The sequence below is a fragment of the Capsicum annuum genome, chromosome 6 (genome assembly GCF_002878395.1).
Source record: "Capsicum annuum cultivar UCD-10X-F1 chromosome 6, UCD10Xv1.1, whole genome shotgun sequence".
Taxonomy (NCBI): Eukaryota; Viridiplantae; Streptophyta; class Magnoliopsida; order Solanales; family Solanaceae; genus Capsicum; species Capsicum annuum.
In genome coordinates, this window is record NC_061116.1 from 200,363,489 (window position 1) to 200,426,873 (window position 63,385).

The 63,385-nt window shown below is 30.9% G+C and overlaps 5 protein-coding genes across 7 annotated transcripts; 2 read left to right on the forward strand and 3 right to left on the reverse strand.

Moving 5' to 3' along the window:
* The first annotated feature begins 6,137 nt into the window (after nt 1–6,137).
* Nucleotides 6,138–10,394, forward strand: LOC107876105 (profilin-2). Its single transcript, XM_016723106.2, has 3 exons — nt 6,138–6,400; nt 8,224–8,361; nt 10,008–10,394. Exons 1-3 carry the CDS (start codon nt 6,278–6,280, stop codon nt 10,140–10,142), a joined length of 396 nt encoding a protein of 131 aa, XP_016578592.1. The 5' UTR covers nt 6,138–6,277; the 3' UTR covers nt 10,143–10,394.
* An 8,104-nt stretch (nt 10,395–18,498) lies between these two features.
* On the forward strand, nt 18,499–19,881 carry LOC107874799 (putative protein TPRXL). Its single transcript, XM_016721535.2, has 2 exons — nt 18,499–19,007; nt 19,403–19,881. Exons 1-2 carry the CDS (start codon nt 18,610–18,612, stop codon nt 19,671–19,673), a joined length of 669 nt encoding a protein of 222 aa, XP_016577021.2. The 5' UTR covers nt 18,499–18,609; the 3' UTR covers nt 19,674–19,881.
* An 8,223-nt stretch (nt 19,882–28,104) lies between these two features.
* Nucleotides 28,105–31,813, reverse strand: LOC107876106 (protein IQ-domain 26). Of its 2 annotated transcripts, none has more exons than XM_047413754.1 (4): nt 31,319–31,813; nt 29,684–30,098; nt 29,023–29,229; nt 28,105–28,919 (listed from the first exon to the last, which is right to left on the reverse strand). In XM_047413754.1, exons 2-4 carry the CDS (start codon nt 30,086–30,088, stop codon nt 28,320–28,322), a joined length of 1,212 nt encoding a protein of 403 aa, XP_047269710.1. In that variant the 5' UTR covers nt 30,089–30,098; nt 31,319–31,813; the 3' UTR covers nt 28,105–28,319. The 2 variants fall into 2 exon arrangements, with proteins under 2 accessions (XP_047269710.1, XP_047269711.1); XM_047413755.1 differs by lacking the exon at nt 31,319–31,813 and adding an exon at nt 30,740–30,980.
* A 10,378-nt stretch (nt 31,814–42,191) lies between these two features.
* On the reverse strand, nt 42,192–47,355 carry LOC107876107 (hexokinase-2). Its single transcript, XM_016723108.2, has 9 exons — nt 46,863–47,355; nt 45,698–45,848; nt 45,426–45,608; nt 44,721–44,795; nt 44,442–44,597; nt 44,240–44,338; nt 44,008–44,138; nt 43,172–43,253; nt 42,192–42,764 (listed from the first exon to the last, which is right to left on the reverse strand). Exons 1-9 carry the CDS (start codon nt 47,132–47,134, stop codon nt 42,414–42,416), a joined length of 1,500 nt encoding a protein of 499 aa, XP_016578594.1. The 5' UTR covers nt 47,135–47,355; the 3' UTR covers nt 42,192–42,413.
* Nucleotides 47,356–48,616: 1,261 nt separating this feature from the next.
* On the reverse strand, nt 48,617–54,844 carry LOC107876108 (nuclear poly(A) polymerase 4). Of its 2 annotated transcripts, none has more exons than XM_016723109.2 (12): nt 54,350–54,844; nt 54,170–54,247; nt 52,660–52,767; nt 52,113–52,175; nt 51,879–52,040; nt 51,320–51,433; nt 51,157–51,219; nt 50,722–51,051; nt 50,478–50,642; nt 49,448–50,338; nt 49,213–49,286; nt 48,617–49,104 (listed from the first exon to the last, which is right to left on the reverse strand). In XM_016723109.2, the coding sequence occupies exons 1-12, from the start codon at nt 54,455–54,457 to the stop codon at nt 49,080–49,082; spliced, it is 2,181 nt and encodes a 726-aa protein (XP_016578595.1). In that variant the 5' UTR covers nt 54,458–54,844; the 3' UTR covers nt 48,617–49,079. The 2 variants fall into 2 exon arrangements, with proteins under 2 accessions (XP_016578595.1, XP_016578596.1); XM_016723110.2 differs by having other exon boundaries at nt 49,499–50,338; nt 54,350–54,813.
* Nucleotides 54,845–63,385: the final 8,541 nt, after the last annotated feature.

Here is a 63,385-nt window from a genome sequence, read left to right on the forward strand (position 1 = left end):
CTACTTCAGAAGTAGATTTCAAAATTATTCAACCTCTTTCGGAGGTTGAATAATTTTGAAATCTACTTCTGAAGTAGTAAATCTGAAATTTATTCATGTAATAGTAAATCTGAAATTTACTAAAGAAAAAGTACATGTCATGGTAAACTTGGAGTTTACTAGAATAAAAGTTCATAAATTGATATGAACGATTGTGACATCTCGAAGATGTGCAGGAATTGAAGAACTAGAAGATTCTTCAAGAATTGTTTCTGTCGTTTGTTCTTATGATAAGTTGGTTGGACCAACTAATATTGGGATTGGATCCCTTCAAATTTGAAAATTATAAAAGGTGAATAAGGGCCCGTTTATCTATCATGTGATATGAGTTAAGAACATAATTTTCAGATTATGCAATCAAGAAAGTTATCTTGATGATGATGGTTTGGCATTGAATACCTTCGATAAATAGCTAAACCATTATTAATGAGAACAAAACTTCATGTATTGGTCTAAAATATGATATATTGCAATAGCATTTGTATACATTAGACCAATAAATTATGATTATTTCTTCCCTCTCAATCGATTCAAGGTCGGAAACCAATTATTCCATCTAATAATTTTGATGTGTGGTATACGATTAATGAATATACCATAATGCACAAAGATGGATTCCTCAAATAAGTAGAGGATGTATGTTAGTTTTCCTAACATAAGGGGGAGATTATAAGCGCTATGAAATATGTTAGGAATTATCACCATGTCCTCATCCAAAAAATAATTCAAGTCAAATGCTAAAAGCATCTCATATTAAGCGCAAGTGCTCTTATTTTGTGTTCCTAAAGGACAAAGTCTATGCATGTGTGAAGCGTGGTAGACTGATCGGTTCCAAATGATATAGTACTTGAAAAATAAGGAGCAAATAATCATAATAAGAAGGCAATGAGCTCTTGAAGAGCCTACGACATACCACTTCATGAAACCTTATGAGAGGTTCATGTACCTGAAAATAATGAAGTGATGAGATCTCAAAATGTTATGTCGCATTATGAACCGATATAAAATGATATATCATCATTATCTTGACATAATATTGGTGCAATATTGTGAAAGATTACGAGGATCTGAATTCTACATTTCTTTAAGCATGCTGGAGTAGAAACATTTATCAAGTGACATGAAAGGATGCATTTTGGTAAGCGTAAAACTTATTTGATTTGCAGTCCAGGCACTTAAAGATGTCACTCATGAAATGTTGAATATTGTCACTTAACAAAACTTATGTGAAAACTTTTAAGGATTCAAATTGCTTGAAGCATATAAAATTTTCTGAAAAACTTATTTATAATCCTTATATTGTATAAGCTTATTGCTTGAACATCATTGGAACTCTTGGAGAATTTTCAAAGCAATAGATTATTTGTTGAAATTCGAAATATATCGAATTGGATTTGTTATGAATTACCATATCTTAGTGCAATTGATGCACTCATGTACCTTGCAAATACTACAAGGCCTATAGCCTTTTCAGTCAATTTGTTAACAAGGTATATTTCTGCTCCTACTATGAGACATCGAAATGGGATAAAACACATGAGCTTGTTTTATTCTAAAGATTCCAGTCCCGATCTTATTGGTCATGCTGATGATGGGTACTTATCTGACCCGCATAAAGCTCAGTCTCAAATGGGCTATGTGTTCATATGTGGTGGTACTGCCATATGTTAGAGATATACAAAACAGTCTATCGTAGCCACTTCATCGAATCATGCTGAGATAATAGCTATTCATGAAGCAAGCCGAGAATGCGTATGGTTGAGGTACATGATACATCTCATTCGAGAAAAATGTGGTGTGAAATATGACAATCTACCCATACTTTTATACAGAGATAATTCAGCATACATAGCACATCTTAAGAGAGGATTCATAAATGGAGATAGAACGAAGCACATTTTGCCAAAGTTTTTCTACATACATGAGCTATAAAAGAATGATGATATTAATGTGCAACAGATTCGTTCAACTGACAATGTGACTGATTTATTCACCAAATCTTCTCTAATTGCAACTTTCAAGAAAATGTTGCACAAGATCGAGATTCAAAGGTCAAGAATGTTCTCATTAGGGTGAGTTAATACGCGTTGTACTCTTTTTCTCTTCCGAGATTTTGTCCCACTGGGTTTCCCTTGTAAAGGTTTTAATGAGGCAGCCGAAATGCATATTATTAGAGATGTGTTCTTTTTCCTTCACTAGATTTTTTTTCCTAGTGGGTTTTTTCTAGTAAGGTTTTAACGAGGCACATTATCTACCAATTAGACATTCAAGGGGGAGTGTTATAAATGTATTTACATTATAGTGAATGTCTATCAAGATCTATCAAGATCTACTTTGATATCTATTAGGATTTGAAGCATCCGTCTTTTAATCAGACTAGGAGTAAATTTCCCCTATAAATAGAGGGGTTTTGTTCATTGTATTGACAATCTGATGATCTCTCATCCCTCAAGAGAAGAAATAAGAACCACTCTCTCTATTTTCTCTACTCTTCTTCTTTATTCTTATTGTTTTATAACACTGTTTTATTTATTGTCTTTTATTTTTTCTTTTGCCTTATTTGGTAGATTTTGTTATATTTCTATTGTTATATTTTGTAAAATAGAAACTATGTGTAATTTTTGTAATATTGACTCTTAAAGTGTATATTATGTGATTTGCCCCATAACATAAATACCAACCCTTTTGAAAGTAATTACACTCTCTTTCACATTTTTAGTTACTTTACTCTCTCTCCCTATTAATATACATAACATAGCTGACATATATATAGCATTCTGTGTATATATTGGGATTTTTGTAATATGTTTAGGGAGTTGGAATTTTTGGTAATATTGAAAACTGTGTATTTGTGTAATTTTTAGAATTCACAAGTTACCTTTCAACAGGAACACAAATATTCCGTCAATATAAAACACATGATATGTTTTCAAGTCCACCGCAATATTGTAGATTGTTACCTTTCAATCAGAACACATATATTCAGTCAATATAAAACACATGATATATTTTCAAGTCCACCACAATTAGGGGTGGAAATGGTATGGTGCGGTGGTTGAAATTTTGGTACGATAATTTTGGTATTCGATTTTTAAAAATACTATATCATTATCATATTATAGTAATTCAGTATGATTCGGTATTTTGATGTTCGGTTTCGCTATTTTGCGGTATGATGATGGGTTGTCATAGTTTAATTTGTTCAACTTCGACAATATATATAATAGAGTATTATTACTTCGATTTTTCAAAAGCATGTCTCAATCGTATTGTAATTGCACATTACACATGTAGAAATATATATTCAAAAGGAAGTATAATTAAACAACTCCTTTTGTTAATCAGTTACACAAAAAAAATATTACAATCAAGATAGAGTAGTCAAAGTTCCTATTTATATATATATGTACACACTTCGATATGGTATTCGACATTTCAGTATATCATTTATAAATATCGATTACCATATCATATACCAAAAAAATTCAAAATGTATACCATATACCATATCAAATATCATAATACCAAAACCACGATATCAAAAATTTCGATTCAATATGGTAATTCGATATATACCATAACATGCCCACCCCTAACCACAATATTGTAGATTGTAGCACATTTACTTGGGGGAAGCACAAAATTAAAAACGAGTTGCATCCATAACTTAAAGAACAAACAAGACAGCCATAATATGAACGCCATTAGGTTAACATTGCAGACTTTACAAAGTCCATGGCACTAGATCCAGTATTTTTCATCATGGCCTGCCCACCAAGGAGTGAAAAATAAGGAACATCAACGAAAAAAAAAGGCTGACAATACTCCACAGACACATACAAGGAGAAGGCAGGCCATTGTTAGATTTTGAACGTCTTCCTGGACAATCACCAATAGCTTCCCATTTGACAGGGCAAGCAAACAAGGGGGAACAACAAATCTATCCCCCGAAGCATCAATGGGTTTAAGTGATTGCAATTTGTCTGCAAGGCTTGGTGACAGTAACCATTTTCTAACATTAACATCATATGCACACAAGCACCAGTCATAGGTGAACCAATAGAATGTGTAGTTTCTAAACACTGCATTTGTGTTTTATAGTAAGATGGTGTAGGGAAGATATGTCAGTATGCGCTTATAAATTCTCTAGGGAATATGTTACCTTATAAATAGACGGATAGAGTAGCCACTAAGAAACTTTAACAAATTGTGCTCATCTTTCAAATTCCCACAAAATTTCTGTCTCTACATATCTATATTTAATAGTTTGTCCCTAGAAATATAGCTTAGTTGCGTATAATATTTACCCTCTATATTTAACCAAAGAAAATATTTACTCTCTCTATATATATAAAAAAAAGGGAAAAATACATAAAGTAGCATACTTAAATATTAAATTACAAAAAATAACAACACTTTTATCAAATTATATTTTGTAGCATATATATTTGTATTTTTGTAACAACAATTTGCAAAAATACAAAATACATTTCGATCATAAGGACAGTAAAAATCATATGTATTTGTATTTTTGTAGCAACAGTTTGCAAAAATACAAAATACAACTTGTTATATTATGTAATTATGAAACTGTTGCTATGAAACTCATAATTAAGGGGATAAGTATGCTATTTATGAATTTTGCCCTAAAAAAAGGGGGGAAAGGACATTGGCTGACCACTTTAAAAAGAAATGACCCACAATTTGAAAATGTGGACAATTGAAGCCAGTCAACCCAATTTATTTTTCTTTTTTAGCCATTTGGCCCAATTGGACACATGCAGTCTCTATACTCAATTGATATACTTTTATACCACATTGATACACTTTTATACTACATTGATACACTTTTTTAAAAAAAAAAAGAAAGAAAACTTTATGCAAGCACATGCAGTCCCTATACCCAATTGATACCTTTTTACACCACATTGATACACTTTTATAACAAGAGGGAAGGAAAAACTATGCATGCATATGCAGTGGCCATATACCCGATTGATACTCTTTTATAGTAGATTAATACACTTTTATACCACATCGATACAGTATATATACCACATAAATACACCTTTCACAGAGGAAATCTGTGCAAGTATATACAATAATTGCAACTAAAGATTATATAGAATGTATAGAAATTATGTAATTGTCATATAGAATGGGTATATAAACTGTAAAGTTATTGTACAAAATATATTTTTTATGGTGTATACAAATTATATCATTGTTATATAAAAATATAAAAATAAAATAAATAGCATCATCAACTAGCTAGAAAAGAATAACTACAAACTTATATTTGATTGTTTAAACAATAAAGAGCAAATTTTTTATTTTTTTTGTACTAAACCAGTAGGAAAAATGAAACTAGAAAAAAAACTAAAATAAAACAAAAGAAAAGAAGTAAAATGACAACTATAAAAAACGAAAATAAAAAGAAAAAGCAGAAGAAGCTTACGAAAGTTGGTCGCTATCTGGTCAACAAATGCGGCTATAAATTGGAAATTAAACATTTGGCTATTTTTTGAGATTAGTTTCAGCCGAGTTAAGCGTGAATGGCTATTTATCGGGTTTTTAGTTTTAGGGGCTATTTTTAGGATATTATTTGGGAAAAATTCAGAAATAGCATACTTATCCCCTTAATAATGAGTTTTATAGCAACAGTTTTATAATTACATAATATAGCAAGTTGTATTTTATATTTTTGCAAACTGTTGCTACAAAAATACAAATACATATGATTTTTATTGCTCTTATGATCGATATGTATTTTGTATTTTTGCAAACCGTTGCTATAAAAATACAAATACATATGCTACAAAATGTAATTTGATAAAAGTTTTGTTATTTTTGTAATTTAATACTTAAGTATGTTACTTTATGTATTTTTTCCTTATTTTATTTTTTAATTTTAAGTGTCATTTTTATTCTTTTCCCTAAAAAAGAAAAATATTCTTACATCCATAAATAATATACGTACATATATGTTAAGAAAATATATTCATTATCTAGTAAAAAAGTTAGATCCGCGTGTGTGTGTTTGTTACACTCCGCATCATCCTCTCTTCCTCAAATTAAACCTACACCTTGGTGATTTCCCTACTTTTTCAAACCTGTCCTATTTATACTCTTCCTCTCCTTTTTGTTCCATTGATCATTGAAACAACCAAAGTCTGAATTCTAAAAAATTGTTCAAGAACAACAACAACAACAACAATAACATTGTTGAGTCGCCAAAATGTCGTGGCAAACCTATGTGGATGATCATTTGATGGTCGACCTTGAAGGCGGTCACCTCTCCGCAGCGGCTATTCTTGGCTTTGATGGTAGCGTTTGGGCTCAAAGCTCCGACTTCCCTAAGGTTATTTCTTATCTCCAAATAACAATTTTATCAAGTACCTGTTATATGGTCTTGTAATTTTTTTTTAAATAACGATAATATTTGGATCAATGCTCATGACAATTAATTATGATGAGATTTTGATCAATGTGCTCATAATAATATTATCCAGTAATTAAGTACGATCTAGTTTTGTGGATCTGTTCGTTTCACATTTCTCTTTTTTTCCTTGTACAATATAACGTTATGTTTCTCCGAAATGGATGTATCCTAATATACTTTTCGTTCATTCGTTGATATTAGATCTATCATTCACGATTATGTAGGTTAATTATGTTTTCAAAAAATGTGAGTTTCGATTTCTGATTATTTGGTAAACTATCATACATAGACAGTCTCAAAAATTAATGTATATCACAGCTAATTTCTGTGTATGTTGATATTGTCGTGTAAATATCTTCAATTGGCTATATGTAATGCTCTAGCCAATTGATTGTATATGCTTGGATCTTAATATTTTTAGCTAGGCAGCTAAAAGAAATTCATTTGCATAGCAAGGGAGCAACTATACGATCATATTCTTTTATTTAAATTGTAAAAGGGCAAGAAAATTCATTTTTCTCAAAGTGTTTAAGGATCACATTTCTCAAATTGTTTAAGGATCATTTATGGTCTTAAATGATCATTTTTCTTACCGTTCCTAGAGCTATTTCTTCGTTGTATTTAAGGAAAATATATCTTTTTTAGCTTTTCAGAATTCTTTTTAGTTTTATGTTTTTTTAATAAGAGATTCTCATGTTTACATATAAGAGATCTTAAAAGACCATTTCTTCTATTTAAATTGTTAAGATCATTTCTTCTATCTAAATTGTAATACCGTAGCGATCTCATTTCCTCTAACAATTACTATATAAGTACTCTCTATATTTAACCAAATAAGAAAAATTACTCTCTATATTAAAAGGGCGAGATCCTCATTTGATGATACTTACAAGTTACATCCATAAACAGTATAAATCGAAGAATGTCATCCAAATATGTTATATACTTCGTATCATAGATGGATCTAAAAAAAAAAAAAACATTAAACAGACAACATATGAAAATATCTAATACCTTTATTTAAATTTAATCTATATAATAAGTATATAAAATAATCAATATGTAATATTGTATACATAGGTTACGAAATATATTCATTATCTAGTAAAAAAGTTTGTTACACCCCGCATCATTCTCTCTTCCTCAAACCAACACTTTGGTTAGTTCCCAACTTTGCAAACCTGTTCTATTTATATTCTACCTCCCTCTTTTGCTCCATTGAACTTTGAAACAACCAGTAAAACAATTTTAATCGGTCAAGGTTCGAACCCGGTTGTTAATGCAGAAATGCACACTCTTGACCACTGAACTATGCTTCTCTCGCTTGTCAAGGGTGTGCAACAACATGTATATAACCATAAATATCTATATTTAATCAATATACTCGAAAAAAATTTCCGACGAAGGGTTGTGGCTCCGCCACTGCATGAACGTGTCCTATAAAAGTTAAAAGCAATATAATTGATTTAGATATCGTTTTGAGCTTATTGATTTTTTTCTCCTCGTGGAATTAAGAGAGCCATAATCTAGTGCTCATTAATCCTGCAAAATGTAAAATTTCTATGCGAAATTACTCTAAGTAGGAATGATAATATATGACTGGTTTAAATTTCATGTCATGATAAGAATCGATGACAACACTTGGGAATCTAAGGAGTGATTTCAATCATATTTAACGTTGATTTTGTCAAAATATGAAATTGTTGACGAGTTTTATGAGGTGTGTTTTTGAGTGTTTACAGTTTAAACCAGAGGAAATTACTAATATCATGAAAGATTTTGATGAACCTGGATTTCTTGCTCCCACTGGACTATTCCTTGGTGGTACAAAGTACATGGTTATCCAAGGAGAACCTGGCGCTGTCATCCGTGGCAAAAAGGTACTCTTGTTTTTTCGAGAAAATTTCAACAATGGTTATCTAGTTTTGAGTTCAATACTGACAAGTCACTACTCTTTATTTTATTTTTTTCTCCTCATCTAATAAACCTTTCGCTCTTGCAAGGGATAACTTTATCCTAGGGGTGACCGTCAGTCAAATAGCGCGACTAAAAATGGGCTGAGTTAATATTAAATCGGTGGACTATTCATCCGTGAATGGGTCCTACTTTCGTACGCCAATTTTGCCATCTCAAATCAATCCTTTCATTTCATACCACATTTAATTATTTCTTTTAGTGATCTTTCCTAGGGCTTGTAGATCCTGTTTTTGTGAAATCCATCTTACGAGTAAAGTGGAAAATACTTGAGAGCCTGTTCAGTAATATGACATTCAAAAATAAACTTAAAAGCGGCATATTGTGTTCAACTGAATTCATTACTTTCGGATATCTTGCTGTCACTCTTATGAGTAAAGTGGAAAAATACTTGAGAGCCTGTTCACTAATATGGCATCCAGAAGTAAACTTAAAAGTTCAATTGAATTCATTACTTGCAACTCAATTTAATTATACATGCACATAAAAATATTGTTCTTGTAATTTTATATATAGAGAGAGAGATTAGATTCGTTCTGAATTAATGGATTTTAAAATGGAAAAAGAACACTCTATAACACTTTTTAAAATAAATAGCCCAAGTTTGAAAATTTTTCAAAAAGTGGTTAGTTGGATATACTATTTTTGCTTTATAGCCTTTTCTAATTTGGGTCATTTTGGCCTACGTAGTCCATATACAGTCCATATATAATACTGATACAGTCTATATACAATACTGATACAATATTCAACTTGGGCAATTTGGCCTTTTTAAAAATATTTCAATATTTTTTTTGCTATAAATTTTTTAACTGATCAAATATTCTATTTTTTATTGTTTAGAAAGAATAATTAAATTAAATAAAAATGATATAATTGTTAAATAAAATATGTATCTATAGAAGATATATGTATAGAAATTGTATAGTTCTATCAAATATATATATGTATAAAATATATATATAAAATATATAAAAAGTTTATGAAAATTATATAATTGTTGTATAAAACGTGTAAAAAAAATGTACAGTCATTATATAAATTGTGTATCAAACTGTATAATTTTCGTATAGAATATTTATATGTATAATATATGTATAAAAACTGTATAGAAGGTGTGTAGAAACGCTATAGAACAAGCCAGTAAATTGAAAAGGTTAGAAAGTGGAATTTAAATTATGGTCATTTTCATGGAAATAGTTTAATTTGAAGTGCCGTTTTTGTCATTTCCCCTTTTAAAACCGAGATTCTTTCTCTAGTGGCATCTATAAGTACTACATGAAGGAACTCCCCATACGTTTTTTTGTTTTGTTTTCCACTCGATATCTACATTGGAGATCGATTAAATGCGTATCCGTGCTGGAAAATCTCACATTTGAGGGGAAAAGTGCTTCTAACAAATGGACTTCGTACTAAGGGAACTTGAACCCGAGACCCTTGATCCATATAATCTGCTTATGTTGGATCCAATTACATAATCCTTCATAACTTTACTGGGACTGTTTATGTACCTGTTTTCCTTTGGACTAAAATTGGTGTCATTTTTGTGTAGGGGTCTGGTGGAATAACCATCAGGAAAACAGGCCAAGCTTTGATTTTTGGCATCTATGAGGAACCAGTGACTCCAGGACAGTGTAACATGGTTGTTGAGAAAATTGGAGACTACCTCGCTGACCAGGGTTATTGAATTTCATTAATCCCATAATTTATCTTCCTATAATTTTTGTATTTTGGTGATTGCATCTTTATCTTATATGGCCAAATTGTCACTGGAGCTTTTTCCCAAAACGAATAAGTAGCTACTACTATTTCCTCTTTGCTATAAATTGTGTTATAAGTAGTATTTTAGTGAAAACCTGTTTGCGTATTTTTAGCCTTTTTATTTGGGACCGCATCTGTAATAAAAGAAGATGTTTAATTCGATCTTTTTGTTGAGTAATCTTCTAGTGTTTGTATATTTCATTATGTTATGAAAAGAAAGACTTTAAAAGTAAATAAATACATTAAAGAAAAGTGCATAGAGAGAGATTGGTATATTCTTCAACTTCAAACTGATATACAAATGAACTAAAAAAATTTGTTGTTTACAGAAGAATAAAAGTTGCTTATAGAAATCTACTTGCAAAGTTTTTTGTAAGTTGCTTATAGGAATCTGCTTGCGGAGAAATAAATGGACAACTACATTCATAATACATTCGGAATTCTTCAATTGTGTCGATGTGATTTTTCAGATAAATCCGATGTCAAATTCGAATTAAAATCTATGTATGGTCAATATTAAAGGATAACCTATGAAATTGAGTGAATACGACCTGCATAACGAGAAAGGATACAAAGGGACATTATGATTGATTAAAACTAATTTAAGGTTGTTATGGGAGTACTAGTTATTTCTTGTGTTCCTAAATACTTGTTCATTTGATACATATCTTAAAAAATAATAAATAGAAGATTGATTTTATTATATTATTTTTAAAATATAATAAATTTTTTTCTTTGAAAAAGGCAAATAATGTATTATATTTAATATCAAAGATAATAGATAAATTATACATTGATTTGATAAACTAAATTATATCTGACCAGATATTTATGTTTCGAATATTATAAAAAATCCCAGCTAGGGAAGCATATTACAAAAATTCCAACATATACATAGAATGTTATGTATATGTCGGTTATGCTATGTATATTAATAGGGAAAGTGAGTAAAGTAACTAAAAAAGTGGGAGAGAGTGTAATTAGTTCCAAAAGGGTTGGTATTTATGTTATTTATACATTAATAAATTGAGTCGGTATATCAGTAACCTCAATCAAACTTATTGAAACTCATTGAATGGCAATGAAAAACAGTTTTGAGATACCTAAAACATACTCAAGATTATTTTTGCATTATAACAAATATATCGCAGTAATTAAAGAATATAGGAAAAAGGTACGAATACACCCCTAAACTTTAATAAATGGTACAGATATACTCTCCGTCATACTTTAGGTATAAATATACTCTTATCATTAATGAAAGGGTACATATATACCCCTAAACTTTAAAAAATGATACAGATATACCTTCCGTCATACTTTAGGTATAAATATAGGATAAATTACTTATAACCACACCTTAAGTTTCTATTATTACTTAAAATCTCATCCAACTAAACTAATTACAAAAATCCCTTTTTACTCAAATAGTTGTCTCTTTTCTGATACATCTAAAAAAATCACCCACATCCCCTTATTGTGCTGCAAATCAAGCCCAAAAATCAAGAAATATATCTCACGATTTTCTCAACTCACCCATTTTGAATTTCACCATGTTCTCATCTTCATCTTCTACTTCAACATTCAAGTTACAACTTCCACTAACTTTCTTTTGAATTTTCACCATGTTCTCATCTATTACTCAATTAGATCTTACAACTCTATCTTTCCACCATTAACTTTGTTTTTTTAATTTCCATCATTTCATTATGATATGAACGATAATGATTTTCGTGAAAATAGATTGAAATATCAAAATGTTTTGGATAAAATGGCTATGATATTTAAGCAAAACTTTTGATTGTTTTTATTTCAATTTCTATAAATTAATTTCCATCCATCTGTTAGACTTTGTGCATCAAAAGATATTTTACTCTTCAGCAATGTATCATATAAGCTAATTGTAGTTTTATATCTTAATGTAAATTATATAATGTATCAGATATTTTTAAAAATAAGTCAAGTATAATGCAAACTTAATTACAGTGATGTATCTCAACCAAAATAATTTAATGTATCAGAAATGTAAATTAACAATACAATAGTAGATATAATATTGTTGTATTTGCATATAAAAGAATGTATTATAAGATATTTAGCTTTTAATAAAATGTATCAGATAATTTTTACACATATAAAGTATTAAGCAAAAAATATAATAATGTATTAGTAACCACAAATAAATGTAATGTGTCATGAACTGCAGTGTATCATGAACTAAATGTTATTAAATGAGATATTTATTATCATAATACAATATATCATAAGTTTTTACATAATCGGAAAAAATATGATATTTGTTATCATAAGTTATTAAATGATGTATATTGGGTAATGTAAACATCAATTTCTTTAATTAAGTGCATTAATTGCTCAACTGTAGGCTTAATTATCATTTCTTTCCGTTTTTAATCATAATTAAAGATTTATTAATGTATCATAAACTAATGTATCATGACGTTAACTAATGTATCATATCTGAAATTTTATGTAATTATTATAAAAGTAGGGAGAAAGAGTAATTAGGCAATAAAGTGTTGGGATTTATGTTGTTTACCCATAAATATACCTTTATCGTTAATTAAAAGGTACACATATATCCCTGAACTTTGATAAATGGTACAGATATACCCTCGGTCATACTTAAAGTACAAATATACTCTTGTCGTTAATGAAAAGGTACATGTTGACCTTTCTCACTAACGGCAGGACACGTATCACACTCTTGTTTATTTTCCCTTTTAAATTTAATTTATCCCCACACTACCCGAAAATAATTCTAATTTACCCACAAACCAATCCAAATAATAATCCAAACCCGACCCAATCTAATGAAACCTTCAAGACGCATCTCTATTAACTCATATTCATTCACTTTTTCTCTTTCTATTAGATCGGACTGGGTTTGGATTATTATTCGGATCCGATTATGAGTTAAATTAGAATTATTTTAGGGTGGAGTTGGGATAAATTAAATTTGAAAAGGTGAAACGAACAGGATTGTAGCACGTGTCCTGTTATTAATGAGGAGGGTATATGTGTATCTTTTCATTAACGCAAAGGTATATTTGTACCTAAAGTATGACGAAGGATATATTTGTACCATTTAACAAAGCTTAAGGGTATATATGTACTTTTTCATTAATGGCAAGAATATTTGTACCAAAATGTGATGGATAATATATTTGTACCATTTATCAAAGTTTAGAAGTATATTCATACATTTTTCGAAGAATATAATAACATAAATTAAATCACCAAATTAAATTAAAAAAAAATTAAAAATAAATATATATCCATTTTTGATGGAGGAACAGTCACTCGAAAATCATGGACATTTCAAAAAGAAAAGTGGACAAGGAGTAATAGATTGATTCTGTTAGGTGCTCTTCGGCAGTCGCACTCGCACAGCACAAAAGTAACAGTAACCAGAAATGAACGTTGAGTTTTGAAGGGTGAAAATTCAAAAGAAATTAAGAAAAAATTCCTCTCCACATCCAATATATATGTTGGGACAATGAGATATTCAATAAAGAATGAAGCTTCCCATTTAAAATCGATTTTTAGTTGGTTTTCAATTTTTCTAATTTCTACGCCAGCCAAAAAAAAAATAAACTTTGGAGATTTGATTTTTTAGGTCGACCCTTTTAAAATCGATTTTTTTGGTTGATTTCTAATTTTCACGCCAAAAAAAGACTTTGGAGATTTGATTTTTAGGACGAATCTTGTCATTTCTTCCGGTAGTGATAATAATCATAGTATATACAACTACTTAGGAGTGACGTGAGTAATGAGTCTCAAGTTTATGCGGGTGATATATATACATACATACATATCGAAGCCTATTACAGCACAGGCGCAATATATTATTTTTCGAATATTATATGTTATTTTTTTGTCTCAATTTATATGATGCTGATAAAATATTTGACAAAGTCAATCAAATTTCTTATAGATAATTTTAGATATTTTAAGTTGTTAATTATATTATGATTTATATGATTTTCAATGTAATTTTCAAGTAATATTCCTTTATCCTAATTAATATGACATCGATAACTATTGTAATCTGTAATACTTTTTCGACGTTGTAATTTACTATTTTAAGTTATTTGCTATTATAATTTATAATACTCTTCTTGTTCAAACTTTTGCGGTATTGATCGTGAATTTAGACTTTAAAAGTAATTTAATTTTTTAATTATTCTAATTTATAATATTTTTTTATTTGAATTTAACCGACACTAATATAATTTCTAGAGTAAACAAATATTACAATTAAAATAGTGAAATCGGAACGTCTTGAATGACTCATAATAACTAATTAAAAGTCATATGACAAAATTTCTATAAGAAATACCTACGGAAAAATTTAAAGTGGACCTCATATAAGATATTAAATTAATTTAAAACATCAAAATTAATTTATCATTTTATGTTCATTTCACCTTTTTAAAAATAAGTATTATTAATTTTAAAATATTTAGATGATTCATAATAATTAATTATAGGTGATATAGTAAAATTACAGTTGAAACAGCTGAAACAGTCACAATTAAAATAGTGAAATCGGAACGTCTTGAATAACTCATAATAATTAATTAAAAGTCATATGACAAAATTTCTATAAGAAATACGTGTGGAAAAATTTAAAGTGGACCTCATATAAGATATTAAATTAATTTAAAACATCAAAATTAATTTATCATTTTATGTCCATTTCACCTTTTTAAAAATAAATATTATTTATTTTAAAATATTTAGATGATTCATAATAATTAATTATAGGTGATATAATAAAATTACAGTTGAAACAGCTGAAACAGTCATGTTATAAATGTCTATTTTACTTAATAAATGTCTATTTTATTTTTATTAAATATTATTAATTTTTTAATGCTTAAATGAAATATTATAATTAATTATGGGTGATATAGTAAAATTACGGAGCAAGCAAGTAGCTAGAAGCAAGCATATCGACCACCAGTTGTCTGCTTCCATCCGCCCCACTAGCGCTTATATATAGTAGTAATACTAGATATCGAACGCCCGTGCCAGCACGGGCCCAATATATGTTATTTTTTGTCTGACATAAATAAAATTAGATAATTAATTACATTTTTAATATGTTTTTAGATTTTTTAAGCTGTTAGCTATTGTAATCTATAATATTTTCTATAAATACCCAATCTATTGGAAAAAAGAAAGAGGTTGGATCACAGAGATTTCGTATTTGTAAGAGAGTTTAGCTATCAGAAAAGATTTTAGCTCGTAATCTCGATTTGCTGCTCCATAAAAGATAAATACACCTTTTTTTTTCAATTCTTTAGTCGTTCTTCTTCTTCTTTTTGTGGTAGCAATTTTTTTTATAATCATAGTTATGGTGGAATTGTTTGCTATAGAAGCCTTAAAGTCCAGAATCAACCAAATATCTTGATTGAATTAGCGAAATCAACACGTCTTGAATGACACATAATAACTAATTAGAAGTGATATAGCAAAATTACTATAAAAAAATACTTGTGTAAAAATTTTAAGTGGATCTCATATAAGATGTCAAATTAATTTAAAGGTCAAACCCATCGGCAGCCTCCTAAACTTGACACGATCTTTCACTTTGACACCTCAAGTGGGTGGTGTTCATTTTTAGCATCTAAAGCAGTCTTCAAATGTGTCATTTTAGCACTTTTTTCATTAGCAGCAAACAAATACTACATGTGTACGCTACACGCTCTAATAACATAAAAATTGACGAATAAAACGCAGACATTTGTCATTTCTCTTAAAATTAATTTTGATTAAAGTAAAAAAATTACCAATTAAATGTTGACACTTGGCATTTTTAATCCAAATAATTATACAAAAAGTGAACTATAATTATTCCCTCCCCCCACCCCCACCCCCACACACTATATCTATCTTCTCCAACCATCCACCGGTCCCTACCCTCACCTGCTTCCAGAGGCGGACCCACGTGGTTCGGAATATACTTAATTGTGCACCCTTAATAATCAAACATGTCTGAGTGCACTGGTTCGGAATTTGAATGCTAGCATCCTTTGGCTCTCAATGTCGTGGGTTTGATTCCTAATGGATGCCATTTTTTTTTCATTTACATTTAATTGCCACCAGCCAGGCAGACATGTATTTGAATTTGAAAAATACAATACTACTCCCATGCCAAATGAGATCTTGTGGCGCAGTGGCAAAACAGAGAGCGAAAAGTCTAACTATCCTCTTGTTCGTGGGTTCGAACCCAGATGCATGTAAACATTTTTTGGGTATAGAAATTTTAATTCTACATCAGGAAAATCCCTCTTTCTTATATCTTTTTTCTAAAAGTGAATTTTATCCTATAGGAGAAAACAGAAGTTTAACAATTTAAAAAGTAAAAAGAAATTATTTGCAATATATATTTTTCTCTCCCTGCTACATGTAGATTATCAAAAAGAAGAATTATTTTTTAAAAATAAAAACATAAAATTTACCAGAAAAAGCAATATATATATATATATATATATATATATGCCAAACTAATAGCTGCGTCGAGGTAAGACTTGCAATGTTAAAATAACTTATAAAGTTATAATCATGTGATTAAGAGATCACAAATTTAAACATAAAATTATCGTCATATGATTAGAAAATCGAATTCAAACATTAAAAATAACTTCTAATAAGAATATAAAATAAGATTGTAAATAATAATTTCTGACAAAAATTTAAAATAAAACCATAATAATAGATATTTTTTTTTTATCAGGCACTTCCTTAAATTGTGTACATAATAAAAACTTAAAATCATCGAACTACTTTTTTTCTTTTTAAGTGGCTGCGTCGACCAGAGGATGATAAGTTTTGGTCCATCCTTATCCAATAAAAGTTCATGCTAACGTCGGTGATCCGTCTCAATGTTCTTTACTTTCCCCCTACCTAAATAACTCTGCACTTCAATAATATAGGAGGAAAGTGTGTTACATTACAATTTACTCATACATACTGCGATTTCAATTTCGAAAGTAACAACTAACTAAAAGATATGAAAATCATTTCTTTATGGAGATTTGGGAGGGGAGGGGATATTTTAAATTATTTATCTGATTTTAATTTGCATGAAACTTATAAATTTATAATTATAAATTAAAAATATATTAAATATATTAAAATGTTATTTAATCATATGGTCGCAGATATGTGATGAGATGAAGAGTTGTCGCAACAAAAAAGAAAAATATAAATAAATTGAAATGGTATATTTTATCATATTTTAAGTGTTTTTTATGAAAAATGGGGCAGGAAAAGGGGGATAGGAGCATACCTCTCGTGTCTCCCAAGTCAGTGCTGGTAACGCATAACATTGTTTCTGATAAGAATTTTGAGGTATTTCTCTATCTTCTATCTTCTTGGAACATATACTCCATCCGTTTTACTTTATTTTGCTTTTATATTCAAAATGGAGTAATTTATTTCTTGTTTATTCATTGATTTCCACAGATTAATAACAATACTTAACTATTTTCTTTTAATAATATTCAAGTTTAGATTTTAAGGAATAATTTAGCGAAACAAAATGTAATACTATAATTTCTCTTTTTCACAAAGAGTGTCAAATTAGCAAATGGGAAGAAACAAATGAAATCAAGTAGAAATATATATTTATATTTTTCAAATATGCGTCAGCTTAATTGAGGGCCTAACAGAGCAAGACAGACGGTGACGTGGATATGGATGATTTCCCTTTCTCTGTTCCAAACACGTATAAATGATGGATTTGTCTTGCCATATATATAAATGATTGATCAAGTTTAATTTTATTTCATTTTTTTTGGAGCCGAAATTCATATATAAATGAAATTTTATACTTGTATTAAATTATCCAAACGATGACACAGACATAGTAATTTATAACAAAATAATAATAGTTAAATTGGGAAAAATTTTGATTACCTATCCTACTAAATAAAATTACTTGATAAAAGTCAACAAAAATTATACAAGGTAAATAAAGTCGTAGTGTTTATCCTTATTTCAAGTTAGTACCACTATATTTTAGGAATTCATTTAAAGCCATCCATACAAGAAGATAATATCGAATATGAGGATAAGGCAAGCAGGCAGGCAGGACATATTCAATTCAGAATTATTATTTTTTATTTATCATCAAGTCCCACTATTTCGACTGCCGTTACTATCCTATCTATTCAACTTTTGACACGTATGCAACTTTTTTATTTTATTTTTTTTAAAATGCTAATCTTGTTATGGTATCACCAATATCTGTGTACTCCTCCTGTCAAGTATGTCCCAAAAGTGAAAGTTAACTAAATTCACACATTATCTTGTTTTCCATACCACACCTATATAAATGTTTCCTCCACATTCAGAAAAATCCCATGTTCTTTTGCATGCTAAATGCAACTAATCGACCAAAAGTTTTTGCTGACTCAAAAGGTGTTGTTTCTTTTATCCCTTTTGTCTTGTATATTTTGTTCTTCAAATTTCTTTGTAGCCCTAAAATGGGTGATGGCAACATTCGAATGTGTCAAGATCAATGGTTTCAATGTGGTAGAAAGATGGAGGATATTACAGATCATTCTCCATGGATGATCAATGAAGGAAATAATAGCTCATCATCTTCATCCATTGGAGAATCAACGATCTCGAATTTGAGTTGTTCTTCTACATTAGAAATAATGGATGATGCATCCTCCGCATCCCCCACTTCATGTACTTCATCTTCAGATGGGGCTTTGTCCGATTTATCAAGCCTTATGGCGCAATTACCCATCAAGTAAGTCACGAATTTAACTTACATACATTAATGGTATAAGTCAATTAGTTACTAGTCCACTCTTCATAGACAATCACCTCCAGAATATTGTATCTTTTTAGGTGGCCTATGTTATTATTATCAGCGTATAAATGTTATGAATTATACGATTATCGATCTTGTTTAACGTCAAATCCAGGCGAAAACATTCATAAACAATTCTATCGTAATTTTTAGTGGATAATACTTGTTCGATTTGACTCTCTCTTTCAACCTGGATACCATGAGGTTGTACCTCTTGTATTCGAGAGAATTTGAACTTGAAAATCAAAATATTTGTTATAATATTTTATTTTAGTTTTATAGTTAATATTTGAGGCTAAATGTTTATAGTTTGGATGTTTGTGTGAATGCAGGAGAGGGCTTTCAGAGTATTATGTGGGGAAATCAGAGTCATTTACATGTTTGGCAAGAGTGACAAGTGTAGAAGATCTTCCAAAGAAAAAAGAAAGTCATCAAAGTAGGAAAATGAAGAAGTCCACTTACAAGTCATGCACTCTTCCTAAGCCAAACATATTCAAGAAAGCTTCAAGGAGCTCATTTTTATCATCTTGTTATACTACTAGAAAGTCAAATTCTACCATCAGCAGGACCAGACCACCTATAATTCCTGTACAAAGAACCTAGTTTTGCTACTTGCTTAGATATATGAGCACCTTAATCAGCATGTTAACGTTAATTATTCCTTTTAATTAACTAAGAAATGGGGAGGAATAAATGGATATGATGGAGAGTTTACGATTTTTGGAGACTACTAATTTTGAATTGGTAGCGCCATTGTGGCTGCCACCCCTCTTTTTCGTGAGGCACTTATTCAATTCATAATTGTGTTTTACAATTTCGTGATTCAATTGTTTAATGTGTTAAAAGTGAGTTTAAAACATATAAATAAGACCCTAAAGCACGCTTTTTACATTTAGTTGTATACCTTTCAAATGAGTCGATCTTTAATTTTTATCTGGATTGATCCTCGACTTTTGCTCTTCAAAATCAAATTTATATCTAGCAATATATAACAATTTTAAGGGCGCATGTCTATAACTTGTGAGATATTATGACATGAAAATAATATGACGCGCTTAAAAAAAATGCACAAAATATAGGCAAAAGTGTAAATGACCCAACTCCTCATCATTTTGGGCTGCCTTTGACTCATTGAGTTTGGACTTTCTCATTGTGTGATGGAGCCCCAATGACACAGGTTGAGTTGGACAACTCATTGAATCTTTCAGCTTTAACTAGATGAGGTGAGGTCCAATACATCATACATCATTTCGGGCTTGTAGTGGACAGACTTATCCATATTTCATTTCATATTCCATTATTACATCAAATGAATTTAATGTGCATTAATTGATTATGTTATGATTTATATTAGTAATTTTATTACATCTCTAGATATGCGTCATATTTGTTAGGTTACCGAGTATAGATAAGTATTTAATCCTACACGTAGGATTTTATATACAAATTTACGATGGTCAAATAACTTAATTAATTGAATGAAAGTATGTATAATCAAATGGCGAAATTAGTTTAACATCAAATACATATTATATATGTATTGGTATAAGGTGTAACACCAAATGCAGGTAGCAACCTATTTGACCAAGCTTCTATGATCAAATGCGGCTATTTAAAATATGCTAAGCTTCTTGGAACAAAAGTGTGTCTATTTCCTTAAAAGATGTTTATTTCAGAAAATTAATATGTTTGGCTATGTTTGAGGCAAATCAAATATTTTTTAGTAGTAACAAAATTATAAATTTCAATTTTTAAAAATAATTATTTTAAAACTAATTAGTCAAATACAAACCGATAGAGCAAAATAATTTCCTCTTAGAAAACAACAAAAAGAGTAAGGTATGGTACACTTGTAGGCCACCACTCATCTTGATAAATTGATTCCTCTATTTTTAGTTAATGTAAAAAGATATTCTTGATTTACTCTTTTGTTTAAAAAGAAAATCAATTTTGTGCCCACAGATCTTTCACTAGTATCTTTTTGGGACCTCATTTTCTCCTAATTTTCTGTTTCTTTTCTTGGTTTTGATTGAATCCATCCATTCTCTTGAACATCTATCTAGGAGGGAAAATGCCATGTTCCAAGAAGGTCAAAGTGAGATTTTTGTGCTTATTAGCTTCTCTTTGAACTTCATAAGCATTTTATCGAAACTGTCTCTCAGGAAGTTAATTAATAATAATAAATGGAAAAACGGATTGTAATTTATGAACTCCATTTTACATTGCTTGCCACGTTGACTAGTTTGTATTAGAGGTGTAATTCACGAACAAATTTTATTCAATAATGTTTTGAAATTCTAAATTTAATTAGTTCTACTTTAAGTACTAAGGGTATTATAAAATGAAATAGAACTTTCTCAACTTGTTAAATTTGAAAAAAGGAATAGTTCGGTGCACTAAAATTTTCGCTATGCGTTCGGTTAGAGAGAGGATCGGATTACAAGGACCTATTGTACATAATTTTATCCTGTATTTTTGTAAAAGATTATTTCCACAGCTTGAATCGTAACCTTCTAGAATCTAATCGCATCACTCACATGTCAGCAACACTATCGATTACTATAGAGGATAAGTAAAATTAAAAGGAGGGAATATCAATATCGTTTGACTAAACAACAAATAAGCCGTTTGTTTCAAATTCTGTTCTAATTAGATCCCACATTAACACACGTACTTTTTCAAAATTCAAAGTTTGAAATGTCATTACGAGGAGGACTATAAAATAATACTCCTATTTCAAGTAAACATAGCATTTCGTGTAAGTTTATGAGTAAACAAAGCTACCATAGATCCTAAGATAAGGTATTTAATTAATTGGTAGTATATATATAGTATAGGAGGAGGACCACGTTAAGTGACGAAAGCAATGCGTTTCCCGGCAACTAATCCACATGTCCCTTGTCTTTCTCCTTGTCCATAACATGTATTCTACCACTTCTTAACGGACATGCTACTTAATTAGGGTTATTGATTCATAAATTTATTATTATTATTATTGGTATTCATGTCAAGTTGCGTACAAATCGACTATTTTCATTGAGTACTTGTTATCTTACGTCAATATATTACTATCAAATTAACTCTATTTGTAACATCCTAACCGATGATAAAAGTTTCACGTGGACAAAAAAGTACAGGAAAAATGTTGGGTTACAAGTAAGAAGTCCTTAGTTGTACCCTGATGCGTTTTAAAGCATGAATATCACTGGCCTTCTCGACAATTATAAATGCATGTCATTAGAATTACTACTGAAGCATGAGCATGACAAGCCTCAGTGTTGAATCTAGGCGAATTTCACGTAGTGAGGTAAATCTCAACAAGGACGTTAAGTCCATAAAAGAAGATGTCCGTGACATTCATTTTACATTCATAACAACACAATAAAAGTATTAAATTTATAAATAAGCAGATTTTGCACTTCTTTCACAAATTTTAAAGCCCCATGCAGGCTTCAAACGAGTGAGTAAAATTTAGACACAGATCTTCATTTCAAATTTATTTTTTCTTTAGCTAGTTGGAGGGAAAAATTAGCTATTGATGGACATAATTAACTGTTCTCTTATGCACAAAGGTAGATACGGTCAAAGACTTCATAATTACAGAAAGACCCTTGGTCACATATTCTTAAATGATGATGTCTTTTAATTTAGGCTAAATACATAATATATTATACGCTCTTTAACTATTTCGCTTCTTTTCGTATAATTACCTCAATTAAGACAGGTATCTATTAAACACTTTATTTCTTCACAAAATATGTTAATTGAGTACAATTACGAATGTGACACTAATGTGACGTGACATGTGTAATACACTCTCCATTAGGAGAGTGAGAAGCCATAATTTATTGTAATTTTCTTTTTTTTAAAATCTTTTTTTCATATCAGCAACAATATGATTTTCCATTACATTGAATGTCTTTTTTTAATTTTCATTAAAATTATATTGTAATTTTTCCATTTCAAAATTAAAAAATTTTAAAAATTATATTGAACGCCTTTTTTAATTTCCATTAAAATTACATTGTAATTTTCATTTCAGAAACAGGGGAGAGAGAGAGATCGAGAAAAGAAGAGAAAAAGAGAAGAAGTGCAACTGTTTCCGTCGGAAGTTCCTCGGATAAACACCGGAAAAATATCCGATCGTTGTTGTTATTGTTTTCTGGTGGTTTAACTCCGGGGAACGTTGTTGGTCGCCCGAATTCGTCCAAATCTGATCGTTTCTGCTCAAAATAATTAACCGCCGGAAAATCATATTGTTGCAGTGTTGGAAAAAAAATTGAAAAATAAAATTAAAAAGAGGCGTTCGATGTAATTTCAGTTTATGCTTCTCTCTCTCTCTCTCCCTACGATTCTCCCCTTTCGGCCTTTCCTCTCTTGCTTTCTCACCTTTTCTCTATCTCTGTTCACTGTGCGCGTGTGTGAATCTGGTGAGGTGAGTGTGTGTGTGTTCTCGTAAAGGTGAGAGTATCAGATGTGCTGTGTGAGTATGTCAATTTTTTGTTGTGATGTGTAGTTTATTTCAGTGAAAAATATTATACGAGCACTACAAAAATAATATAAGAAGAAGACAAAAAAATAAAATTTTCCTTTCAAAAATAAATCATTATTGTTGCTTGTTGTATATGAGTGTGTGTTGAATTGGTACTCTTTTTCTTGTTGTTGGGTGTTGTTTTGGTGGAAAAATGAAGAATTGAAAGTGTGGTTTAATGGTGGAAGAGTAGGAGGAAGAAGAAGGAGGTAAAGAAATAAACTTATTTTTTTTACGGAGAAAAAAGTATTTGAAAGGGAAGAAGAAGATACTAGTTTTTTTTTTACTTGTGTGCTCAAAAATAGAGAATCATTTTTTTTTTTAACTTGTCTGCTCAAAAATAGAGAAAATAACGTTTGGAAGGGAAGAAGAGGAGAGGGAAGGGGAGAGGGAAGATTGGGTAGGTGCAGTTGGATTGGCGGGGGAGTATTAATAATTTTTTTAAAAAATAATTAGATTTAATTGTATTAGAAAATTATTTTTAAATTTTTTGAAAGTTAAAATGTCATGTGTCGTTATTTAATTTATCACTTTGTCATATCATCAGCGTATATATTATACGCATCTTATATTTTTTGCCACATTAACAAATTAGACTCAATTAAAACTATTTATAAAGGAATAAAAAATTCAATAAATATTTGACTTAATTAAGTTATCTATAAAAAAAAAGGTAAAATAGTTCATGTGCTTTGGTCTTTAATTTAGGAAGAATTAAGAGGATGGGGGTGAAGGGGGTGAAGGGGGTGTGATGATGCAATGGGGTACAATTTTCAAGAGTAAACAGTGTAACCTTTTGCACCAAAAAGCCAAAGCTATCCATCAAATCAACAATTAATCATTGCTGATTAGAAATTCTGGATTTGATTCCCTTAGTAGTTTCCATGCTTTAATTTAGCATTTGCCTTGAGTAGTTCTTAGTGTATAAATATATTTTTTAAAGTGGGTTTCCATGCTTTAAATCTGGCATTGGCCTTGGTAATTCATATATATATATTTTAAGTAGAGTATAATTTATATTTTAGTTAGACATTTTTAATACAATATTTGAAAACAATTATGTATATTTTTATTTATATTTTAGATAATTAAGTTAATTACATAAATCATCTCTTTTAATTATATGTACAGAATAGAAAAAGTCTAGAGTTTTATATCTTATTGAAGTAATTGTATACAAAAAGAAAATGATATATTTTATGTGATCAACTTAATTACTTAATACACGAATAAGAATATGCAAAAAAAAAAAAAATGAAATTGAAATTGAAAGTATCTTAATTGAAACAGTTCATTAAGAATTGAGGTGTTTAATTGAAACACAACTTAATTTAAATATTTAAACTGATAACTTGAAGAAGCTGATTATATATTAAGCCTACAATAAATAATGAATCGGTTCAACTAATATTGTTAATAATAGATGGTAATAAAAAGAAAAGGGGAAAAGATCCAAAATACATTCAAACGTTGGCGAAAATTGTAGTAACTCGTTTGAACTTTGCGGGGGGTCTATGACCTACTCACTATTTATTAGTGTATTTTAATGATATTTTTGCACAGTTGAACCTAAACGTGAGCACTGAGCGCGTAAGTGTCAAATAAATCTCTATAAACCTATCTTGATTTGCCCCGTAACAGTGCACTTGTCCTTTATTTTGTATTTTTTATTAAATAGACCAAATATATTAAATTTCTCTCTCTAAAATTGCTCTCAACTAAGCACTCCTTGTCAAAATAGCCACAACATCGTCGGACGAGGTTATCCGGCTACCATAATACTCTTATCAGATGTGCACAAAATCCACGAAGAATCATCTTCTAATTCATCTCACAACTCAACAAAATCGCAAAAATAATCTTGCGATAACTACGATTATTTCTAAAGTAGATTGAAATAGGCACACAAAATAATTTCTCTGACAAAGGCTGATTTAATTCGAGTTGATGCAGTTAGGAAAAATGATTCTCAATCATCTAAGCTACCCACAATTGAAAAATCAAACAATTCTATCTTACCAATTAAAGATTTGAGATCGCGATTTCTCAGAAAATCTCCGGCAAATTGCCACTGATATCGTGATGCGTTCCATTTTAACCTACCTCCGGCAATATTCGAAGAAAATTAATCACTGTGTTCATTCATCTCAAAAAAAAAAAAAAATCTTTTTAATTTACAAAATGTGTAAAAGTATTTATTTAAATGACCCATGTGAAACACTTTCTTTGTATTGATTGAATTAATAGTCCAGCTAAATAAATAAATTTCACTTAATATACTACTCTAATAAATAGTCCAAGAGGTTATAAAGTCTCCACAAATTGCAAGTGTGTTGCAATAATTTTTATCAAAATTTAAATATATTTAGAACGAAATGAAAAACATGGGGCCACCTTACATATAACCTTTTTAGCAAATGAAAAAAAGTGATCTGAAGAATAACAAAAAATGTACTTTTACTCCAGGTATATAGATTACAGTTATGAAATTTTACATTGCCTATGTGAATCAATATAGTAAAAATGAATTTCAAATACGAATCCCATTAGAAAAAAACAATACTAGAACAAGATCAGCAGAGAATAAATACGTTAGAGGGGCCATTTTAATAATTTATTTTAGGAGTCAGTATATATATAACAGATGTCTATGGTACATCTCTGCAAATCTAGCAGAAATTAGGGAGAAGGGTAGGGCCAAAATATTATATTTATTCTACTAAAAACTTAAAATTGTAAGGATGGAAAACAGTGTTTAATATTTCAAAGTACTGTTGATGATGTTACAGGGGAATATTCTTGTCCTAACCCAGTGGAATAAATTTGAAATTTGAAGAAATAAATCACTATAAATATTTATTATTAATTGTTTTTTGGCAGCATAAACAAACAATGGATAATGGATCGAGAACAGTGCCTGCCTGCTTCATTTGTTAATTGCCATGGTTAGTTTGTTACTCCTTATTTCTCAAATTATATATTGTGAATTTCAAAATAAATAACTCAAATTATAAGATAAATTAATTATTTTTCCTATAATAATAATAGTTCTTAAAAATCACAAGTATCTTAATTATGACGAAATGACATGAAAATTGTAAATTTACTCTCTCCGTCTCAAATAGTTGACATGTTTGGAATAAAATTTATCTCAATATAGTTGATATATTTAAAAAATCAAGAGATAATAATTATTTTTTTCAACTCTATCTTAGTTTAAAATTAGGAGACACGTAATTAAATAGATGAAAATTAAAAAACTAACAAGAGATATATTAGTCAAATCACATTTCTGACTAATTCTTTTTAGATGTACAAAATTTATAAATGTCAACTATGTTGAGATAGAGGAAGTATATGAAAAAAAATTATATTTAAAATATACATAAAAATAAAATGGACAAAAGGCCATTCTAATAACTAATGTTTTTTCAAGAGGCATATAAAATTAAATCAAATAATTTAAAATGGAGAATATATTTATATTTCATCAGCAAGGACTCATAAGAACCTACCTGGAAGGTTAACTCTATGGGAATTAGAGAAAGTATTTTGAGAGAAGATCTTTGGGAAAACATTTCTCAAAAGTATTCACAAATTTCCATACTAGAACATGCATCTTTCTTTCCAAGACGTACCTAGATTTTATTGCTTTATGTCTTCATGCATCACACCCTACCACAAAGTTACAAACTGGTCGGAAGTTGAAAACCCACCATAGTTACTTGGGATCAATTCTCAGGTAGGGTCTTTGAGTTGAGCCTGTCACATCGGGCTTGTCTAATGCGATTAAAAACCCCTGTTACTTGCAAGCTGTGCATAGGAGGTTACAAACTCCTCATTTCGTCCAAACCTATATCTCATGATTTCTAGCCATGAAAACAAGCCACCTCTTAAGAGCGATCTTTTTTTTGGATACATTGTGAAAGTAGAATATTTTGCGCAAGAAATCACCTTATAAGTTTGATAATAAATAATTATAAATATCGGAATTTTATATTGACAAATAGTAAGGGATTTAGTCATCTTTGTGAATAGTAAACTTTAATTATCTGAAATATTGATGATTATTTATTTATAAATGTTAATTTTTTTCAATACCTTGGTAATGTACCATAAATTCAATTTGCCCTGGATTTTGATAACCTAATGGTACAGCTAGCTTCCAAGATGGAGTTATGATACCCTTGGCCATGTCAACCATAACTTTACCCTTGGCCTACTAAATGAAATTGAGTTAAAAGGATGAACTTAGACGCCCTTGTTAGCTAGGTAAGGAGTAGGGATGTACGTACGGTATTTGATCGGTATTTTTAAAGTTCGATAACAATAACCGTTAATTGAAAATAGATACTAAATATTGAACTTTAAAAAGTTTGATCCGATTCCGATCCAGCAGATCGAACCAAAGGGCCTTTTTCTGGTCCAAGATCCTCTGCAATAAACAAGTTTGGGACTCAATAATCTTAGGAAGTCGAAGATTGATAAAAATCTTTCAATGGATACAATTCAAGAAGCAAGATTCATTGATAGAACACTGTCAAAGAATTTACATAAGCACACCACTCTATCCTAGTACTAATTTGTCACCATTTCCTGTGAAGGATAAGCACTAGAGAAGTTTAACTTTTAAGATTATCTTCTCTATACAGCCATTATCTTATATCTATGATTCAATAACCCAAAGTTAAGGTAGGCCAATGCCAAACAAAAATTTATCAGAAACAGTACTCTTCTTGCACTTGAGAACAAGACTTTTGCATTCTAACACCACTAAAACTTGTTCTTGATGCCATTATTTCGTTCAGCGACAGCCTCTTCTTTGGCCCTGCCGGCTCTGGTCTTTGCTTTGGCGCGCTATGGGATCGTAGCTTATTGCGAAATGACTGTGTGTTAGACATGTAATTAGGAAAGTTGGCATAAGAACGGAAGTGGCCATCTCCACAAACGCTTTTGGCTGGTGTAGGTGGCGCATTGGACCGTCCAGAACCTGTAAAACGAGGGGTACTTTGTGCAGAGGCAAACTTGCATTGCTCGTCTGCCAGAAAGCTCCAGTTAACATCCTGAAGATGACGGCAATCTGGGATCGAAAGATGGGCTGGATGTGGACAGGGGAGTGGCGATGACATAGCTTGATAATGCTGCTCATCTCCAGATTCAGACATACAAGCATTGTTCATTCTACGCGACCTTGATTTAGTCCTGTATGTGTCAATTTCTACAATTTTCGGGCTTTCATCAAATCCATCATATGACGTCTCATTCGAAGTTGAAAGCCTCTTGCTGTGGAATTCATTTCTATACTCATCAAATCTTTCCTGTCAAAACCAAAAAACAGAACAAGTTAACAAATTAAGTACTCCTCAATTCTCGCAAAGTGTGACAAACTAGAACATAAACACAATGGGACTACTTTCTTACAATGGACCTCCTAGCTCGCATCTCGGGTTGGTGTCTAGTGTCATTAGTCATCGAACGACGAGCTCTTTGAGATCGAACAGCAGCCTGCGCTCTGATGAGCGCCTGCATGCTGTGAAGAGTTGCAGCAGCTCTTTTTCGGACAAGGAAACCCCTTACCAGAGCCTGCAATTTCACCAGTCCTTTAAGTGCTCTTAGTGCTTTTCTCGCCTGCAAAAAATAAAAGCCTAAATCAGATCTTGTTGCATATGAACCAATATCAAAAAACTTTTAGACAATGAAACAAACATAACATAAAACAAAAGCAAAGAAAAAACTATAGTACTTTTCTTGGGTAAATCAGCAGTTCAGTATAGTGAGGACCAAACTAATACTAGTTGGATTTAAAAGTGAAAAGTGCAAGGAAACTTCAACATCACTCCAAAGACCAAATTCAAATACAACTACAATTTCAAATTTCAAATTTATTGGTCAGCATTAATTAGGCAAGTATAAATGTAGTATATAGGTAAAGACAATAATTTCATAGACCAACATGAAAATCAAAGACAATAGTACTGCTCGATTAGAATGTTTGGAAGGTACTTTGCTGACATTTTAAGCAACCATCAAAATTTGAAAAAATAAAAGATTCAAATTTTCATGAATAAAATTAATGACTTACCAAATAACCTCTGAAAACACTTTGAATCTTAGCAGCAGCCCATTTCTCCCGCCCAGTAGTAAACATACTACTCCTCCCTTGACTTGTCAATCTCACCACTGCCACGGCAGCTTGCGCTGCGGCTACTGCAGCATCGGCTGCGGCCGCAGTGGCCGCAGCTACAGCAATTGCATGCTTGCTCTGCTCCTTCTCATTCTCAGACATGTAAGATCTCAGCCAATTAGCATCCACCCCAATGACACTCCCCGAAAAGTTCACCGTATTCTCACCAGTTGATTCTTTCGAAGACTTCCCAAAGCTCCATCTTTTCTTGTCTCTCTTTTCGGAGGAATCCAACATGCCTACATTTTCCTTGTCTTTGTTCATCCCAAGCAATCCCTTGAACCACCTCGTAGCTTTACCCATTTTCAACAAACTAAAACAAGAAATAGTAACAAACACAATGTCACGAATGTGATAAAAGAGAGAGATTTCAAACCAATACAGAAACTTTCAGAATCTTTACATGTTGCAAGCAACGAAGTGATGAGAACAGAACATAACAGTGTGGAGGAAAAAGTTACTTAATACTTAAAAGGTATCAAAACAGTATATAATAATAGTTGGGTTAAAGATTGGATTTTTATTTTTTTAGGGGAAAAAATTTCATACTGACACAACCTCGTGAAGAACTGTGAAACAAGACAAAAAGGTGTGGCAGCAAGAAATAAGTTATTTTAATATATACTACTACTGTAATGGGGCAAAAAGATTGAAAATTTCCCCCACCAAACAAAAAATCATTGAATAAGTTTGAGCTATAATTTTAAAATTGGCTTAAACTATTGCCTCCCCCTGCAGTTCAAATGAGGAATTATAACTTCCACCAGTAAGAAACTCAAGTAACTTACATAAAGCATAATCATTTTCCTGTTCTTCCCTACCCCTTACCCCCACCCACCCCAACAAACAACATTTTGTTGGTCAAAAACTCAAATGTAACAGACAAAATCATAAAGTTGTAATAATAATCACCAAAGTGCATGAAACACCCGTGTAGTTTTTTCAAAAACTAACCTTGTTAATTTCTCTAACCGCCCACTGAATAAAAGATTTTTAAAAAGAAACAAACTTTCTTCACTTTTTCTACCTTAATAATCTCAAAAATACTTTTACTTTCTCTCACTATTAGCAACTCTAAATACCACTCTCTCTCTCTCTCTCTAATGACTTTCTGGAGCAACGTGAACTAAAAATACTCATAAAAATGAAAAAAAAACACTTCACATCTGTGTCCCGTGGCAGAGCCAGTATTTATATTAAGAATATCAAAATATAAAAAACGTAAACATACAGAGAAAATGAATAAAGAGGGTTCGATACCTCTTATATATACATAAAAAAATAACTTTAATTATGTATAAATAATATAATTCAAATAAAATCTCTCGATTCTACGTAGCTCCGCACCTGCACCCACCCCCTGACACAACCCCCGTGAATTTGTTATGAATATAACAGATACTCATTATGATGCTTTCTTCTTCTTGACCCTTTAAAGTAAAACATCCAAAACATGATTTGCTAACAGACCCAAAAATAATTTCGTACTATGCATTTATTTTCATATTTACTAGCACCAATTAAAGCACTTACCAAAAATGTTTGCTGGAACTTTGATCACTTGTGTTATGTACTAGGCAAAAATGTTTGTTAATAGAAAAAAGATCCTTCGAATATGGCTCCCCGTATCAACAGCTGATATTTCATTGACTTTAAGCGATTTGTTCAGAAAATACTGCCATTGAATATCTTCCAATGAATCTTGAAATGGGTGGGGGGAAAGTAGATCTCTATGTTTTTTTTGGTATTTTTGGGAGGAGGAATAGGAGTGAAAATGAGTGCTAAGTGTGAAATGGTTTACATAATCACTCAAAATAATTGGAGATTGAAATGTGTTCGGATCGAGAATCTTGGATAGTGCGGGATTAAACAAAATAATCGTTTGAAGACGATAACAAAACGATAATAACGATAAATTGAGAAAATAAATGAGACACAAATTTAACGTGGTTTGGTCAACTAGACCTACGTCCACAACCAAAAGAGAACAACTTCACTAAACACCAACGGAACAAAAAAAAGTACAAGGATACAAAAGAGAAGTACAAAATTAGAGTAATCAAATACTCTAATATAATAACCCAAATACCCAAAAGAATAACCTCACAAAGATTACTCTCTTACAAATACTCTCTACAAAGAAGAAAACAAACACCTTTTTTAAGTGTTAGTGTTCTTCTCTAAATGGTATATTTCAAAAAAGGTGAAAATGTCTCTATTTATAGGCACAAAATAAATCTACGTTGATGTCACACACTACTTTGCCAATCAAATTTGACAAGAAAACAACTTGCATGCACAAGAAACAAATTGCATGCAATGTTGGACTAGCCAATTAAATTTGACAAAGCCAACAAATGATCTTACAAGTGTTTGGTAGCAACTTTGGTTGACCAAGTGTGAATCCAAGAAACAAAGAAAAGGTAATTAATTGGTTAATTGTTTTGAATTACTAGAATATAGGGAGTTTTGTTTTTATTTTTTAAATTTCCTATATATCCGGGGATTTTGAATTATGCAGCAGTCTATGGGATTAGAGTAAAATTAATTAAGCAGCAGCAGCCTATTTAGTGAGTTGTATTTAGAATAAAGTAAAAAATTTCTGAAAAAAAAATTCATGACACAATCAATTTTTTTTTGTATAATTTATATGATACAATCAAATTTTTTTGATCGTGAATTTAAATATCGGAAGTTTTAAGGTTTTTAAAATAAAATTTATATATTTAAAAATTACAATACTATAAAATACAATAATTAAGAACTAGAAATATTTAAAAGACATGTAAAACATCCAATCAAAGAAAAATATAGTTCATTTGTCAAGATTTCAACTATGTGACAAAAATCGAGACAGAGAGAATGTATAAATTATGAATAAATAAATAAAAATCGTTCAAAAATCAAATCGATCTATAAATCGAATCGATAAAGATGTTATTGAATTATTGGGTTAATGATTTTGTAATGATTTTATAATTATTTTTTTTTAATTAGATTGTTGGTTCGATTTCAATCTTTTCTTATAAGATTATTGGGTAAACAGATAACCCAATAAGAATATATTAAAATTATTATTTTACCCCTACTTATTATATATTGTTCTTTAATTTCTACAAACTAATAATCTATTCAATTTCTTGAACTAACATTTAATTCAAATTTGATGATTCTTGTAAATTAAAACATATCATGTATGATTTTGGGTGCAACTAAGATTCAATTTTTTTTCATGTTATTGTTACTATTTCTATTTTATGAGTCTTTTCTTATCGGTTAAATCGAAAATTAGACTGTTAAGAGCTAAAAATTGATAAAGAATATCTTATTGATTTGATTGTTGGTTTAGAATATTTAAAAATCAAAAACCGACAAATCAAACTGATAATATATAAAATTGAAGCAAATCGACCGATGCACACCCTTTACGAAAGATAAAATAAATAATAAGTATATGAATAACTAAAATTTACACAAACTAATATATAGATTTTCCAACAACTAATCACTGCATACTTCGTAATTTAATTAATCAGCTATCAAATGATTCATTAGAGTCTGGGTGGAAGATAGGGATCAAAGTTATTACCTTGATCCAAGTCTTATATTTGTCTAGAAATTTATTTAATACTATATCTAAATTATTAATTTAAAAGCTAATAATTCAAAAAGAGGTCAAAATTCAGAACTCATAAATATTAATGGCTTAGGCTCTAATTAAGGTGGTAAAAATGGTAAGTTGGTTATGACAGAACTATTGATTTCTCAGAATTAAAAGATAAGAGCTTATCTTTTCAAATTTCAAAAAATTTGTTTCTTTAATTGGTTCAGATACTGTAGATCCCATGAACTGCAACCATCCCATCTATATTACTAATAGTAGTACTAGATTTGGACTTTTATTTGAAAATAGTATTATATGATTTTTTGATTATTCTAATTATAACAATAATAAGAGAGAGTGGTAGGTCAATTATTTAAATATCTACTAATTCTGAGTGTAACCTCAAATCTTAAAGATATTCCTTCTTATCATTTTATTTGGTCTTTAAATAAAAATATTTATTTCAATTTACTTGTTTAATTTATGATTCAAGAGAAATTTATCATTATTCTTCTGATATTACTTCCATCAATAACTACATAGAATATATTCAAATTTAGATATATAAAGCATAATTTATATTGATTAAGTGTCTGTTTGGGATTATTTTTCTTTTTTTAAAATGAAAATTTTAAAAAAGAGTGTTTGATAAACTTGTTTTTTAAAAAGAAGAAGCAATTTTTTTATTTCTGAAAAGAAGTAGAAAATTATTTTTTTCATAGCAAAAATATCGAGTGAAAATCATTTTCGCTATTCAATTTTGCCTTAAAAATCAAACTCCGCACTCAACTTTGAACAATAATCATATTTCCCCATTATCCTAATTAAAATTTCAAAATGCCTATTATACCCTCTCATCATCAACTTTTTTTGTACTTCTTTAAAATCATCATATTTTTATTTTTTTTAAATTCATGTAACAATTATTTTATAAAGCATGAACATTATCTTCTGGATGAGAAATACTAAATTAAGTACATAAATTAATGATGATCTATAATGAAGTAAATTAACATAATAAGAAATTTAATTTTATTAATAATAATTAAAGGTCTAATATTTATTTTACAAGTGAAAATAGTAAGTAATCTTAACTTTATAAACATATTTCAATACAGAAAATATAAAATAAAAAATAAAAATAAGGCCGAATATTTAAAGATTATATTTATTTCAATAAATTATAATTTATGTAATACTCTATTGATGACAATCACATCTTATTTATTTATTTATTTATAATATCATTTCTTATCACTTGACTCTCGTATTAAAAATAATTGTTTTAATTTACTTGTCCAATTTATGAAATCAAAGAATTGTATTATGTTTTTTACCCTTAGTATTAAGTAATTACATAAAGTAGTAGTATAGACAAATTTAAAATTTCAAAGTATCAGTAATAAGGTTAATTAAGTAAAATGCACCTCTGTATAAAATTTTCTTAAAGGTTGTGTCATGTCAATAAAAGTCAAGTAACATGAAACGAATGTAGTAAGAAAACGATGAAATGCAAAAATATATACACACATGCATGTCCATACATATATATACAACTTAAGGGTGACTTGATTGGAAACAAGTTATTCTGGGATTAGTTATCCCGAGATAAGTTGTATCAATATATATATTTAATAATTTTTTTTACCATTGTGATATAAATGATGGAATAAATATTCTTGAGACTAACTAATACCTCTAACCAAACGCAGAATAAAATAATCATGAATTTTATCTTCAAATTATTATCATTACACCTCACACCAAATAACTCTCTAATACATATAATATTGAAATAACAAACTTAAAAAATAAATTAAATTTTGTGACAAATTTATAAAAAATATTATTTTAATTTAATGTTAATACACTTAAATAAAATACTATAAATATCTAGGTTAAGAAATATATATTACTATATAAATATCAAGAGGTATTACATAAATATAGGATTCAAATTGTAAGAGCTACGTGAGCATTGCATGGGATAAAGAGGGAGTATGATTATTATTCAATGTTGAGGGAGGGGTGGGGGAGAGCGAGGGAGGAGGGGGGAGGGGGGAGATTTTAATTTTTAAAGCAAAATTGAAGATGAAAATAATTTTCACTCCAAAAATATCCCTATCACTTACACACACATATATATAAGTTTGATTATGTTTTATTCTATGAACTATATTATTTTAGTTAATTAATTTTTGTATATTAATGTAGATAAATATTATTTAGTGGACTCGAATTATCCTACAACGGTTGGTTATTAGGATCATACAAAGAGGAGCGTTGTTATCTCTCTGATTTTAGACGTAATTCTAACTTCAGAATTCAAATGAGTCTTTCAATTTCTTTCACTCCAGTTTGACATGTATAATTGAAAGAACATTTGGAGTTTCAAAAAATAGATTTGCTCTCCTACGCTTGATACCATCTTTTAAACTCGATAGGGGGAGAGTTTGATTTTTAAAGCAAAGTTGGGGATGAAAATAATTTTCACTCCAAAAATATTCCGATCACTTACACACAAATATATATAAGTTTGATTATGTTTTATTCTATGAATTATATTATTTTAGTTAATTAATTTTTGTATATTAATGTAGATAAATATTATTTAGTGGACTCGAATCATCCTACAACAACTGGTTATTAGGATCATATAAAGAGGAGCTTTATTATCTCTCTGATTTTAGACGTAATTCTAACTTTAGAATTCAAATGAGTCTTTCAATTTCTCTCACTCCAGTTTGACATGTATAATTGAAAGAACATTTGGAGTTTCAAAAAATAGATTTGCTCTCCTATTCTTGATATCATCTTTTGAACTCAACACTCAAGTTCATCTTGTTACAACTACTTAGGCTATATATAATTTCACACGATAACACTCTACCACTAATAAAAACTTTAACTCTTATGCTAACAAAGACATCATCGCAAAGATCGCAGTAGGAGATGGGCCTTCTGATATACCTTCAGAAATATAAGACAGATCTTTTATAAGAATGTAGACCTTGCGTGATAAAATTAGGAATGAAATCATTGAGAATTTTTGTGATGTATGAAGGACTACTTATTTTTGTGGTAAATTTTTTCATATGTAGTGATTTAATTTATGGAATAATTTTTAAATTTATTTTTGTTTGATGTTTTTAAGTAATAATTATTATTTACGTAATATGTTATTATTTGTATTTTTTAATGTATGTATTTATATGAATATCAATTGAAAAATTTACAGTACGTACTTTTTAATTACATAAAAGCAAAAATTTAATTCAAATACTATAACGGATATTTAAAATAAATTTTCTCTATAAAATAATTTTAGCAGTAAAACTCTATCGATATATGTCTTTTTGGTCATTTGTCTATCAAAAACACCTCTTGAAAAAAACTATCCAAATATAATCTATTTATCGAAATCATTTTTCAAATGAATTTATCAATCATAATTTTTTTTTTAAAAGCAATTTTCTGAAAATCTATTTTATAAAAGTGTTTTTCAAATAAACAGTTTTCTAACAGCAATTTCAAACAGGCTCTAAGTTAGTAAAATAACCTATAAATATTTGGGAAAAGGACATGGGGTGTTCAGTTTTACAAAAAATGGACATAATTTGAAAAGGTGGACAAATGTAACCTGTCGGCTAAATTTAAATCCCCTTTTTAGTCATTTGGCCCAATTGGGCACATGCAATCTCTATACTCAATTGATACACTTTTATACCAAATTTATAAACAGTTATATTATATTGATATGCGTTTTAAAAAAGATAAAGGAAATTCTATGCAAGCACATGTAGTCCCTATACCCAATTAGTACTCTTTTATACCACATTAATACACTTTAATAGTACATTGACACACTTTTATACTGCATTAATATACTTTGATACCTCATTGATACACTTTTATACTAGATTAATACACCTTTATATCACGTTGATATAGTATATATACCATATAAATACACCTTTTACAGAGAAAATCTGTGCAAGCATATATAGTAATTCGTTATTCGTGAATTTGTTAACTTCACCTAAATTTTTGTGAAAATTTGTGCAAGCATATACAAAATTTATTAAACCCTAGATCTTTACTGTCCAAACATTCCTTAATTTTTTTGATTAAAAAACGAGAGATAGCAGAAAAAAAATAAGTCAAAGAGTCATTATAGTGTTAACTCATATGAAAAGAGATAGAATAATTATGGGTGGACTTGTATTTCATGTTTTTATTTTCGTGATCTCATCTTATAAAATAAATGGATGGACAGAGTGAACTTTTTTCAAATTTAAAAATAAATTAACAACATTAAAAGAAAAAAATAGCGAAAATCAAAAAAAAAAAAAAAGGAAGAAAAAGAACGTAACATGTAAAATAATTGACATTAAAAATTAAACAATAAATAAAGAAAAGACAAAAAAAAGGGGGGGTAGTAGCAACAAAAAAACCTAAATAGCTATCTATTGGAATTGCCAAATCAATGGCTATATCAGTGAAAATATTTTGAGCGAGCTAACATTTGTGTCTTTTTTTCTAAATATTTTTTCAAGGAAATGTCAAATCAACATGATTCAAATAAAATAAAACACATTAATTATTATTAGTTGATCTTTCGTTCTTAGTTTTACATGGCGTACGATTGAAAATCGTGTAATCTAATCTTAACCCTTAATAGTAATTCTTAGGCATTAATATATTTTGGCACATAGCCTAAAAAAAGATAAAAGCATGAAGTAAAGTTTGTTCAAAGGCCAAATCAATCAACTTTTAAGAACAAAAAGGACCACAGATTATATCAATCTTTTTTTAAAGATGAAACCAGAAATTTGGTTTAGCCATTAAGCAATCGCTGTCTATTTTCCAATAATTTAATAACAAATCCCTCTCACTATCATTCACTTCGATGTTTATTGTAAATCAAATATTAATAGTATTTTGGTGTGCTAAATCTTTCGTCATGTATGGAGTTTTGAAAAAATTCAAACCACAAAAATTTATTATACACAATCTTACTTTATATTTCTACAAAAAATCCTTTTCAGGACTTGAACTCGTGATTTTACTCTATGATTTCCCTTCATTGTAGACCAAATATGTCGTGAAGAATTGAGTTTATCCTCTATGGACTGTGAAAAGACCATTTACATCTAATTTAAGTTGTTATATCAAATGTCAATTTTACTAATTAATGCATCTCCTAGAAATTATTTCTCGACGAATAATCTAATTATATAAATATCTTTTATTTTGTCTAGAAGGAAAATGTTGCAAAATGGAGACTATATCTAGTTTTGGTCAATGGGTATTTTGGGTGTAATGTCCTGCTTAGCACTTAGCAAAGGCCTGAACGACCCAAATTTGGGTAGATTTAGTGGGTGTTTGGTCATGAATAGGACTCATAATATTTTAGAATATATTTTTATTTTATTTCAAGATACTATTTGTTTGATACTTTCGAAAAACGTTTTGACAATATTTGAATTTTTGAATTCACTTATCACTTTTTCATTTTTTTTATATTTTCATAATAACCAAATTTTCATAAAACTCCAAATTATTAAAATTATTTTTCACTTTTTATATTTATTAACTTTGAAAGTATATGTTTTCAAAATATTATGGTCAAACACAATTTCAGCTCTATTTTCAATTTCAAAAAATCAAATAAAGTGAGTAAGATCACAAGCCAAATTACTCCTGAGTAAGATCATATTTTTCATGTCACGAATTCTATTTTCAAATTATGTCTATTAGATTGACTATATGGATTCAATTTCTTTTTTTTTTTTTTTGTCAGGATAAAACTAACACTTCACTCTAAAATAATTTTATCGTAATAGCCACTCAAAAGTAATTACATGCAATTACTCACTAAACTAATTTCTACTTTTAGTCATTTTGTTGTAGGCTTCGTCTACTTTTCCATTTTTTTGAAAAAGTTTTTATTGTTCCATTTAAAAAAAAATATTAGCCATTTTTCTTATGAAAAAGGAATTCACCTTTTCTATTTTTTTTTTATTTCACTAGTACATTTTTAAAAAATTAAAAATGTACCAAAGTTTTATAAACATTGTATCGGTTTGGTATAAGGACGGTACGTGCATATGTAGGTTTCATTTCTTTTGAAAAAGTGTACCAATGTGGTATAAGTGTTGTATCAATTTGATAGAGGAATTGTATTTGCAGGCGTATGTTCTATCTCTTTTGAAAAAATGTATCAATACAATATAAGTGTTGTATCAATTTATTATAAAAATTGTATATGCAGGAAAGGATCAACCCAATAACTATTAAATGATATTAATTTGACCGATTGCCCATAATGTGATATATTGGTCAAATATTTGCCATTTGTTTTAAAAAATAGTTAGTGGGTGTCCTTTCTCCTTTTTTTTTTTTTTTTTTTTTTTTTCATTCGATGTTTGATAACCACGTTGAAGTCCGACTAATTTAAATTTGCGTTGAATAAGGCTTATTCGAGAATAGCGCTCCCCAACAAGGATGTGGATTCAAAATTCAGTTCAATGGTTTGTGATTCTTTGCCTTAGTCTCATCTCCGTTGTGAAACAAACCTAATATTCTTTGTCTTAGTCTCATTTTTATCGTGAAACAAACTTAATATTCTTTGTCTTAGTCTCATCTCCGTCGTGAAGCAAACCTAATATTCTTTGTCTTAGTCTCATCTCCGTCGTAAAACAAACCTAATGGACTTACAATATTTATTCAGAGTTCCTCGTACTTTGTCATTAAGTGATTCTCAATGAAAATTTTTGTGCGAAATCTTAACAGCTAATCTGATAATCCAATCAATATGAGTCCATAACCTATTAATTGATAGTTGATTAAATGATATCTTAATAATTATTTAACAATTTAATATGTCTATAAATCGATAATCAATAAATAAAATCCATATTCAAAATCGAATTATCGAACCATTCAATATGCAACTCTAGACATATATTTTATATTTTTGTGCCGTAATATAAAACAAGTTATGCCACGACCACCTAATGCCTATATTGATTACCTCGTTAGAGGCTAAGTTTAGTCAAAACATACAAGTAGGCATAGCTTAGTTCCTACCGAACTTATGCATAGAGGCAAAATTTTGATTTCAAAACTCACAAAATAACGTAAAAGGCATAATTTAATTCCTACAAAACTTATGTGGGGCAATACAAAAATTATATAAACTTATATATAGAAATTAGGTCATAAAAATACCACACAATTATTTGCATAACTTAATTCAAACAAAACTTATGCTAAGTGAGGCAAAAGTCTCTAACTTATGCCCAACTAAATTAGGTTATAGATAAGAGTGTTTTAGTCCACAATTTTTCACAAAATAAACAACAATCCAAAAATTAAAGACCACCCCGAAAAAGGATTCCATGCAAAAGCATCACCACAGGCCCTTTTACACTTTTTGCTTTATTTTTTGTGGAAAGGATAAAAATAACACCTAAAATTAAAATAATTCCCCCAAATTAGCACCTAAATTTAAAAATTCGGTAAATAGCGATTCGATAAAAAGTAATTCCAACTGAATGGCCAAGAAATAGATACCCCAGTTTCCAGCCTTCTTTTGATAGACAATGTTTAGGCATTCACTGGTTTCATCTTTGTAGGTCACGTTCTTGCCTTCCTTTTTTTTTTTCTAAATTTTTATTGTCACTGTTTTTGGCTCCTTTTCTTTTTTAAAGATTCTACTATTTTTTTATTCCTTTTAAACAATTGAGTAATTATTTTTTTCTGATTATTTTGCATTCACCAACATTATTAAAATAACATACTATTTGTTTGTTTAGTTTTACTTATTTATACAATAAAATACAATATCATATACTTTTAATAAAATACAATTGTTAAAGATATATTTTTATATATAATAATAATATAGTTTCTATATATATACATATTCTATATAATAATTATAACATTTTAATACACATTCTATACAATTTTTAACTACAATTATTATTTAGATACATATTTTATACGACTCTATATAGTTTCTACATGCATTCTTAAAATGTATCAATCTAGTATAAGAGAATATCAATTGAGTATATGAACACTACAAGTTTATCAATATAGTATAAAAGTATATTAATGTAATAAGAGTATCAATTGGGTATAGGGGCTGCATGTACTTGCATAGAATTTCTTTTTTTTTAAAAAAAAAAAAAATGTATCAATATAGTATAAAAGTGAATCAATGTGATATAAAAGTGTATCAATTAAATATAAAGATTGCACGTGTCCAATTGGGCCAAATGACTAAAAAAGGGAATTAAATTGGACCAACTGACCACAGATGTCCACATTTCAAATTGTGGATCATTTTTTTTAAAAATGGTCAGCCCATGTCCTTTTCCCTTATTTTTTTTACAAAAAATCCTAACTCCCTAAACATATTACAAAAATTTCAACATATACACAGAATGTTATTTATATATCGGCTATATTATGGATATTAATAGAGAGAGAGTAAAGTAATTAAAAAAGTGGGAGAGAATGTAATTATTTGGATATTAGTAGAGAGAGAGTAAAGTAATTAAAAAAGTGGGAGAGAATGTAATTATTTCTAAAAGGGTTGGTATTTATGTTACTTTTATCCTTTTTGTTGTGGTCGTAACCCCTTGTCCATGGGACATAATGTGTATTTTTATCATAATATCTCAATATGTCCGAGCATGACTTCAATTTCTAAAAACGTATACCCTACTATGTCTATGTTCAGTTGTTAAAGATTAGTCAATTTGAACGGCAAAAAATTAAAGAGCAGAGTTAAAATTTTTATGCATATGATTTCATTGCATCCTTTTCCAGAAGAAATAAGTTCAGGCATTCCAAGGAATGATATCCTAAACTACAAACCAAGTACAAGTGCTGGAAAATTCTCAAAAAAATTGGTAGAAGAACCAAAAAGGAGGAGAGAAAGGAAAGGCTGGAGAAAAGCATAATATAAAAGGTAAAGGGAATTCTTCCTCTAGATAAATATCATTTTGATCATTTTCCGGACTTATCTTCAACATAATGGGAGTTAGCGGCTGCAAGGAGTGCGGCGCCAATGCCAGAACCATCATTCGCGTGCTTGAAAACAATGCTTGTTGACATTTCCACTCCAAGCAGTTCAACCAAAGTGTTCTCCAAGCATTTACTGTATTCTGTATAGTGCTCATACAATCCACCATCCATGGCTACGACGATCTTTTCTGCACCACTTTCTCTGGGCGTATCCTTTCCCATCTTTTTGACAATACCCAAGATCCCAGCTGCCGCAAGTCTTGCACCACGTGTTGCAACAATATTACATAGCTCAACAACTAATCTCCTCGTCTTCAAGGAGGTATTGGATATCTGAAATAGGACGAAAAAAATATCTAGTTTTAATTCATGTTGTATCAAATATCATGATGTCAATGGCCAACAGTAAAACTAATTGTCAAATATCAACAATTTGACTTCCCCTTCCTTGTGACCCAAGCTACTCATTTGATTTATCACCATCAGAATTTTAGTTACTTTTTTCTGTTTGCAGAAACACTACTCTAGAAAAGCAAAGCAGTCCGAATCAAAGCAAGACCAAAGAAATGATATTGTGCAAACTTCTGTAGAAGAAATAATAAGCCACAACACATCAATTGGAATAGGAGAGAGTAAGAAGAGGCAGAATAAGTGAACTCAATTAATCGAAAGACATTCTTTTTCAGATTCTTTTTCTTTTATCTTTAAGAGGTATTGATTATATGGCGAAGAGCTTATACCTCTAAGATATCCTTCAACTTGTCACCAACAACTCTCAAATCAGAAGAAGTGTCGTGATGCATAGCGGACATTTCAGGTGTCCTGCATATAATTTTTTGAAACTGTTATCAGAGCATCTGGTTGAATATAGAAAGGGAAACAAGACCGACATCAAGCTGGCATTCAAATTCCAAAAACCGAGAAAGGATAGTGATCCATTAAAAATCTCACTTCATAAATCTCAAGGCAACTGCTATCTCATTGTTCAGTACTCTTTTTATTTTCAAAGATCCATTATCTGGAGTTGATTGACCTCAAATATAATATGTAAATAAGCATGCTTTCCTCAAGTACTTTAATTGATCAATTAGCATGCCTGTTCAAACTTTAGAAATATCATATTTCTACCGTATACATCGGTTGCATATTAGTTATTGGATGGAATCATTTTCATTTAACTCCAAAGGTAAGAATAAACAATAGGATATACAATTAAGTGGATAGGAGAGAGCTAAAGTGCACTTCCAAGCAACTCAAGTATATTTTAAAAAAAAAAAGGCAACTCAAGTATCGACAATTAAACTTGATATTAATTGTGAGTTGTTTATGACCCCAAAGCAACTATGTAAAGCACCCAAAATGCAGAAGCTCATAAATTCATGAACAGTATTATAATACCATACTGAAGGTTGATCAACTGAAAAACAGACCAAAAACACAAGAACATAGACAAATTCATTAACATGAGAGGACAAATTCATTAACATGAGAAGCACTGCCTAGCAGTTGTTTAGGCATTTAACAGTGTGTTTTGCACAAAAAGATCGCTAACAATTCTTTAGTTAATAAGAAGTACCTTAATACGAATGAATCCTTGAGTTTTGGAGGGACTTCATCACCGAAAATGCCAGCTTCTTCAGCCATTCTAAGTAGAACTCTGCGTAAAATTTCTCCCAAGTACATGCCAGAACAGATCTTCTCAAATAACTGTCAGGATAAATAGATATATCGCTCAGGTTTATCAAGTTAATTGCAAAATTAAGATTATCCTAAATGATCGAAACATATATATATGGATAAATAATTACCTGTTCACCGGGATTCAAACTATCGGTATCCATTGCATGATCATACTCTGTCAAGGAAAGATGGGATGATCTAAAGTTGCCCCATTCCATATTGATCACCTAGAAAGTAATATAGAAGACCTTCAACAACTATTCCACGGTTCATCTCAAACAAGTGAAATAGAGACAAAAAAGATCAATAAACATTGAAAAGTTCCCAAACCATTTCTCCAGATTTAGGCAGAGGACCGTGCCATTTGGGAATTGCCTGAGCCCGTTCCACATATGCTGCATTGGTCCCGGTGCCTAATATCACAGCAATGGATACATCCTTATCAGAGTATCTACCACCAGCCAATGTTCCAACAGTATCATTCACCTTTCATCAACAAAACTCAAAATCAAACTTTTACCACTAAGCTAGGTACCTGTACATACAATTTATCTTTACAAACCCCCTTCAAAAAGAGTAATATTACTGAGTGGCACCATAGAAACTTACAAGTGCTGTCACCCTCATATCAATTCCTTGTCTTTGCATTGCTTTTGTCAGTTCTGAAACAACATCTTTGCCAACCTGTCACCCAGTAACTATGAGAGCTTATTTTTTCAGTTCATTAAATCTGTAAGACAAAAATTTAACCTGGGAACAAAGTTACTATAAGAAGTTGTAGTTGTTTTAATATCATCTGCAGCGACTTGCTTGAATTTACTTCTCTTTACTTGCAAGCAATAAGAGTACCATCAAAGAACAAATTTTAACTTCAATGTTTTCCATACAGGAAAACAATGCATCAAAGTTAAGCAGAGTTGATGTTATTCTAGCTCATCAAACCCATCAACCGAAATTAAGACAAAGTTTCCAAAACCAAACATCTAGAATAGGAAAAGCATATGTCTGATTTAATTTGAAACTACTTCAAAGTTGTCTTCCTGAAAAATCGAACTTCAGCGCCAGATCATTACACAATATACATGAAAGGAACCATAAATCACCAGGCTGCATCCAATCAAACTAACTAAAACTATCCAACTTATATATCTATAAGAACTAGCAAAAGGTCCATCGCAACCTAGTTGAAAAGAACATAAACAAGCTGCGAGTGGATGGTTAGAACTACATCCAAGCACAAGCACCTTCAAGTTAATGTGCACAGTTGCTTAAGAAAAACAACAAAGAAGATGCAGTTGCAAGGGAAATGGATACCGTCTCATCAATGGAGAAACCTTTTGTCCACCTGATAAGAGTTCCAGAATTGATTGAAGTCTGCATTATCGGGAACGAGAAGGTGAAGCCTAGTTCTCTTTGCCTACCAGGAGGTGGATGAAACTTTTCTTCTTCTTCACCAATAAATCTTGCAAGTTCTGCCGCAATATAGTCAAAAAGTGCCTGAAATCATATGAACTTCAAAAGTTCAAAAACCATGCAAAACTAATAACCAAAACAGTGCAACACTTTGAGTGGACAAAAATACTTACTTCTGAAGTTCCAACCATCAAATTTGGAGGAATTGATGCCTCTGCGAATTCTTGATGGATAATGCCACCATCTTGTCCCCCCAATTGCACCCGCATTACCCGGAAATTTGTTCCACCAAGATCCAATGCATAAAAGACTCCTGCTTCATCGCTGAAAATAAAATTTATCAAAGAAAAAAATATTAACATATTTTCCTTTACAAGGATATAGTACAATCACTACATAGAATATAATTAAATCACCCCTCTCTGCATGCATTATTTACAGTTCTTCTTAATAAAAGTAGCAGTGTCTAAAAGAACAGTCAAACAAGAATACAGGAGAGGGAAGAAGCTTCAATGCATTGATCGTAACATCGTAAAGATATTCACTTTGATCCTATAATCAAAAGATAATACATTCCGACATGAAATTTGACACAGAAGTACAATCAAAACAAACATAATGTGAAGAGGATGTAGCAACCTATACGCTGCACCATAATCCGTTCTGATGCTTCAGATGAAACTCAATGAACCTTATTTTTCTGAAAATTTTCTAGATTACTCAGCTAGTTAAAGCACAGAAAACACATAAAACAAGACCAGAGGAGAGTCTTGTGAACGCCACAATACAAATACAATAATTGATATCTGCATAGCATTACTTTCACGCGTAAAAACATTCAAATTAAACCATAAAGGATTAACCTTTACAACATTTTCAGACAGTCATCATCTATAACTTTATCTAAAACACATCAGATACAAACTAATCAAAAATTTTAATCATTTCTCCAATAAATCCTAACATAACAAAATGATCCGACATTCCCCCACCCCCCAAACAAATGATCCAAATTCTCCCTCTCCCAATTCATTTCACACTAGTAATATACAAGGAATCAATTTAAAAATCACACCTTTTTTTTTCCAATCACTTTTCAAAATCACCATTTATAGTACTCCCTGTTTCAATTTGTCTGGCCTAATAAGAAAATTTTTGAATCTTGTGGGCTTACATTAAAAATTTATTAAACGTAATAAAAAATCTTTTAGCTCGTGCTCTTAAAACATGACAGTTGAAATCAATGAGTTACTAAAAAACGAAAATGATCTAATTCTTTTCAAAACAGACTTTAAAAAAAAAAAAAAAAAAGTAAACAAAGGTCAAACAAATTGTTACCCAGTAGGTAGATTATCGACATAGCTAATAAGCATTTTGAGCTTACTGCCTCCTTCAGAGGCAAGTCCGGCGTGCATCTCCACCGTCATGGCATCCGCCACTTGCTTCAGCTTAGCATCTGGCGTGGCACATTTCTCCTCAAATTCCTTAAGAATCGCCCTTGCACGTGTCCATTTGCTCGATTTCTTCATACGGTGGCGTGCCACCAGCGCGGCCACAGCAACCACCGTCGCCGCCCCTACCACAACCGCACCCACCGTCGCCTTCTTCATCCTTAATGATTATTATTAAGAGTAATAATTAATTATGTGGGTTAGTTATTAGTTATAAATGAGATTTAGATCGATAATAATTAGTGAAAAGGAAGAACGAGAAAAAAGTGGGGAAGGCATTTTATAAGGTGAGGGAATGAGGGAAATTCGGTAGTAGACTGATGTAGCTGCCATAGTTTCTTCACACACATAGGGCCATTTGACTCTATAAACACATTATCAACACGTCCTCTGCTTCAACTTTATTTTGATTTAACGCAAAATTTAAACTTAAAAATATAAAAAGTCTAAATATATCAAAATCGTATTAAATATTAGTAATAATAATAACATATTTAATATATTATTATTGAGTGAAGTCTGAAAAAAGTAAATATATGTTAGTACATATCACTACCTTAAAGACTTGTCAAATATATGGATGTATTAAAAATATCTTCTAATCACGTGGTTTTGAAAATATTGGAAAATTAAAATTAGAAAACTTTTAAAGAAGAAAAAAGTTATTCTCTTTAAAGCTGTTAAAAAAAAGTAGACTAAATAGATTAAAATGAAAGGGATGTTATAATTGTATCCTCGAGTAAAATACTCTTATTGTAAAAATATAAAAGTTTGTTTTGATAAAAAAAAATAAGATGAATCAATGATTGAACTAAGATGAAAAATAAATGTTGTAATCTTAATATTTTTTTTCTAAATGAAAAGAGTAAGTAATTAGTATGTTCCTGAGGAAATGTGATCTTTTGACTAATCAATTATTTCTCCTTAAATATTATGGTAAGGGTGGAATTTTAGTGGAAATGAGATCTCTTGTTGTTTTTCACAATGTGATAAGAAAAATGATTTATTTTTTTTTAATTTTTACGTATAAAACAAAGATTCCTAATATGTAAAATTGAGATAGTCCGTAAAAAGACAAACTAAAAAAATTATGAAAGGATAGAGAATCATTTTAACCGAACTTTTGGGAGTAGGACCAAAATTTAATCTATTCTTTTCTACCATATCATCAATAGGACTTTGACCATTTACTTTTGACCAATTGACAAATTATTTTGACCATAGCCCAAGTTAATTCATCTATAAGTTTGTATATCAAAACATAGGGAAATAAATTTATAGTCGTACTAAATAAAAGAAAAATATCTTTTAATTAAATTTGATAATTAAACAAACTATAAAAGAACAAACAATGATTACCCAACAACTTTATGTAGTTCTGATAAAAGACAATTTGTTGGTACAAGGAATGAAGTAAGTCCAACCACGATTTAATTGATCAAATGTCTTTAACACTAACAGCCATGTGTTGGATGAAAGTTTTATGAACGAGGGAAACAAGTGAGTGAGGAATCCTCTTTCCTGCTTTTATTTTTCTTACTTCGAAAGTAGCTGCTCGGCAGTTTCGTATATAAATCAATTCCCAAGGATATTCAAGATTTTAATTTTAATTCTCACATGCACACAGAGAGAGGGGGCGAATTGACAAAGATGCAAACTGAAATATGTTGGTCAATAACTGTCGTCGGGTTACAAATACAATTAAAAAGGAACAAATGTACTGTGAAATCAACCTTTCACATAAACCCAGTATACCTAACATTTCCATTGACCCACTCAACCTTAGCATCGTCTTCTACTTGTTAATTCCCCCCATTTTTTTATATATATATTTTTTTATTTTTTTTTTGAAAAAAGAGATCTACTGAACTGATGCATGAAGAACAATCTTCTTCAATAGCGTCCCTCGTATTTTCACATAAACTGAGCTGTACATGAGTCCACACGACTGAACTCTTCGCCGGAATATCAGGACTCTCTCCCAATGTCGGACTTACTAGCTGCCTGGAAAAGAAAAACAGAGCGAAATGACAGCTAGCAAGCAACGTTATACTTACCGTGTTGAGCTGGCTTTTCATCCCTCAAGGATGCGACTCTACTTCTTTCAAGCTGTTGACGTAACGCTAACCCTACAAGATAAAACATTTAAAAAGACAACAAAATACAGCACCTTTAAAGACGAAAGAACTGATATATAAATCAAAAGGTAAGAGCAAGTATCAAACCGCGGAACATGCCTTATAGAGGATTTCTGTACAGATTCCGATCCAACGCTATCCAGAGATGTTAACACTCCACGTGCAGCTTTTGGCTTCATAAAACACGGGAAAAGAAGACTGATCAAAGGTCAGAACCATGAAAATTGCAATAATAGTACGGCGCTTATGGCAAATGAGCAAGAATGGAAGCACAAATGAAATATAAAATCAATGACGTCAGAGAGAAAAGAGGCCAAATGAACTTATTCAAAACCTCTAACTCCAGCAACGCATCTTCAAAATATCTGGAACCATTTTCACATACATTATTCAATAGTGACTTGGAATCCGCGGTGTATAGATCACCCTGAGAAGAACAGATAGAGTTGCAACCAGTACTGTCCACAGCACGGCCATCGTGGCTGAGTTGGAGCAATTCATGCACTGGATCGCCAAAGGTACCAGCTTCAACAAGGTTTGCGACACCACTAGGACGGTAGACGGATCCAACAGCACTTTCCTCAAATTGTGCTCCTCGTGACTTAGTTGATTCAACATGGGCACCTTTGTCCAGAACAGCAAACTGCACCTTATCATTTGTAAAATTATTTGAAATTTCTTCACTTTTTCTATTCCCTCCAGAAACTGTCGCGGAACGCTGTTGTAACAACATGCCACTTTTCTGACCAACAATTAGTTCAGGTGAAGATGAATCCCTTCTTGGAGGACTAATTGATGGCCTTTTGTCCCGGTTCTGTTGATTCTCTTCTGCACCTTCAAGCTCTTTTTTCCTTTTCAAACCTCTTTCTCCGGAACTTGATCTGCATATAGTAGAGGAAGGTTTCTCTGCCAGCTGCCCACTCATTGGCCTTGGTGTTTGGTTTCGTTTATAACCATCTGGTAGAACATAAGAGGGAATCTGCTTTCTACGAACATGGGACACAAACATTTCCATTCCTGGTTTCCAATACATATACATATTTACTTGGTGTCTAAATTCATCAACTGTCCCACGAATATCAAATTGCTGGCCATCTTGAACTAACTCTCCCCGTCCCCTCTGCAAACCCATGAAGAAGGCACGATGTGCACATTGTTTGGACTGGTCCACACACTCATGGGGATAAGGATGGCACTGCAGTTTACCAAATGTGTCCCGCTCAATCTGCAAAGATACAACAAGAATCTTAAGTAAATGGGAAACACCTGCTTCACTTGCTACCTTCACTTTTTTCTTCTGTAGAGGCTCAAACAAAGGAACCAGAGCCTCCTCAGTGTCACTTAAAAAAAGTAATAGATGCTACCATCAAAGTAAGCTGTCTTAGCCGGGATTCGACCCAGCCTCTCCACACAAGCAAGTCATCAGCATCAGCTGCAACGATGTCAACTTGCAAATAGTTCTTGTAGCTTTCAAAGAAAGGATACTTCTCAAATAATGCAGTCCACTGGGCTTTATTCAGCTCAATTTCCTGATATGGGAAAGCAAAAGGAGGTAAAGCCCGTACTAGCTAAATACCAACATAAATCACAGAGGGGAATAATTCATACCTGACATATGTTATTCCCGAATTCAAATTGTTCGGTCATAACTCGAAGAGTACTTGCAGACACATTGTAGCTAGAGTTCATGCAAGGATAGGCAGGTGTAATAATTGGCATTTGATGTGTACGGTCCCAAGGGTTTTTACGTGGATCCCAGACAGAAAATCCTAATTCTTTATCCTCTATTTGACAAAGCATCACAGGATTTGGCCAGCGCCATTGTGTATATACACGGAAAAAACGAGAAACCAGCATACTCGGAACAGCATTTGGATAGAGTTGGCAAACCCGAGCAACCAGAAGAGCCCAGTTCACTCCACCAAGAAATCCAGTCACCTAAAAAGAGAATCCAAAAACGAAAAAAAAAACGATGAGTCATGGAAAAGGGAAAACATTAATTAAGCCGGAGAGGAAGGAAAATAAAGAAGAAAGTGAACCTACATTTGAATAAACACCACGCTGTTTAGCCCAAAACTTTAAACATCGAAGAGTGGTCCGGAAAAACTGCATTGCAGAAGACAAAATAAGATATTACTAATCAGACATAGAATATTGAAAATATTCATTCTCCCTCTGGTTTCCTTTTTCAGTAGGGGATCATCACCTCAATATTTGGAACATGTTTAAGGATTTTATCTGCCACCCTGCAGCCATTAAGGCTCCTTACAGTTGGCTCATCAACGTTGCATAACATGGATTCACTGGAAATGTCCAAATCCTGTCCACGAGATGTAAAGAACACATCAGGTATACTGCTACTAGTGGTCTACGCAGCTGATTGATGCCATAAATTGGATGTCAATTCAAGTTTGAGAAATTAGAGCATTCACGTATCCCATCCCGTCTGGACCCCCCATGAATTGGTAAGCTCCAAAATGGTCAGGTCACCATGGAATATAACAGATGAAGAAATTCAAGAATGTAAAAGTTCTTGGATCCAGAGAGAGTTAAGCTGAAATTCACAATGCTGCAGATGAAAAGGATTAAGCATACAGAGTAGAAGCAAAAGTCTAGAAGAAAATCAGGGCTTCTTTTCAAAATAAATGTTGGTGCAGGGAGATAAATTTCTTCTGAAACAAAGTCGGATCTCTAGAAAAAATCTCCCTTTTTTTGGGGAGAAACCAAAAGGAAATGGACAGCTATCACAAAGAGACAACACTTACATGTGGTACAACCAAAAGAGAAATGCTTGCATAGAGAAGATCAATTGAGATCCCATCAAACTTAAACTTCATAACAGGGACATGTGCATCTGGAACTGGTTGTAGTTCAGTAACTTCTTCCCTCTCCGCTAAAATATTATGCAATACCAAAAAGAAGTCCTCCTGGCAAACAATGTCAGCATTAGATGCTACACCAACCGAGACTCAAAAAGAAGATGGTGAAACTAACACGACCTCTCGATTCACGTAGGATGGTCCAACACATAAGGTGTCTATGTCAGCTCCAGGACCATGCACCTACAAAAAAGAACCTTATAATTAGTTGAATATCGTCTTTTAGGGACAAAAAAACATGAGGTACAATTGAGTAAACTACTCTCTTGGGATGCAAATTGAGAATAGTAACAGAAAGAATAATTGTGTAATATGATCAGTTTGGTTGCAAATTCAGAAGTCTGTTGAACAAGCATAATGCATGAGATCCATCAATTTAAGACCCACCACACCATCAATGCGACACAAGCTTGTTTTTGATACTCCTAGTTTGTGTGGCATATTAGCACCAATTTGACCAAAAAAACTGTGATTATTAAACCATATAATGAATTTCACACTTTGTGAAATAGTAATACTAAACTCTACAGACCTTGCTAGCTGGTGAATATGGAATAACGTTACGACTAATTTTAGGTTTGCATTGATATTATTATCCGTCATGCATTGATAAGAAAAACAGATAAGCTTATACTGTTCAAGGAAACACCAGAAAGATATTGCTTACCCCAAGTCGATAAGAACCAAAGGTTAAAATGACAGCATTTGCATCCTCGACCATCTGATTGCTATACCCTCTCAGTCGAGTAAGATCTTTCACCCAGTCCTTCACAATCTAAAAAGGGAAAGAATAAAAAGCGTCACAAAAGACCGGGTTGAGCGAGAATACAAACAAACTGTATGAAATGAAAAGGAAAAGGGAAGGTAGCAAATCTAAAGCTTAGACTACACCTTCCATTCTTTTTCCATGATTTTGAGGGCCGAGGGGTAAACGGAATCCTATTTTAATTTCCTTCATTAACCAAAAAGAAAAATCGGAGAAAAAAAGCGCTATCAATCCTTACCACAATTAAAGAATATCAATACATTCCCTTCATCTTTCTTAGAATTAACCTATGAATGCCATTGAGAGGGAGAAACGAAGCAATTCTCCCAGAATGGCCTAACACAAAACTTTTCGTTCATCGAGTTAGGTAAACAATCCCAGCACCCAGTCAAAAGAACAGGAAACTCGGGAACTATTTGAAGTAACAGCAAATAAAATTGAAAATAATTGGTGACCAGAAATTTAACTTGCTTAGTAAGAAAACAGTGACATTTAATACATCAAATGTTACTTCAAACGCAGTGAATAATAAATTAGTGCTGAAACAGAGACTAATAAATTCAAACAGGGGAAAACAAGGAAGCATCAAATGAATGGTCAGCGACTAATAACTGCAAATGAAAGGGGGGATATAATAATATCTACTCCACAAAATCCAGTAATATAAATTTTTTCCCAGAAAAGCACAGCACTGATCAGTTCTCTCTTCGCTGAAATCCAACTGAGCGTCCGATAGTGACCAATCAAAAGTGCATGCAGTCACCATTAACATCTTACTCATGCCATGTACAGAATTATACATGCTTTTTCTCACTGCTCCTGCCTAGACAGTCAGCAGGCATAATGTTCTAGAACACCCAAAAGGCAAGAATCACGAGTCCACAGCTCTTAATGTACAAAACAACTAAAGCGAAAAGTTGATCCCAGAAAATCTAAGTCGGCTATATGAATTCTCAGTACCCATGACAATTTCCAATTAAATACTAGAACACTTAAATTCAGCATTCATTGGAAGTCCACTATCTCTAAATCATATGTTACTTGACATCAAGGCCTCAAGTCTTAACACCGTCATACCTAATTCTTATTCTCTACCTTGCCACTTCTCATATTTCATCAATATGACAAAGTAGCCCAAAATACCAGCCTTTACAGTTATGCTATATCAGTCATAATGAAGGAAGGATATAAAGATAATAGGTGAATGCGTTTGTAACTGCCCATCCAGCTAGTGATATTGTCCCCTCTGGCCCTACACCTAGGTGTGCGTAGCATCTCGTGTTTTGCTGATGTGGGACTTCTATCCTAAGCTAGGGTGTCACTAAGTCAATCGACTACGCATCGGTCATAAAAATTAATTAATTTGGTAATCACAAAAACACAAATGAAAAAAATAAGGCACTGGAGTTACCTGCTTTAGCTGGCAAAGAACTTCTTCTCTCTTAGCAGCCTCCTCAGCACTTTCATATAATCCAGCACCAACCAAGAACTACAATTCACAAAGTAAGCACATCAAAGATATACAAATTAAATCACAAACAACAACAACAACAACCAAGTAAACCAAAAAAGAACCTTACAAAAAACAAACCTTTTCCAACTCTTTAGTACGTTGAATATCAGCCTCCATAGGCCCTGCTAAAGACAAAGGTTTTGTCACCCCATATTGCTTGGGCGGTGGCAAATTGGAAACCCCCATTTATTAAACAGCACAGAATCAAGAATCTTGTTCTGATAGAACAATATAAGGACCAAAAGTGATCAAATTAACCAAGAAAAGGATTAAAAATTCGAAATTCAAATTCTTAGAGAGGTAAAAATTGAATTTTGAGGGTGACCCAAAGGGTAAAAAGAGAAAAATATGAAGAAAAAAGGGGGTTTATAGCCCAAATAAGAAAAATATAAAAAAGAAAACCTAGATCTATAAGAAGAAGAAGAAGAAAAGGGGCGGGTTTGTTTTTGTAGTGGAAGAAAGATTTGTTTTTTTTTTTTTTTAATTTGATAAAGGAATAAAGGTGGGTTAAGCAACGTTTGATATTTTTTTCTAGGTTTTCTTAGACAGTTGGCAAATTGGACTTTGGTTAGTGCGTTGGAAATTATTAATCACCATAACTTTTTCTTTCTTCACACTTGATTTTTATATATGAAAATGACATTCAATTTGCACTTGAAATAGTCCAACTTTCACGCGTATATATACACGATTTATATCATTACATTATAAGTGAAGTAGAGATGAGAAGATAAAATTATTTTCGATAGATTTATGATTTAAAATAAATATATCTTTGAATAAGAAAAAAATTGCATCTAAGACAAATATTTTTTGATACGAAAAGATAGACTATAATGCATGTGATGCAACTGTGCCTTATGTTGGATTTTTTTGTTTAAATTAAATTATTGATAATAGATTTTTTAATGAAAAGATATCTTTTAAATTGAAGGTTGTGTCTTTTAAATTAAAGGTTGTGTCATTTTTATGATTTTCAACAATTGTACTTAAATTTCAAACTATTTATACTCTAATGTAACTTCTTATTAGTCTTCTCTATCACGGAAGTATAAACGTTTTCTTCTTCAAAAGATCAAGTTTCATTATTCTTGTATTTCAGAAGAATCTCTTTACTATTTGCTTAGATATACAAGATCATTTTTCATAAAGCATTTTACGCGTGTTTCAAGCCTCAAATATTGTATTAGTTATTCGAACTATTAAGCCTCCATCTATGTGTTCTTCTTCATACATTTTTGTATGTGTTCATAGAACATATTTTCCAACAACTTATGATGTATTATTGAAATAAAAACACTAATTCACTTAATCAAAATTACTATAATCACTAGGGAATAGTGTCGCGCTTCGCGCGGTCATGAAAAATGTATTAATAATTGATTCTATAGACAATTGTCTTTTTATTATAACGTACGTATGAAATTATAAAAAATTCAGCTTCATATACGACATATATTATTATCTAAATTTTCATTCGAATTATATTTGATTAACCTTTTTAGAATAAGTACACATAAAAAGATTAACCTCATTTCGTAAATGAGGTTATTGTAATTTCGAAAAGCGATATATGAGAAGCTTTTAAGAAAAAGAATTAATATAAAATGTATAACGAAAGAACATAAAACACATGATATACAAGAAAAGTTTTGTTAAGTATTTAGAATTTTTATGAAGCTATGCACTAAGCCAATGCATCAGGTAATAACAGGTTGTGCAATCACCCTATTATCTCTAGTATTCCCTGATTGCACCAAAAAGCTAACAAAAAAATACCATCTCCGTTAAGGCTGTGTATGTTTCTCCTTTTGCCTTCAAAATTGTGTTGTTTCAAACAGTCCACCAAATGGCCCGACCTTGACGTATGATATTACATGTTATAGAGATTTCTTACTAAGCCTCTGATTGTTCCAACCATACAAGAGCTAAATGATGGATTTGGGCATGATCAAACTCATGCCAAGATCTCTTTTTATATCCTTGTGTCTAAAAAACATGGGGCGAAGCAGCATTTCTCATGCAAAATTAAGTCGTTCACCTAGATTCATAACTTTTTCTTGCATATAGAAGGTAAAGCAAAGAAGCAATTTGCAAGAAAAGTTGCCAGGAATCTAAGATCGTAAATCTTGTTGTCTCTGTTTTGAGGAGTTGGCGAAATTTTCATAGCAAGAGATTTGTTGCAGAAATCCTTATACTAAAAAACACGGGGCAAACACCAATCCTCATGAAAAATAAACTCATTCACCTAGATTCATAACTTGTGCTCTTATATCGCGGTAAAGGAGATAAGCAATTTGTAAGGGAAGTTACCGGGGCATCCAAGATTGTAAATCTTGTTATCTCTCTATTTCAAAATGTGCTCTTTCTACCTCAACTGTTTTTCTCTACACAGGAAATTACAAGCAAAAAACAAACAAGCACAATCTAACATTACAGGAAAATAAATAAATAAATGAACACAACTAATAATAAGAATACCTTCTTCTTCTTTTTTCCCTTTGGTTGTGTGTGTTGAGAGGGTTTAATAATAAGAATACCGCTCTCTCCTCTTCATTTGTATCCATAATATAGGCATTAGCAGTGCCATACTTAACACGTGTCTTACAATACCAAACCAACATATCATGAACTAAAAACTTAGGCAAACAAAAACTCAAAAGGTATATAAATGCTGAAACATCACATGATCCTAGATGACCATAATAACATATGTAAGCTTGATAAATGTTGCACTTGTAGGGTCTCTTTAACATCACATTTAAATGTCAATTAAAGAAGAAATTATGTCAGATAAATTGTTTCATCGACGTTAACTTCTCACAAAAAATCAAGAACCTTCGACAAATGATAATGATAAAGCTCCATTCGGATGACACATAAGCGAAAAATACCGGCAACTTTGGGTGAAGTGCCTCCAGTGGATCTTTGGGCTTCTTATCTGAACCTTACTGCGATCATTAAACATCAAAAAGGTTTAGGTGATCATCCTACTAATATAATCTATGTTGGTTGGACTCGTCAAAAATATCAAAGGGTGCTTGTCGGATTTGTTAAAAGTCCATAAGCAAAAATACATACATTGTAACCATGTAAAACTGAAATAACCATCAATCAAACATCGACATAGACAACACCTGTTAAAAGACGATGTTGTGCACCATCAAGAATTCAATTTTTGAACCCAAATCTTAACTTGTCAGGACACTGAATCTGTGACTTGAGATCAATAGGGAGAAAAGTTTATGTTATCTTTCCCATTTTCAGTTTGTATGATCTTTGAGCCCGTTGTTATCATAAGGCCTCAAAGAGCAAAAATATCTTTCCAATATAAGACAAAATGAAAGATTGTAATGTTTTAATTAATATGGAATGTGAAATGTGTAACAGTCAGTCCTTATTGGACTGTTTCTCTAATAAATGTATGTATTATCTTAGTTTTTTCACCAAAAGGATGAGTAAAAATTTCAAAAAATGAGAAAAAAGATAAATGCAAATGTTGGCCTCTTAGACATGCCACATCAGCAGATTACTTAGTCTCTTTTATATATATACTAGAGGTGCATGACCCATGCCAGTACGGGCCCATTAAATATTATTAATTTTTTAATACATAAATGACTTATAATGATTAATTAGGGATGATATAGTAAAATCACGGTTAAAGAAGCTGAAACAAACGTCATAAATATCTATTTTTTAAATTAAATATTATTAATTCTAATATATAAATAACTTATAATAATTAATTAGGGGTAATATAGTAAAATATTATTAATTTTAATATATAAATGACTTATAATAATTAATTAGGGGTAATATAGTAAATCACAGAGGAATTAGGGGTAATTTAGGCAGATTCATCTATTTTTTAATTAAATATTATTAATTTTTTAATAAATAAATGACTTATAATAATTAATTAGAGAAGATACAGTAAAATCATAGTTAAAGTAGTTGAAACAAACGTCATAAATATCTATTTTTTTAATTAAATATTATTAATTTTAATATATAAATGACTTATAATAATTAATTAGGGGTAATATAATAAAAAAATATTATTAATTATAATCTATCAAAGACTTATAATAATTGATTAGGGATAATATATAAATCATGGAGCAATTAAGGGTAATATAGTAAATGACGAAGTAGAGGTCGAAACCAAATGACTTATAATAATTAATTAGGGGTAATATAGTAAAAAAATATTATTAATTCTAATAAATAGATGATTTATAATAATTAATTATGGTAATATAGTAAATTACAGAGCAATTAGGGGTAATATAGGCAGACATGTTATCTATTTTTAATTAAATATTATTAATTTTTTAATACATAAATGACTTATAATAATTAATTAGGGATGATATGGTAAAATCACGATTAAAGCAGCGGAAACAAACGTCATAAATTTCTAGTTTTTGATTAAATATATTAATTCTAATATATAAATGACTTATAATAATTAATTAGGGATGATATAGTAAAATCACGATTAAAGCAGCTGAAACAAACGTCATAAATTTCTAGTTTTTAATTAAATAATATATAAATGACTTATAATAATTAATTAAGGGTAATATAATAATAAAAATTATTGATTCTAATATATAAATGAATTATAATAATTAATTAGGGGTAATATAGTAGATCATGGAGAAATTAAGGATAATATAGTAAATGACGAAGCGCTGGTCGAAACCAGTGCAGGCAGACATGTCATCTATTTTTTAATTAAATATTATTAATTTTTTAATACATAAATGACTTATAATGATTAATTAGGGATGATATAGTAAAATTACGGTTAAAGCAGCTGAAATAAACGTCATAAATATTTATTTTTTTAATTAAATATTATTAATTCTAATATATAAATGATTGATAATAATTAATTAGGGATAATATAATAAAAAATATTATTAATTCTAATATATAAATGACTTATAATAATTAATTAGGGATAATATAGTAAATCACGGAGTAATTAGGGGTAATATAGTAAATGATAGGGGGAAATATTGTAATTTATTTTTTGAATAAAATATTATTAATTTTTTAATACATAAATGACTTATAATAATTAATTAAGGATGATATAGTAAAATCACGGTTAAAACAGCTGAAACAAACGTTATAAATATCTATTTTTTTAATTAAATATTATTAATATTCTATAAATGACTTATAATAATTAATTAGGGTAATATAATGAAAAAATATTATTAATTTTAATATATAAATGACTTGTAATAATTAATTAGGAATAATATCATAAATTATGGAACAATTAGGGTGTAATATAGTAAATAATGGGGTTAAAAAAGTAAATCCACGAAGAGGTGGTTGAAACCACCTCTTCTATATAATAGAAAAATAACTTATAATAATTAATTAGGGATAATATAATAAAAAATATTATTAATTCTAATATATAAATGACTTGTAATAATTAATTAGGGATAGTAAGTAAATCACGGAGCAATTAGCGTGTAATACACGGTTAAAGCAGCTGAAACAAACGTTATAAATATCTATTTTTTTAATTAAATGTTTTTAATTATAATATATAATGAATTATAATAATTAATTAGGGGTAATATGATAAAAAATATTATTAATTGTAATATATAAATGACTTGTAATAATTAATTAGAAATAATATAATAAATTACGGAGCAATTAAGATGTAATATAGTAAATAATTTGGAGTAATATAGTAAATGAAGAGGTGGTCAAATATAGAAAAGAAAAGAAAAGAAATATAGATTTTCTTAACCGTTATGGTCTCCATTTTTTCGCTAATTACCATTCACTTAAGGCGAGATATCATCTTTCCCTACCCCTACATTGCAAGCGAATGTTATTTTGCTGTTCAAGAGGGACAAGTATACAATAAAAGATATGATTATGGCGATAAATTAAGTTAGTTTTAAGGAAGGATGTGAATTAGTTTAATAAAGGACGTGAAGAAAAATAGATTTTGTTATGATTCATTCCAAAAAGTTCCACATTTATAATACAAAGTATTCATGTGGGATATTTATGATTTTGGACTCTCCACCTTAATAGCTTTGGGGTGTGGTTCTTCTAACGTTCTAACAAAGAAAGAAAGTTTCACTCTTGAAAAATAGTCCAACACACAATGGCTTCCCTGCATAATTACACTTCTCAAAGAAACAATAATGGTTCTCTGCATAATTACTTTTCTCAAAGAAGAATCCAGGAAAAGTCTTAAGGGGCTCTAAAAGTTCATGAATCATCAAACTTTTGGTATTGTTGGCCCTTCTCTTTGTTTTTTTACCAAAGTCATCGATAGACACTTAAATTTATTGCTAAAATTCACTTAAACATCTAAACTAAGACTTGTTCCTATCAGGCCCCTAAACCCTCCGAATTTTATTTCAATTAGATATTTTTTGCCCACGTGGCACTGCGCGTGCAGTGCAAACGCAGGAGGCACGTGAATAGTATTTTTGTAGTGAATTCCAAATAAGAAGATGCCAAGTGGCACGTGGGCCCCAAAAATTATTAATAAAGCAAATTTCTCTTTTAAAAAAACTCAATCATTCCCTTCTCCCCCCCGACTTAGCCCCCCAGGTCATCGTCTTCAGCCGATCATCCCACCCCACATCATCGTCTTAACCCCACCCTACCCCGCGTCATCTTCTCCATCCCCAACCCAGTTGTCATCTTCAACCCTCCCCGCGTCAAATATAATATAATCACAGTAGAACACTGTCACGCCCCAAAATCCCATCGGGCCGGACTGACACCCGAAGCCGAGAAGGCCCGGAAGAACCCGTTCAAATACCTGTACTTTCACTTACATGTCACCAAAAATTTGGACAACACTTCGTTGCATATAGAAGGGTCTAATTACCTGTATCAGCACAACACGCACAAATATATATATATATATATATATATATATATATATATATATATATATAATACTTGGCCGTCGGGGCCACCACGTATACAAATATAACATCACTATATAAACTTCCATGACTTTACCCTTCCTTATGTCTACAAAGCCTCTAGGATATACATGACATAACTAGGGTCGGGACAAACCCCCCGCCCACACATGACTCCTGTACAATAACAAAACATAAGGGACCAACTCGGAAAGCTCCGAAGCAAACTGGAGCTCACCAACAATAGCTGTATGACCTGACTCCTATCTATGCTGTGAATGAGCTGAAGCACCTGTGCCTGCAGCATGAAATGCAGGTCCCCCGTGAGGGACGTCAGTACGAAATATGTACTGAGCGTGTAAAGCTATAAATAATCATATGTGATATGGGGGATCAAGAAAATCAGACGCAAGTAAATAAATCATAATAGAAGTGAACCACACTTCATAAACACTTTTAGGATCATGTACATTATCATTAATCTGAATTGGGTTCTTGAATTCAAACCCATTTGTGGAACGGTATACATTTGTTCATTTTATTCTTTACAATTATCATTCGCCATTACCTCCTCCTCCCGAACCTCCAACCACCTAACAATAATCAATACTGTACCGTACTGTGACCATTAGGCTGCCCCCAGTACATATCAACTGTAATCATATCAAATATCGGGATCGGCCCATGCTAGGCTTAAGCCCCTGAGCTACCACCCACACGTATATCAAGTAACACACATAAGAGATCTTTCCAATAACTTAGTTCAAAAGCTTTTGAGATTATTACATTAGTGTTTATGCCAATATAGTACCTTTGGAATAATGATACATCAATAGGAACCAAGTAATAGACTTTCTATACAATAACGATGTAATAAAGACTCATTGGTACATCAACAATGTATTTCGGAATCATCAATATCACAACAATGAAATGGGAGCCTTTCGGTATATCAATGAAACATTTTGACACTTTATAGAATGGAAACAACTTCGTTGGTAATGTAGAACAATACATGTTTTTGGACAACCTCGGAATCTTACTTGATGGAACATTGGTGTTTTCATGCCAAAGAACATCGTTAGAGTATGCTTTACATACCTCGTTGTAGATTCGGATACCAATTCAACACAACTTTCCGCCTTTACAAATCACTTATCTACAATGAAATGTTTGGCATCTAGTATTAGCAACCCAATACCACAATTCTCTTCCATAATTCCATACAACCAATATTTGCAAAGCATTCCAAAAATCAACTTGAACAATCGATTTATGTGTATATATATATATATAATCATCATTTCAATACCACATCATCACACCAAATCCCTCCACAATTCAACATAATCCAACTATGCACAAGAATAATCCAACATCATTTCCAATCATCTTTCAACAACAATCAAATAACATACTTCTTATGCTCACATGCATATATATATATACATATCCATATAAATAACACCAACATAATTTACATCCTTACCATAAAATGGCCCTTTTGATTTCGAAGTCCTGTTGGCACAAATAAGGGGTGCTTCTCGAAGCCCTCGAGACGGTGAACACAACTACGGAATCAATTTGGATTTTCTACGGTTGAATCACAAGATAATTGGAGTTGAACTTAGGCTAGGGTTTCTTATTCTTCAATAATTTGGATGATAAATGATGGATATGAGGCTAAGCATATGTATATAATGACCAATTTTCGTCCATGAGGTGATGGAAAATGACCATATTGCCCTTAAAATTTAAGTAAATCCGAATCTGTCCATGGTGGACTGTTTTGATAGGCTAAAGTAAATCGACCATAACTCTTTGCTCCGATATCGGATTTGGGTGAAATTGGTATCGTTGGAAAGATAATTCAAAGGGCTTTCATTTAATATAAAGTAGGCCACCCAGTTCGTCCTGTACAAGGAGTTATGATCGTTTGAAGTTGACCCTAAAAATCTATTTTGAGAGGCTGAAGTAAAACGAGTATAACTCATTACTCAGATGTCGGATTTGGATGAAACCAATTGCATTGGAAAGAAGACTCAAAGATCTTTCTTTTCATAGGTGGCAGCTCTCCTAGTTAATTGTATTAAGGGAGTTATGATCGTTCAAAGTTGACCCAAAAAAATGGCTGACCTCAGTAGTTTGTGTGCAGGAAATTTTCCTGCACATTTACTATTCC

Excerpts from the sequence above, each read along its gene's own strand:
- LOC107876106 (XM_047413754.1), bottom strand. The coding sequence starts at position 30,088 with ATGGGTAAAGCTACGAGGTGGTTCAAGGGATTGCTTGGGATGAACAAA. Across the intron at positions 29,230-29,683 it reads GTGTTTTCAGAGGTTATTTG|GCGAGAAAAGCACTAAGAGC; the intron begins GTAAGTCATTAA and ends TATTTTTTGCAG. Across the intron at positions 28,920-29,022 it reads TGCGAGCTAGGAGGTCCATT|GAAAGATTTGATGAGTATAG; the intron begins GTAAGAAAGTAG and ends TGGTTTTGACAG.
- LOC107874799 (XM_016721535.2), top strand. The coding sequence starts at position 18,610 with ATGTTCTTTTGCATGCTAAATGCAACTAATCGACCAAAAGTTTTTGCT. Across the intron at positions 19,008-19,402 it reads ATGGCGCAATTACCCATCAA|GAGAGGGCTTTCAGAGTATT; the intron begins GTAAGTCACGAA and ends GTGTGAATGCAG.
- LOC107876105 (XM_016723106.2), top strand. The coding sequence starts at position 6,278 with ATGTCGTGGCAAACCTATGTGGATGATCATTTGATGGTCGACCTTGAA. Across the intron at positions 6,401-8,223 it reads AAAGCTCCGACTTCCCTAAG|TTTAAACCAGAGGAAATTAC; the intron begins GTTATTTCTTAT and ends GAGTGTTTACAG. Across the intron at positions 8,362-10,007 it reads CTGTCATCCGTGGCAAAAAG|GGGTCTGGTGGAATAACCAT; the intron begins GTACTCTTGTTT and ends ATTTTTGTGTAG.
- LOC107876108 (XM_016723109.2), bottom strand. The coding sequence starts at position 54,457 with ATGGGGGTTTCCAATTTGCCACCGCCCAAGCAATATGGGGTGACAAAA. Across the intron at positions 52,176-52,659 it reads TTGGTTCTTATCGACTTGGG|GTGCATGGTCCTGGAGCTGA; the intron begins GTAAGCAATATC and ends TCTTTTTTGTAG. Across the intron at positions 51,220-51,319 it reads AACATGTTCCAAATATTGAG|TTTTTCCGGACCACTCTTCG; the intron begins GTGATGATCCCC and ends TCTGCAATGCAG.
- LOC107876107 (XM_016723108.2), bottom strand. The coding sequence starts at position 47,134 with ATGAAGAAGGCGACGGTGGGTGCGGTTGTGGTAGGGGCGGCGACGGTG. Across the intron at positions 44,139-44,239 it reads GTTTGAATCCCGGTGAACAG|TTATTTGAGAAGATCTGTTC; the intron begins GTAATTATTTAT and ends TTATCCTGACAG. Across the intron at positions 42,765-43,171 it reads AGTTGAAGGATATCTTAGAG|ATATCCAATACCTCCTTGAA; the intron begins GTATAAGCTCTT and ends GTCCTATTTCAG.